The sequence below is a fragment of the Arachis stenosperma genome, chromosome 5 (genome assembly GCF_014773155.1).
Source record: "Arachis stenosperma cultivar V10309 chromosome 5, arast.V10309.gnm1.PFL2, whole genome shotgun sequence".
Classification (NCBI taxonomy): Eukaryota; Viridiplantae; Streptophyta; class Magnoliopsida; order Fabales; family Fabaceae; genus Arachis; species Arachis stenosperma.
Window position 1 is genome coordinate 9,430,525 of NC_080381.1, and position 72,089 is coordinate 9,502,613.

The 72,089-nt window shown below is 31.6% G+C and overlaps 4 protein-coding genes across 5 annotated transcripts; 3 read left to right on the forward strand and 1 right to left on the reverse strand.

Annotated features, from left to right (window-relative positions):
- The first annotated feature begins 3,624 nt into the window (after positions 1–3,624).
- On the forward strand, positions 3,625–7,012 carry LOC130982034 (methionine aminopeptidase 1D, chloroplastic/mitochondrial). Its single transcript, XM_057905862.1, has 10 exons — positions 3,625–3,800; positions 3,875–3,944; positions 4,199–4,424; positions 4,662–4,823; positions 4,920–4,961; positions 5,305–5,376; positions 5,665–5,744; positions 6,125–6,222; positions 6,331–6,378; positions 6,544–7,012. The coding sequence occupies exons 1-10, from the start codon at positions 3,689–3,691 to the stop codon at positions 6,687–6,689; spliced, it is 1,056 nt and encodes a 351-aa protein (XP_057761845.1). The 5' UTR covers positions 3,625–3,688; the 3' UTR covers positions 6,690–7,012.
- A 143-nt stretch (positions 7,013–7,155) lies between these two features.
- On the reverse strand, positions 7,156–10,355 carry LOC130982033 (patatin-like protein 1). 2 transcript variants are annotated; one of them, XM_057905861.1, is made up of 8 exons: positions 10,285–10,355; positions 9,685–9,833; positions 9,203–9,390; positions 8,918–9,107; positions 8,323–8,487; positions 7,943–8,242; positions 7,476–7,648; positions 7,156–7,366 (listed from the first exon to the last, which is right to left on the reverse strand). In XM_057905861.1, the coding sequence occupies exons 2-8, from the start codon at positions 9,829–9,831 to the stop codon at positions 7,300–7,302; spliced, it is 1,230 nt and encodes a 409-aa protein (XP_057761844.1). In that variant the 5' UTR covers positions 9,832–9,833; positions 10,285–10,355; the 3' UTR covers positions 7,156–7,299. The 2 variants fall into 2 exon arrangements, with proteins under 2 accessions (XP_057761844.1, XP_057761843.1); XM_057905860.1 differs by lacking the exon at positions 10,285–10,355 and having other exon boundaries at positions 9,685–9,946.
- Positions 10,356–28,743: 18,388 nt separating this feature from the next.
- Positions 28,744–31,896, forward strand: LOC130979833 (uncharacterized). Its single transcript, XM_057903379.1, has 6 exons — positions 28,744–29,219; positions 29,689–29,921; positions 30,006–30,264; positions 30,727–30,906; positions 30,979–31,134; positions 31,401–31,896. The coding sequence occupies exons 1-6, from the start codon at positions 29,190–29,192 to the stop codon at positions 31,566–31,568; spliced, it is 1,026 nt and encodes a 341-aa protein (XP_057759362.1). The 5' UTR covers positions 28,744–29,189; the 3' UTR covers positions 31,569–31,896.
- A 33,563-nt stretch (positions 31,897–65,459) lies between these two features.
- On the forward strand, positions 65,460–66,198 carry LOC130980377 (uncharacterized). The gene is made up of 2 exons (XM_057904066.1): positions 65,460–65,737; positions 65,865–66,198. The coding sequence occupies exons 1-2, from the start codon at positions 65,460–65,462 to the stop codon at positions 66,196–66,198; spliced, it is 612 nt and encodes a 203-aa protein (XP_057760049.1).
- Positions 66,199–72,089: the final 5,891 nt, after the last annotated feature.

Genomic DNA, 72,089 nt, shown 5'->3' on the forward strand with positions numbered 1-72,089 from the left:
ATTATAATTGAAAAAAATATATTCTTTTAGCACATTCAGAAATGTTAATTAAGTAATTTGGATTAAATAATGTTTAAATTATTGTGGTAAAATAGATTATGTTAAACTAGACTTGGTTCTTTATATATCAGGTGACTAACACTTATTATGAGAGATTGTCTTGGGCAGCACCTACGTTAGTGGAGAAGATTTCATAGGTTATGTTCGAACTAGGACTGGAGGTGAGTCAAGTCAGCTCATGAGTTAGCTCGAGTTCGATTCGTTAATAGTTCGATAAACTAAGCTCGTGAGCTAGTGAGCCAAACTTGTGCTTGGATAAACTCAACTCATCATTAACTCGTGAGCTGACTCTATATATATATATATATAGCACACACACGTATCGTATATGCATTTAATCTATACTTTTAATATTATATATATACATATGAAATAGTACTATATAATTATATATATTAATAATCTTAATTATTTAAAATTTTATATTTATTTTTTATATATAATTTTGATGTAGGACATAAATAAAAAATTTATAATTTATTGATAGATAACAATATATAAAATTGATCTTTTTAAATATTTTTTAAAATATATAAGTTATAATTTATGAATATAGAATCATAGATTATGTATTTATGTTTCTATTATTTGAGCCAACTCGTGAGTTCGAGTCAGTTCGTAAGCTTTCTGTGAGTCGAGTTTGAGTTTAAAAAATAAACTCGATTATTAATGAATCGAGCCATGAGCCAAGCTCAATTTTTGTGAATCGAGCTTAAACTCGGTCTAACTCGATTCAACTCGACTCACTTCTAGTCCTAGCTCCAACTATATAAAAGTCTTTAGACAGAAAATTTTCTTTCAAGGAAAGCCCACACACAACCTTCACAAAAAAAAACCCAATTCTTTTAAAAATTGAAAAATAATTAATCACCCAATTTGCTCAATTAATCACTCACATAATTACCTAATGTGTCTCTAATAAATTTCTGTTAACTGCTGCTTCCACTGAATTCATCTCATATCCTATCATATTTACGCTAACACACATCATTTGTAACATATATCTACATTATTTCAGCATGTGCTAAATAATTTTCATTTCAGCACCATAGTATTAGCCTTAAAAAAATACTTAATATCCACCATTTGTACGTCATAATATACCTACTAGAGTTATGTAACAGTATAATAAAATTTTATCGACCAATTTTGATGTTTTAAGCTCTGATCATTTTTATTCATTAATTTCGTTCGTTTATGATAAATTTAGCAACATTTTAAATATTTATAATGAATAATGAATGAGGTACGATGCGTGGACTTTTGTGCATTCATCAGCTGCAGAGGTGCATGGTAATGTTAATTGTTAAGTCCAAAATTCCAAATTAGGTTCGAACGCAAACTTGAAAGCCGAAACCAACGCACCTTTCCCTTCTCCCATCATGCTCTTGCCTCCTCTAATCTGGTCCCCGGTCCCCCCGCTCTCCTTTCATCTTCGTTTCTATAAGTTGCTCCAATCACAATGTCTGAAAATTAGTCATTACGCAGTTATTTATGCCTTTATATAAAGCTAATAATTTAATTAGATATATTAAATTATCTAATAATTCTAGATTATTATTATTATTATCCTTATCTAAAAGACACGCTTATGCGAATAATGGCCATTATTGTAAATTTATGCAGATATTGTGAAGCATCGTGATTTCAAGTTCCAACACGTGGTATGGACCTCTTCCGTATTCCCGCACGAAATTGAAAGTCTCATTTACCTAGCGAATGGGTTCTAAGGGCTTAGCCCAAAACCGGTTTGTACATGTGGGCCCAATAGATGGGCCCAACAAGAAAGAGTTAACTGGCATTGGATTCCAAAATTTGTCGCGGATGGATTGAGGAGAAAACGACATGTCGTCTTGGCATGGCCGTGGCCGCATTTTGGGCGGGGGACCTTAATCAATTATTACAAGTAAAAAATCTCACTCTCTCTAAACGCAGCAAGTACTCACAAACCCCTTTTGCCTTGGATTATAGTACTACTATAGTAGTCTTGTCGTTTAGCGTTGCCACATTGCCCTATTTGCCATGCAATAATGCTTATATTTGATTTGACGCATTGTTTGAAGCGTTGTGTTTTAGTTTATATATACCTCTCTTTCCCTCTCGTTTTCTCTTTCAATTTGTCTTCATCTCCTAACAAAAGCCTCTGCTCTGCTTCTTTTTATGTCTTCACAAACTTCTACAAACCCTCCGTTAATTCTCATATTCAATCCGTTTTATCTTCTCCTTCATGATGTGATGTATATGTACCTTTTTTATGCTTCAATTAATTTTCTTTGTTTTTATTGTAATAAGTTTTAAGTATATTAAAAATATATATAATTTTATGAATCGATTTTAATCATTTCTTGGGTGGATTCTCATTCTTTTATTTTTCTCAAAAATCACATAATCTGCACTCATCGTACTATAGCTATATTTAACTATTAATTTTTAAGGTAATAATATCTTGCAGCAGACTATTTATTCAATACAAAATAGTAGTAATAGTAGCGGGACTATATATAGTGGCAGGCATGCAACAAGTAAACAACAGTTTATTCGGACAAAAAGCAACTAAACGACGGTACTGCTACAATTTGATTACCTATTTTTTATTTATTTTTTATTTATACGAAATCAGCTAATACAAGTACTTTAATGACATTTATTAAAGATATTGAATAGAGTAATCTTTAGTTTTTTTAATTTTTTTCAGTATATTTAATATTTTAAAATAATTTAATTTTTATACACTACAAATATAAATAATAAAACTAGACACTCAACTATTTTTTAAACCAGTCTTCAATTAAGTTTTTCTCTATTTCTCCTTCTTGGTTATCTTATTCTACACATTTCTTTCTTTAACATCATGGTAGCAACTACCATAGTCTCCTTTTTCTTCTTCTATTATTTAATGTTTCCTTTTTTTTTAATCCTCTTTTATTATTATGTCATTATCGTTATTGCTTTCTTCTTATATATGTTTAAAAAATTAGAGTACATAATTTTGATGTAGAGCATTAAAAATTTGGTGTACAACACAAAATATTTAGTATTCAATAAAAATTTTTAAAAAATTATATGTCTAAAATATTGATACTCAACCAATAAAATATATTTAATATATAAATTTTAGTGTATAATACAAAAATATTGATACATAGACAAAAATTTTGGTGGGCATCAAATGCAATTAAAGTAAAAGATGTAATCAAATAGTATAATTGTGTAAAAATATATTATCAACAAAAAATTAAACGAATATATTTCATACTATTTAATATTTAGTCCTAAATCCAGATCGACTCATGGCCGCTATTGTGCCCAATAGGTGAAAAATATATAAAAAAAATAGATGACATTGCAAAGAAAAAAAAATATTCATAAAATAGTTTTTAAAAAATTGAACACTAACACAACTTATAAACAATAATAAAAAAAGGCTACCGCTGGTATTAATTAATCGATACATTTTTTTAAATGCATATTTGGGCCAGCCCAGGGCCTTAGATGGAAAAAGATCCACTACGTGGCCCACATTTTGTTGAAGTCCATTTCAAAATCGCATGCTCGCAGTGGCACCTTAGCAAAGATGAAGGGATAAGGAAGTTAGGAAGGAAGAGGAGGAGAAGCCATAAAGAAAAAGATGGCGGGCGGCGTGTCAGTGCATCCGAGGTTGATGTATTCTTTCGTCGGAACTCGTCTCCGACGTTGCTCCTTGCAACAACCCCTTCCTCAACTATTTCGTTACAACCCAGGCACCTTCTTTTTCACTTCCCTCTTTTCCCTCCAAATTTATTATCAGCTTCTGTTTTAATTTATTTTCGGACAGGAAGCAAGCATGTTTCCATGCGGTTATCTCGAACATTTTCTGGCATCACCAGTCTCTTATTCAATAGAAGGTACACTACTCAATGTTCCCTTTTTACACCAAATTATTGTTTCCAATTTTTGTCAATGTTCTTTTGTTGCTACTACCATGACCGTGTAGTATTAAGTCATCTAGCTATACTTTAGGAACAAAGGTTTATGGAACTGTGGTTTATGTCCTGCATCTGTAGCACTAAAATTTGTTATAGTCCTTAGACAATAGCATTTGGGAATCAGTGGTAATCTGTTGACAATTTGGTTAAGCTCATGGATGATGGCTTCGCAGAAATGTAGATGAATTGCCAGGCAAGCGCAAACGTCTGAGGCCGGGAAATGTTTCTCCTCGTCGAGAAGTTCCGAAGGATATTCCTAGGCCTCCATATGTAAAGTCTAAAACTCCAGCAGGACTTGTGACTGGCCCTGAAGTTCATGATGAGAAGGGGATAGAATGCATGAGAGCTTCTGGAAGGCTTGCTGCACAGGTTCTTCAATATGCTGGCACCTTAGTCAGGGTGAGTTGCTTATGCTTTTTTCGCCGATCAATCACTCGTAGTATGTCCCCTAGATATAATCTTGACTGCTCATTATGAAATTAAATAGCCAATTTATTATTACTCTCGTGATATTGGTGAACGGTGCAATTCCTGATCCCTGTATGTCCCTTTTGCTTATATAAATACACCGGTTGATATGTTTTATTTAGAGGGAAAAAAAATCGATTTTATGTTAGTTTTAACTTCTGTTGACAGCCAGGCATAACAACTGATGACATTGACCAAGCTGTTCACCAAATGATAGTTGATAATGGTGCATACCCATCTCCTCTTGGCTATGGTGGTTTTCCAAAGAGTGTCTGCACGTCCGTGAATGAATGCATTTGCCATGGAATACCGGATTCCCGTGTGCTTGAGGTCCGTCTGCAAGACCATTCTTTTCCTTTTAAATGAGATCATGCATCCTATGTGAAGAATATTTTGATACATTTATTTGTTTATTTATGTTTGCAGGATGGTGATATAATCAACATTGATGTTACCGTTTATTTAAATGTAAGTAATGTTTGCTGGGGTACTTTTAGTGGGATAGCCATCGAATTTCATTTTCTATGTAATTTGCTTGGTTATTTCTTCTTTGCTGGGCTTCTACCAGCCTATTTTATATAATCGGTGTTCAATTTTTTTTCATGAAGTGGTTGTCCGCTACTGGGTATTTGCTGAACATAGATTATTCTGATTCAAAAACTTTTTCCTTGAGTTTTCTAATTCATCTAGTATCTTGTTACTGTTGCATGTTGCATTGATATCATAAAAGTTTCGTATTCTCGTGTTTTTGCAATTCCTATCAGAAAAAGTTGCATCTAATTTGTTAAGTGTATATATCGATGAGTTGCAGGGCCATCATGGTGACACATCTGCAACTTTCTTTTGTGGAGATGTTGATGATGAGGCAAGAAAACTAGTTCAGGTACCAATTTTGAACATTAGTATCCGTAGATAAATATTTGCTCCTAGCTGTCTACTCTGGAAGTTTTTGTCCAGGTCTTATTTGTACTTTGGGCCTGTTCTGATAACACTAATCATATTTTGCTCAGCTATAGTTACTTTTATTTTTTGTTTTGCTTCTATTAATTTCAGAAGGCTTCAAGATGATACTGTTCTAGAATTCTCTGTTGTGGCTTCGACTTTGTGGAGTGGTGGTTTGTCTTCTCTCCATTTGTTTCATGCTTATGCGGGTTGTTTGATATTGATACAGGTAACTAAAGAATGCTTAGATAAAGCAATATCAATATGCGGTCCGGGTGTGGAATACAAAAAGATAGGCAAAATAATTCAGTAAGAAACTTCTCTTATTTACTCTGTCATGTGTTGTACATATTTTTCTTGTTCCGGTCTCTCCTTATACGTTGAATTTTTCCTCACCTCCGTTTGAGGAGGATTGAACAATTTTTCTAGCTTGTTGAGGAATAAAACCAAAATGAAGGCAATTTATCTTGATTATATTTTAAGGCTTCTATTTGAAGAGTCTTGTTGAGCAATTATACAATTCTCATAGCAGTTGTTCTTGGTCTAAGAAATTGTATAATTCAACTCCATTCATTTTCTCTTCCCTACCCTCGCATCTTCTTACTTCGAAGCAGTTATCTGCTTCTGTTAATATGCTTTGACGGCTCTTGATTGTCCAGTGTTTAATGTTGATATCTATTCTATTTTAGTGATCATGCAGACAAATTCGGTTATGGGGTCGTGAGACAGTTTGTTGGTCATGGAGTTGGAAAAGTTTTTCATGCTGATCCAGTTATTCTTCACTATAGTAATTAACTTATAACATTCTACTTCTTCAGTCTTCTATTTGATTTCTTATCTGTCAAAGTTCAATCACTGTTGTGTTTGTAATTTGTAACATGTGTATTATCTTCAGGAAACAATGAACGTGGACGGATGATGCTAAATCAAACCTTTACAATCGGTAAGAAATTTGTTGCTATGACTATAATATAGATTGTTATGAACTCTTATGCTTGTGATTGGTAATTAGTGGAACTGGAAACTTCACATGCTTTTCCTTTTTTCCCATGATCTAAGTTGCAATGATATTTCACTTTAACATTTTTGTACATGACAAATTTTACAGAACCAATGCTAACTATAGGCAGCATCAAACCTGTTTTGTGGGATGATAACTGGACAGTGGTGACGGAAGATGGAAGTCTTTCGGCGCAGTTTGAACACACCATTCTTGTAACCTCGGATGGAGTCGAGATTATGACTCGATGCTGACGGACACAACAGTTAATATTTGCGGATAGCCAATTGGAGAACCACTATTATTGAAAACTTAAATTGATTTAATCACTTCCAGACTAAAAGGGAGTAGATTCTGAAAGATTAAAAGAACTAAAATTTTTGTTGATAGTCTCCCCTGCTTCTTGTATTCTTTCTGCAGGTTAGTTCATCATGGTTTTCCAATTATAGTTGACACATTCTTTCACAGTTTTTCTCAAAATTTGGGGAGAAAAATATGGGTTCAGGTTTTGAGACTGTATACTTAGTAACCTTATATGCAAGTAAGAAGGAACCATGTGCTGTATTATCTTTTTCAAGTGTATTGTCATTCTCATATTGGTTGAATTTATTTTATTTAATTTTTATTCTTTTTATATGTATCTACTTATTAAAATTCTTGTGAAAGATATTAATCAGATTAAGAAACCAAAAGAAAAAAAAAAGCAGAAGCCAAAAGAAATGAAAGATACCCTTATGTTTGCTTTTCAAGCTAAGAGTTATAGAGAGGGGTTTTTTGTTAATTTAATCCCAAGAGGGATTATATGAGTTATTAGGCAAACGAATTTGTTGAACAATGGATTCACTTGCAATCTGGTGATCTTTCTCAGTTCCCTATTTTCATGCGCATGGAGTTCCTTAATTTTCTTTCGTCCGAGAGTAATTTTGCAAACCTGCAATTATTAATATATATTTAGTAATATGGTATGTGAAGTTTTTGTTGAACCTCATGGTTGCAATAACTAAATTAATATATTAATAAAAATAAATAAAGGAACTCACCTTTTGAGCTCTTGCTGATTACTGCCTTTATTTGGAACAGGTTGGTATCGACCAGTATCTAGATTGACACGTGTAACAGGGTTTGTGAGCAACTCCTCACCCTTTTTGACGAGATTATCTAAATTCTCTTTTGTTGCTTTATCTGCGGAAGCTAATTCCCCATCCAATGTTCCCTGTTACAAAAAAATTACAATGAAAAAATTATTTAATTAGGTTAAAAAATGTTTGTAAAAGAGATAAACTCACAAGAATTTTTTGGTAATAAAAGTTAAAAGAAAAATGAGAAATAACAACTACACATTTCTAATAAATATTATTTTTTCAATAAAATCAATCGCTATATATTTGTATATTTTTAATGTATATTCTGTACTGGTAGCTGATTTTAATAAACATCTAGTATGGTTGATTACAATTAAATGAACTTTAATTTGACCAAAATAAAAACAATAATTGTGATTAGTTACTTGGATTCGGAGGTAATTGTCTTCAGAATGAAGAGCAGTAAAGATGACACAGTTGTGATAATCAACCATGTCACTGCTTGCTTCACTATAACAATCTATTATGGGAGTTGATCCTGAGTCCAATAACCAATTCAAAATACCCCATTTGGCCACCTTCTTAGCCTCGTATTTGTGCTCATTCCTGTTTGTTCCTGTCCCCAGCGATAGCACTAGAAACCGATCAAAATCCAATGGATTAATCTTTCCTTCACCTGGCTTCCTTAGCAGCTTCTTGCTCACTTCTCTCACTCCAACCAAAGTCTGATCAAATATGATCACCAATATTAACAATTTACCAGCAAATATAATTAAGTCTATTATGATCATCAGTTAATTACTACCGGATTGTTAGCCGCGACCCCACCATCGATGAGGTTGAATTCTTTGATGATGTTTCCATTTTCATCTTTTTTTGTAAAATAATAAGCTGGCAAAAGAGTTGGAGCAGCCGTAGTGGCTATGCAAATGTCTGAAATTGGAACATCCAACTCTGGCTCTGTTTCCAGCTGCAAAACACATATATATTATAGAAAGAATTTCAACTATTTTTAGAAGAGTGAATATCTCATCCGGCCCTTGATAATTATCTCGAAAGGATAACGAGACCTAAAAAAAAAACATCTAACCCGCCTCTGATATTTTTTTTAGAACTGATTAACCCCTGTGTCAAAAAAAACAACATTGACTTTTTTTGGCACAGAAACTAATTCATCCCATAAAAGTAAAATTCAGGGGTTGGGTTTATATTTTTTCTGTCAAGGACTTCGTTGTCTTTTGAGATAATTGTCAGCGTTGTTTTGGGTTTTTCTCTTTTTAGAATATATATTAAATTTAACCGTTAAAATTATTGGAATACTGATGTTCCATAAACACTTGAATATTATAGGTCTAAACAAATACAACAATGTATAAGCTCTGAATAATTAATGAATAAACCTGATAAGAGGAGAAGATGGTAGGTTGAAGTTTTTTGATATCAAAAGTTGTAATTGCAATGTTTGTGACTGTTTGGCTTAACGTTATTGTGTCCCCTACCGTCTCCTTAACTAGTTTGTGAAGGTACTTTCCATCATACTTGGATCCTAACAAAACCTTAATTGTGTTTATCAGCCATGCAAATATTCCACTGCATGCCAAATATAGTATATCATCATAATCTTTACATATATATATTTTTGGTTAGTAATAAATAATAATGCATAATTTTTGTGAACTAATTACCTAGTTTGTGGGAAAATCTTTGGAGAATGCTCAAGGTAAAATGGTACTATATCTTTAGCAGCAAATAAAGGGCGATTTGTGGCCTTTGGATTTGGAGCTGCTAACATGGAAGCAACAAGACCACCTGTACTTGTTCCTGCTATTATATCAAAGTAATCTGCAATTCTTGCACCTTCACCATCTAGCTCCTATATATATCAATATTCATTTTCATGAAAAACAAAATACACTTTAATTAGGCATATAATATTGTACCTAGTTATATCCTAAGTTAGTTCTATTAGACATATATATTTATGTCTCTTTAAATTTTGAAAAAAAAATTATGATATAGTATCAAAATTTTTATCATGAAAAATTTATAATTTAATCCTTGTTAATTCTAAACAAAAATTTTAACATTAGATAAATGAAAAGAGAAAAAAATTTATACAAATTATAAACCTAAATTAAAAAGTGGTTTTGTAATAATTATTACGCACTTGGAGTTGGGACTCAAGGAAATCAAGAATAACACCGGGAATGATTCCTCTGATGCCTCCACCGTCAATGCTAAGAACTGTTATAAGATTTCCATATTTTGGTGGAAGGTTTTCCGGTGAAGATAATAATGTTGGGTGGTTTTCCATTGCTATAAGCAAACCGAATTCAGATGGATAAGCAAAAAAAACTTAACGTTGAGTATGGAGTATAGAATTAATCTCATCTAGCCATCTACCAAGACTAATATATATACATATAATTATAATTCCATTTTTAATGCAATGCTGGTATAACAGTGATAAGAAAAAAAAATTTATTGTACATGCAACTTTTTTTATATTATCATGCAATTTATTATAAAGTATTTGACTAGCTACTCTATATTATAGCAATGTGAAAAGTAAAATATAATATCATATATGTATTTTATACTTGATGAACAACTTATTTTATTGTACTTAATTTGTGTAGAAAATGAATTAGAATGAATATATTAATTTTCTATATTGTGTATAGACACACACTTGATCTGTAATACATAGTTTATTTTTATTCAAAGTAATCAAGCAATAACAAAGAATAAGGAACTATGTATGTACCGAGTCTGCAGTTAGACTTCGTCTTTCGCTAAACACACGCTACATCCAACATATTATTATTGGGATTCTTGTTGCTTTCAAACTTTAAAGTGCAAACAAAAATATTTAATTAACTCTAATTAAATGATTATAATTATTTTTTAAATTATATATTTTTTTCTTTTTTCTTTGTTTCTTTTTCCTTTTTTTTTTCTTACCAAAATTTTAGTTGTTATTTTTTTTTGTCATTATTATCGTTACCTTCTCCTTCTTTTTTTTTTTAATTTGATTTCTTCTTTTTATTCGTTTTCTTCCTCCTCTTTTTCCATCGTCATTATTATCATTATCATTATATCGTTATTATCATCATTCTTGTCGTCATCATCATTCTTTTTATCATTATTGTCGTTATTATTATTATCGTTGTCGTTGAAATTTTATCATATTAATAACGTTATCTGATCCAAAATTAATTTGAATGTATTTTTGTTCATGATTCAATTTGTTTTGTATAATTATTTTCAAACTGAGTTTGCGTTCGCAATTATTAAATATTTTCGGTGTAAAAACTAAGAAATTTATGTGTATTTATTAAGAAATTTCGCTATATTTTTATTCTGATAAGTTATACATAATAATAGTGTATTTATGTGTATTTTATTCTTCATCATCTTAATTTTTTTTATTCATCTTTTCTTTCTTGTTTTACGTTTTTTCTTATTTTGCTCTCTTAACAAGAATAAAAAAAAAGAAGAAACACATAATACTGTAAAATTATTAGGAAGAAGATAAACCTACATTTATTCAACTAAAAGAAAGAAATAAATAAAAAAATATAGCACTAAAAAAGACATTTTTGTATCTTTGTAGCAAAATTTCGATGTAAAAACTATGAAATTTATGTGTATTTGTTAATAAATGTTAGTGTATTTTTATTTTGATAAGTTTTACATATTTTAAAACTCTTTCTCTTCCTCCTCCTCGATCATCTTTTGTTGCTTCTTCTTCTTTTTTATCATCATCTTTTTTTTTATTTATTTACTTTCTCAAGTTTCTTCTTGTTTTACTCCATTCCTTAACAAGAATAAAAAAAATCAAATAAAAAAAAATACATAATGCTATAAAATTACTAGGAAGATGATGATCCAACATTCATTCAACTAAAAGAAAGAAAGAAATAAAAAAATGCAATATTAAAAAAATATATTTTTGTGCTTTTGTAGCAAAATTTTGGTATAAAAATTAAGAAATTTATGTGTATTTATTAAAACATTTTGGTGTATTTTTATTCTAATAAATTTTGAATAATTAAAAAATTTTCTTCTTCTTCTTCGTATTCTATTGCTTCTTCTTCATCTTTTTCTTCTTCTTATTTTATTTTTTTATAATTCTTCTTGTTTTATTCTTTTAAGAAGAATAAAAAAATTAATGATATAAAATTACTAAAAAAAGAAAAAAAATCCAACAACAGTAATAATAAAATAATGACGGTTGAAAAAAAATACGCAAAAAAAATAAAAAAAAAACACCAAAACAAAAAAGATATATTTACATTAATAAAATATGTATGTATATACACTATGTGTAATGAAATAATTTTTAGACTAATTTAATTAAATTTAATTGTCAAACAAATTTAAATGTATATCAGGGCTGCTTAATAATTAGTCGTAGATGGTGGATCATATTTTTTTATCATTGATCTTATTTTGTATATATCTGCAGTATGTTCCCTTAGTTTATAATATCTTTATCTTCTATAAACTTGCACGTACGTCTAACTATGTTACTGAGATTGCGTACTTGAACTTAATATATAAAAATTAATAGCAGCCAGCTCGGGGTTTAATTTCTATCCTTTGCCTCTTTTTTGTTTATCTTGAAACGTTTCTAGCTATGTTGACTGGAAACTTATCGTCAGTTTTTATTATTATATTCTTTATATATTTCGACATACATGATTATCAAGATAACATAAACGTGTTTTCTATTGTGTCTAAATTTTATACATAAAATTTAAAAATAAAAGGATAAATTCTAACAGTTTTTATCTTTATTTTTAGATAATTTAAATAAAAAATTCACAAACACCAGAAAATGTTATGAACATAAAAGTGGTACAAGTTGTTGTAACTAAAGTGTAAAATCATGTCTGATTTCATAGTTTCATTATATTTCACTATATATGTACTTATGTAGTATATGTAGGGCTTATGTTTTCTAAATATAGCAATGGTGACCCTGCAGTTAAAAAATGATAAGCGACAAACTGGATTTCGAATGAATGAGTTTTAATTACAGGTTTTGGTATCTAAAGTATAGGTCGAAAAAATTTTTTTAATACAACATCGTTCTTAAGATTTAAAATTAAAAATTAAAATTTTCGTTTTTACTTAAATCTTAAAATTTTAGACCAAATTATCCATATGCTTTAAAATTATGTTAAAAATACTGTAAAAAAATATTATCATACTTTTAAAATATAATTTTAAAGAACAAGACAATTAAATCTATGTGTTATTATAATTTTCGCATCTTTCTTAAAATATGACCTCTAAGTAGTTTATATTTATATATGTAAAACAAAAAATTACATCCTTCATTCATTAAGTTTACTTTTAAGGTTGAGTTAGATATATTTAATCTTAAATTTTTTATTCTACTATAAACATATCCTCATTGTCAAGAGTCAAGACACTAATAAAAAAAATATAAATACATTTGTCATTAAAAATCAATTTTTACCCTATTGTGGTCGGTTATGAAAGTGATGAGGGAGAAAGTGAAATTTTTAAAATTTTAAATAAAAATATATGTTTCGTGTTTAAGTTTTGCGCCCCAACTTTCTGATAAAACTCTAATACATGTATTTTATGAATTATCGTGTGTTAATAGTATTTTTCTAAAATTTGTGTTGTTATTAAATAAACAGCGAAGATATTCACCAAGCCTATGTCTCTGTCTCTGGAAATGAATAGCAACTAAAGACAGCCATAGTTATTACATGTCATTAATTGTTAAAATTTAATGTTAAACCCTGTATGGCTGTATTCACTCTTAATTAAACCCTCAATGGTGTCTTATCCTGGTGAGATCTTCCTTAAACCAAGGTAATCTATAAAACGGGATTATGGAAATAGCGCTGACGTGGCGATGCCCTCTCGAATAATATTATTAATAATAAACGATATTTTATTACAACAATAAACAATAATAAAAATCAAATGAGTTCAAAGTAAAAACTTCTTAGCTTTTTTCATAGCCCACAAGCTTGTGTGGGTACTTAATAGTCCACAAAAAATTGGGCTCCAAAAGCCCAATAAGAATTAGGCTTGGCCTTTCTTTTGGGTCAGGGCTTCACTTTCAAGATTTTAGTGAGATTGATCCAAGTTTTTAGTTTTGGATCTACTGCCTATAGCTCACCTCGCTAGCATACCTTGGTCACTGTTTTATATATATATATATATATCTTGACCAAAAAAAAATATATATATATATATAAAGTATGCAAAAAAAAATACATAAAAAAAATGAAACTTAACTAATTAACATTAGAAAAAAGAAATTTAAATTAGCAGCAGGCTCAGGTAGTTGAGGAATAGATCAGACAGAAGGAGAAAACACCATCAGCACAGAGTTGTCCTAGCCATGCAAATTTGCAGCGATCCCATCTGATTCCATTTTTGTCAGAGCATAGTCGCCATCGGAGCTGTAACAGGCTAACAGCACAAGTCACTTTATAAAGGCATACCTTCCATTAGCGTCGAAACAATAGTGCAATCTCCGTCTTCTATCATCGCCGCAATGTAGACGCAAGCTTGGTCACCGCCAATAACCAAGTTGCAACAGCGACAACCTCTTCCAGCTTTCAAGATGTTAGTTTTGAGGGAATTAGCTTCTTTTGGTTCAGTGTGTTAGGTGAGAGATGAATATTGAGAGTGAGAGGTAGTTTGAATTTAGGATAGTTTAGTCGGGCGGGTCTAGAATTCTGGACTAGTCAGTGAGCTGGGTGTCCCACTTTTACACGCGAGTCTCAATTTAGTTTCAATTGTTTTTATTTAGTCTTTAAATTTTATAAATGTGCTTCACATTAGTTTTTGAAACGATTTTTAGTACAAAAACATTAATGGAATGTTAATATAGACAATCTGTTACATTGAAACTTGTAAAATGATGCAATTTTAATTTTGATATTCAAATAGTTCAAAAACGATGTTGTATCACTTATTTTGTTAGGTAAAGTTTCAATAAATATCACTTACGATATTATTTTTAGGTTATTTGAGTGACAAAATCAAAACGATATCATTTTACAGAATTCAGCGAGACTTCCAGTTGTCTATAACAACATTTTATTAACGTTTATATGTTAAAAATTGTTTTAAAACTAATATAAATTATATTCACAAAACGTAAGAATTAAATAAAAACAAAAAAAATTTTAAAAGCAATTCAGATATTAAATTGAATACTATATCCCCTTTAAAAATAGCAACCAATTTGTGCAAACTATTACTATTAGTCTTTTAACGCGATCATCGTTATAACAAATTTAACTAAACCTTCTCTAAATCTATTTAATGAATACTAGTTTCCTGTGGCATTTACAACGTTGACACGATCTCTTGTAAGTTCTAAATGTATTGTCAACGATCCTCTTATTGAATTCGCGTATGACCACGTATCATGTCCTTGTCTAGCATGCATATATATATATATATATATATATATATATATATATATATATATATATAATGTGGCTTATGCTTTGAATGTTCAGCCACATTTTATTTTCTAAAAGTGTAGACTAATTATCTTTGAATGTGACATTCTGCAATATCTACCTATATGCTTGTTGGAGGAAATTTTCTCCAAAGTCCTAACCCAATTTCATTTCATTATGTATATTCATAAAAATGTCTGGAAAACAAGAATTTTCAGCTCAAAACTGCCAAATATTTTTTATTTTAGTTTTATTTATATCAATATAATAGATTCACTATGATACACGTCACGCGCATACATGTATAATTGACATTAATTGCATTAATAACATATATCATATAATAGCCATCAATATTATTCGTTTATTCTATTCTATTTTTAAAGTGATTATAGTATTATACGTTTATTTCTCTCATGATGTATTCATGTATAATATTTAATTTGTATTAATAGTATCAAAAACATATATTTTATATTTTTTAATTATTTACATATATGCTTATTTAGAAAATGGGTTATACAGTGTTCTCAACCTTAAAATTCTAAAATAACGCAACACACTTTTTTTTTTTAAGAAAAACTTTCACATTCAACTATATTGTGTATGTACTTAATTACTTATTCTTTTTTCGTGTTATGATTTTATTAATTTATTAGTTTATATTCTTAATTTTTATACTTTGTACTCTAACTCTTAATTCCGCCTATGTTACACTTGTGGTACATAGTCGATTCTAAACTCGGATAAAGAATGAGGGTTGTGTTAGGTCTTCGACAACCAACATAAAAACATAGTCGAATCCTCATGACATGAATCAAAGACGTTATTGTGCTAAAGTTAGGTCGTTGTCCGGAAGCAACGTGCTGTATGACTCGAGTACGGTGTCAAATGAGTAAGGGCTGCTACATTGGTACTCAAATATAGTGTTAAATGAGCAAGAGTTCTCATATTTTCGTAAACGGACGAGGGTAAATAAGCTAGTTCACAAAGTAAAAGGTAAAAGTCGGAGTGACAGAAGGTTGAGATTTGGGACATGGAACATAGGCACTATAATAGGAAAATCCATGGAGGTGGTGAATACCATGACAAGGAGGAAGATAACATTATGTGCCTACAAGAAACAAAATGGGTTGGTGCGAAGACTAAGGAGTTGGATACTTCCAAATTCAAATGTTGGTATACAGAAAAGGTGAAGAATAGGAATCGAGTTGGTATTATTGTGGATAACCAGTGGAAGAAGGACATAGTGGATGTCAAGAGAGTGGGAGATCGGATCATCTCTATCAAACTTGTGGTCAGTGACAAATTCAAAAATCTTATAAAGAGGGGGTTGGAAACAAAAAATTGAAAGTGCCATATTAAAACTAAAAATTTTAATAAAAAAAATTGTATATTTTAATATTATTTTAAATTAAAATTAATTAAAAAAATTATTTATATTAAAGTTTTTTATAAAATTCTAATTTTTATCTTTATTATAAAAGATATAACATAAATAATATAAATTTGTTTCTCTAATACTTTTAGTATATATATTTAAAATAAATTAATGAATATAATATATTTATATTAATAAATAATTCACTTAATATATTTTGATAAAAACTAAAATTTAATCTAATTTATTTTTATGTATATATTTTTTTATTACATTCAATTAGGAATTATTATAAAAACTAAAGTATTTTTATATAATAATAGATAGAAGAATTACAAAAAAGAAAACAAAATTTGAAAGAACAAAAAAAAATAAATTTAAAATATATGAAATGGGATTTGAACTCATGGTTTGGAGTATAAATGTCTCCTTTTAACCATTAAATTAGAAGGTATATTATTAAAAATTTTAGACACTGTATTATATATTTTAAGTTTTGAAAATTTAGGGGCTATGGTCCATGCTGGTCCTCTCTAACTCCGCCTCTGCTTGTGGTGTAGGGAGGTGATTTTCATATGATTAGTGCCTACGCACTATAAGTGGGTTCGGACGAACAATACAAGATAATATTTTGGAAGGATCTAGAGAGTTTGGTCTAAGACATACCTTCAGGAGATAAGATTTTCTTAGGAGGAGATTTAAATGGCCATGTTGGAAGAGAAGTGACTGGGTATGGAAGTATTCACAGAAGCCATAGTTTTGGGGTGATCAATGCCGAGGGTAAAACTATTTTGGACTTTTCCTCAACCTTTAACCTTCTCATCGCAAATACATGTTTTAAAAAGAGAGACGAACATCTTATAACCTATAAGAGTGGCATGACAAACTCTCAAATCGACTTCTTCTTGTTGAGGAGGATCGACTGAAAATTTTGCATTAATTGTAAAATTATTCCAGTGATAAACCCCATTTGTAGGGTTTATCTTGTGCTTGATTTAGGGGATTTTATCACCTTTTACCCACATTTATCCATTGAAATAGCATGGTTTCATAACTTCTCCTTTAATTGTGCTTAAGAGTGAAAACATGCTTTTTAGGTCTTAAAATAGCTAAATCTAATTCTCCTTGATTCCATTAGATGCCTTGATATTTTTGTTAAGTGATTTAAGGTTTAGGAGGCAAAGATTGGATCAAGGGAATGAAGAAAGAAGCATGAAAAGTTGGAGAACTCATGAAGAAATGAAAGAACCGGAAAGCTGTCAAGCCGACCTCTTCGCACTCAAACGACTATAACTTGAGCTACAGAAGTCCAAATGATGCGGTTTCAGTTGGGTTAGAAAGCTAACATCCGGGGCTTCAAAACGATATAAGATTTGCCATAGTTGCTACACGTATGGTGGCGCGCACGTGCATAGTACGTGCACGCGCCGTTGCTGCCACCTGGTTCACTTAAAGCAAAACGTGGCCAGCGAATTCTAAAGCCTTGTGGGCTCAATCCAACTCATTTCTGATGCTATTTAACCCAAGGAGTGAAGAGGGAAACATATGTTAGTTACCATTAGTCATAGTTTAGTTTTAGAAGTAGTTTCTAGAGAGAGAAGCTCTCACTTCTCTCTAGGATTAGGATTAGGTTTAGTTCTTAGATCTAGGTTTTAATCTTTGCTTTCTTCTACTTCTACCTCTCAATTCTTTGTTGTTACATTCACCATTCTTCCATTCTTTTGTTGCAATTTCCTTTATGTTGTTCTTATGCTTTGTTGTAGATCTACTATTGTTCCTTCCGTTTTCCTTCAATTAAATAAGAGGTAATTCATAATAATTGTTCTTCTTTGCTTTTCTATTGTTGATCTCTTGCCTTTGTAGTTAGATCTCTCTTCAATTCTTGCAATTTATGTTGTTTACTTTTATTGCCTTTTATGTGTTTGTTGAAATGCCTCTTCTAGACATAGTATAGATTTTGTTCCTCTTGGCCTAGGTAGAGTAATTAGTGACACTTGAGTTATCTAATTCCTTTGTTGATTGGTAATTGGAGAGATTGCTAATTGGTTTGGAGTACACTAAAGCTAGTCTTTCCTTGGGAGTTGGCTAGGACTTGTGGCTCAAGTCAATTCATCCACTTGACTTTCCTTTATTTAGTAAGGGTTAACTAAGTGGTAGCAATGAACAATTCTCATCACAATTGAGAAGGATAACTAGGATAGGACTTCTAATTTTCATACCTTGACAAGAGCCTTTTATAGTTGTTAGTTTATTTTCATTGCCATTTACTTTCATGCCTCTTATCAAAACCCCAAAACAACTCAAACCAATAACAAGACACTTTATTGTAATTCCTAGGGAGAACGACCTGAGGTTTAAATACTTCGGTTATTAATTTTAGGGGTTTGTACTAGTGACAAACAATCTTTTGTATGAAAGGATTTTTGATTGGTTTGGAAACTATACTTGCAACGAGAATTCATTTATGAAATTCTATACCGTCAAAAATCCAATCATCAAAATGGCGCCATTGCCGGGGAATTGCAATGGTGTTATGTTATTGGTTATTGTATATATGTGAATATTGTGAATAGCTTGTTTTTTGGATTGCTTGTTTGTTTTTGCTAGTCTTAGTATTTTGTTTCATTATTTCTTATTGGTTTTTGTTTCTTATTTTCTCTTGCTACCATGAATTCTCATTTTGGCTATGAGTGTGATTATAACTATGTTGTAGGTGATGAGAACTATAATGAGAATGTGTATCAAGGATGGGACAACCAAAGGTGGGAGGAGCCATATGCATATGATCAATCTTCATGGCAACAACCTCCACCAATGCACTATGAAGAAGAGCCATTTTTTGGTGCATATCAATCCAATGGCTATGGTGAATCTCCTTGTGACTTTCAAGAGCCACCACCATATGCTTATGAACCCCCTCCTCAACATGGCCCCCAACCACATTCACAAGCCTCTTTTCAACAACCACCTTCATATGATCCATATCCACCATTCCAACAACCATATGAGCCATATGAACCACACATAGAGCTACCATCACCCCAACATCAACATTTTCAAGAGCCACCCCCTCCATATTATTACCAAGATGAACCACCTCTAATATACGAAAATTTTCAACTACAAGATGAATACTACTTTCCACCACAACCTCCCATGGAAGAATACTCATATCCATTGATCCAAGAGCCACATGATCCTAATCATATTATCCAAGAGGAACAAGAGTCAAGGGATCATCTCAAGGAAGCATTGGATCAATTTCAAGCAACCATGGAGTGTGTTGTGCAACAAGTAGAAATAATGGAAAACATTGAACCACCACAACTCTACCAAGAAGAACCACCTTCCTACTATGAACCCTTCCCCCAAAATGATGAACCCTTCCACCCACCCCAATCTCTAATGGATGAAATCCTTGGTGTTCTTGTTCAAGGGCAAGAAGAGATGAAAAGGGATGTGCAAAATTTTATGGCCGCCTTGGATGCGGTAACAAATCAATTAGCCTCCCAATGCTTGAACACTCAAGGAACTCCCATGGCTACATGTGGAGAATCAAATGAAGAACATAGCATGAAGGAGAGATTAGAAACTCCGGTGGAAAATGAGGGAAGTTGCTTTGTATTGGAACAATTGGAGGAAGCTTTAATTGTTGAAGACAAGGAAGAAGTGGTAGAAGACTTAGGAGATGCGGAGCCTCCATGGGAACATAGAGTTGAAGAAAATCCCTCCAAGATGATTGAAATTGATGCTAGGGAGGAAAGTGCACACCTTCCAAGGCATATTCCATATGAAGACTTAGATGGGATAGAGAAAGAATTGAGCTCCCTTGGTGATGAAGATCAAGCATCAAGTCTTAGTGGTAAAGAATCCTTTGAACATGAAGAACCTTCTCCGGTTGGATTTGAAAGCGTTGAGGAGGTAAAATTTTTTCACCCTCCCTATTATGATTTGAGTAACGAAAAAGGTTTTGATAAAATTGTTGAACAAAGGATTGAGATTAAGAGATCTTGTGAAGAGGTGGAAGTCCCTAGAAATAGAAGAACGAGGGTTGGTTATGCTTTGTCAAGATCTTTGGAAGCATCTTTGCCTAGGTTGCCATCTACACCTTCATTTGAGTGGGTGAAATTCATTTCTATTAGTTTTATTATCCCACTTGAATATGGTTTGCTTGAAACGGATGGCCAACTTAGGGAAGTTTGTGGGATGAAGCGTAAGCGGAAAAGGTTTTGTGGTGGGCGTTGCAAATCAAGGCTCATTATGGTTGATGCATCAAACATGAGATATAAAGGTTGGAGTAGTGCTCAAATAGATGGGTCTAAGAGGATTGTTGGACACTTCATAGAGAATTCATCTTGCTTACCACCCGGATGGACTAATAATGATGATCAACCTCAAGACGGGTGTGAAAACAAAGTGTGGGATCCTGGATTACAAAAAGAGGACCAACTTGTGAAGAACTCCATCAACACTTGACTCAACCCATAGGAAATCTTGGGGCACAATGGAGAACCAAGCATTGGTGGGAGTTCCAAGATGAATACAAGCACAAGCCACCTTGATGAGGAGCTCCCCATAAGTCCAACTTAAGGACAATAAACAAAAGTGCTAGGTGGGAGACACCCCACCATGGTAAAATCCTTTCATTTTCTCTTTTGTACATATTGGTAGAACTAGTTTAATTTCATGTTTAGATTAGTTGGTTGAGTTTAATTAGTATTTTAACATGTTAAATAAGGTTTTAGGGTGTTTTGGTAGTAGCTTGGAGGTTTGGAATGCTTGGATTGGTGCAAAAACATAGCAAAAATTTTTGAAAAACAGAACACCATCCACGCGTTCGCGCACATGACGCGTACGCGCACCTGAGCATTTTTCGACCACCCACGCGGACGCGCACTGTACGCGTACGCGTGGATGCAAAAATTCTACCCCAGCCAAAAACCCGAGAGTTAGGCCTGCGCTGTGCGAACATTGGGCCTAAGGCACAAGTCTATGCACGCGTGCGCGCACCTGGCGCGTACGCGCACATGATCTTAAATTCGCAATGCACGTGCACGCACACTTTGCGCGCGCGTGTCGATTGCACGATCCACACTCCTGGTACTTTTACCAGAGAGTTGTGCCACTTTTGGGCCAACACTAAGCCTCTCGCCTAACTCGACGCACGCGTGCGCGCACTTGGCGCGTACGCGTCCTTCGACCAATATACCCATCGACGCATAAACGTGCATGACGCACACACGTCGGTAAAAAAGAAAGAGTTTTTTTTTCTTATCTTCCATTTTCTTTTGTTCACTGCATTCGCATACTTCTACTCTTTCCATTTTCATTTTGTTTCTATAGCTTGTTTTCAGTTTTTTTTTCTAGGTGTCATTTCAATAATGGTGTTGGATTCTTACACTCAATTGTTGAGAAATTCTTGCATTATTTTGGTGCTTCTTGACTTGTTTGATATTGTTGGGTGATGAAACTTTTAAATCAATGCTTCATCTTGTATGACTCTTGTGTCTTTGTGCATTGATATGACCTCATATTGTCTTTCATGACCCACTTATTCTCATTTGAACTTGATGCTCAATACACTCTTCATGCTTTAACTTTACTCTTGCATCGAGCTTAATGATATGCCTTAGCTTACATTCTTTTCTCACTCACATGCTTAGCTAACATGTAGTAGGGAATCATACTCTTATTTGGCATTAGCCCCCGCCTATGTTCTAATTGCCTTGATATCTTTGTTATAGGCTTAATTTTCTTTCTTTCTTTCCTTTTGGGTTGGCCACCAGTACGGAAGAAAAGGAAAGTTTCTAAATGGGGCAACAAACAAGTCATCCGCACAACCTTTTGAAGGAGCTCATCAATTGTAGCAACCCGTCCACCTTGCTCTCCTTTGCGTGCACCGAGGACGGTGCAATCTTCAAGTGTGGGGAGGTCGTTCGACCGATCTCCATGGGTAACAATTTTCTTTTTCAACACCAATGTTAGTTAGTTATTGCATTTGCATGATAGGTTGCATGTTAGATAGAATTTGTACATATTTTACTACCTTCTTCTTATTAGGAATACTTGGTTAGGGTGATGATTTCTTTCCCAAGAAACCGTTTTAGGGCACCCTACCAATTTGAAAATTTTTTGTTGAACTTGCTTGAAAGAATGTATTTTGGAACATGGTTTTTGAGCTAAGAACACAAGCTTGTGAGATTCGAGCCTAATTGTGTGGTTACATCTTATAACCACTTATTTTCCTTCTTGTGTGCATTATTCTCTTCCTATGATTGTAATCTTTGATTTGTTTGATTCTTTATGTCCAGTATTTTGTGTATTCATGCATTTATATGATTGAGGCCATCATTTCATTAGCTCACTTACCCAAATGGCCTTACCTTTTATCTTCCTTTGTTAGCCAAATTTGAGCCTACGATTAACCCACTTATTCCTAATTTTAGCACATTACAAGCCTAAAGCGAAAAACAATAAAAGTCCTTATTTGGATCTTTGATTAGCTTAGGCAAGTGTGTGTGAGTATCATTCAAGTGTGGGAATCTTGGGACATTGAGAGAATAAAAGGGTAGTTTTGTATTGTTATTGAAAATATTGGGAATTGTGTACATACTCATGTATTGATCAAATGTAAAACCTTATGCATTGAGGTCCTTGTATATAGAAAGAAAAAAAAATGAGAAAAACAAAAGAAAAAAAGAAAGAAAAAGAAAAAAAACAATATGGAAAAAAAATATAGAAAAAGAAAGAAAAAAAGAAGAAAAAGAAAAGTAATAAAAAGGGGACAAAATGCCCCAAGTAAAGCAAAGTCCAATAAAGATCAATGCATAAGTGTTGTGAAATGAAAAGGGATACATGAGTATGTGGAAAAGTGAAGAATGGGTAGTTAGGTTAGAACTTAATTGTATAGGATGTCATAGGTTAGGTGGGAAGTCTAAGCCTATCAAAGATTCAAACTTCAAGCTCACTTGACCAAATATGACCCTACCTTAACCCTAACCCCATTACAACCTAAAGAAAAGACATCATGATAATTGTATGCATGCATTGAATAATTGTTGATTGTTAGATGAAAAAAACAAATATTGGAAAGCATGATTAGGGGAGAATTGAGTGAATCAACCCCAAACACCGAGCGACTAGAGTGCAAACACTTCCGGTGAGGGTTCGATGCTCAATTCCTTGATTCCCGGCTTTCACGAGCGTTCTTCTTACAAATCTATGTGAACTTCATGTTTATACTTCAATTGGTAGGACTCATGAATCGTTATATGATCTTAAGCCCTACTTGTGCATGTATGTCTTGGAGATTGATTTATTTTAACCAAGTAGGTAGAATCATTTTGCATTTAGTTGCATTCATGTAGATAGATGCATATAGATAGGTTACATTGAATAAATGTTGATATCCTTTGTTTCTCTCTTGGCTTAAGCATGAGGACATGCTTGGTTTAAGTGTGGGGAGGTTGATAAACCCCATTTGTAGGGTTTATCTTGTGTTTGATTTAGGGGATTTTATCACCTTTTACCCACATTTATCCATTGAAATAGCATAGTTTCATAACTTCTCCTTTAATTGTGCTTAAGAGTGAAAACATGCTTTTTAGGTCTTAAAATAGCTAAATCTAATTCTCCTTGATTTCATTAGATGCCTTGATATGTTTGTTAAGTGATTTAAGGTTTAGGAGGCAAAGATTGGATCAAGGAAATGAAGAAAGAAGCATGAAAAGTTGGAGAACTCATGAAGAAATGAAAGAACCGGAAAGCTGTCAAGCCGACCTCTTCGTACTTAGACGACCATAACTTGAGCTACAGAGGTCTAAATGAAGCGGTTTTAGTTGGGTTAGAAAGCTAACATCCGGGGCTTCGAAACGATATAAGATTTGCCATAGTTGCTACACGTATGGTGGCGCGCATGTGCATAGTACGTGCACGCGCCGTTGCTGTCACCTGGTTCACTTAAAGCAAAACGTGGCCAGCGAATTCTAAAGCCTTGTGGGCTCAATCTAACTCATTTCTGATGCTATTTAACCCAAGGAGTGAAGAGGGAAACATATGTTAGTTACCATTAGTCATAGTTTAGTTTTAGAAGTAGTTTCTAGAGAGAGAAGCTCTCACTTCTCTCTAGGATTAGGATTAGGTTTAGTTCTTAGATCTAGGTTTTAATCATTGCTTTCTTCTACTTCTACCTCTCAATTCTTTGTTGTTACATTCACCATTCTTCCATTCTTTTGTTGCAATTTCCTTTATGTTGTTCTTATGCTTTGTTGTAGATCTACTATTGTTCCTTCCGTTTTCCTTCAATTAAATAAGAGGTAATTCATAATAATTGTTCTTCTTTGCTTTTCTATTGTTGATTTTTTGCCTTTGTAGTTAGATCTCTCTTTAATTCTTGCAATTTATGTTGTTTACTTTTATTGCCTTTTATGTGTTTGTTGAAATGCCTCTTCTAGACATAGTATAGATTTTGTTCCTCTTGGCCTAGGTAGAGTAATTAGTGACACTTGAGTTATCTAATTCCTTTGTTGATTGGTAATTGGAGAGATTGCTAATTGGTTTGGAGTGCACTAAAGCTAGTCTTTCCTTGGGAGTTGGCTAGGACTTGTGGCTCAAGTCAATTCATCCACTTGACTTTCCTTTATTTAGTAAGGGTTAACTAAGTGGTAGCAATGAACAATTCTCATCACAATTGAGAAGGATAACTAGGATATGACTTCTAATTTTCATACCTTGCCAAGAGCCTTTTATAGTTGTTAGTTTATTTTCATTGCCATTTACTTTCATGCCTCTTATCAAAACCCCAAAACAACTCAAACCCATAACAAGACACTTTATTGTAATTCCTAGGGAGAACGACCCGAGGTTTAAATACTTCGGTTATTAATTTTAGGGGTTTGTACTAGTGACAAACAATCTTTTGTATGAAAGGATTTTTGATTGGTTTGGAAACTATACTTGCAACGAGAATTCATTTATGAAATTCTATACCGTCAAAAATCCAATCATCACCCAGCAGAGAACTTAACAATACAACATAGGATGCTCGTCATGGATTTTCGCGTTGAGTAAAAGTTGAGAAAAAGACTTCATACAAAGAACCCAAGGACGAGGAGGTGGCAAATAAAAGGTGAGGAACAAAGAAGCTTCCTAAGACGGGTAGGAGAAGAGGCAAAGTGGGATGGGAATGGAAGCGCGGAAGAGATGTGGAGAGAGATGGCAGAAATTATTAAAAGAACAGCAAAAGAAAGTTTTGGTGAATCTAAAGGAATAGGACCAAGAGACAAGGAGTCATGGGTGGTGGAATGCGAGTGTACAAGAAAAGATAAAGATAAAAAGGGAGTGCTTTAAATAGTTGTCTTTATGCCGCAATGTAAATAATTGGGAAAAATATAAGGTAGCTGAGAAAGAGACAAAAATGGCTGTAAGTGAAGCAAGAACAAGAGCATATGAGGGTCTCACTAGTCTTTGGGCACGAAAGAAGGAGAAAAAGATATATAGAATCGCAAAGAGCCGTGAAAGAAGAACGAGAGATTTGGATCAGGTTAAGTGCATAAAAGATAAGGATAGAGAGGTGCTGGCTCAAGAGGAGAAGATTAATGAAAGGTGAAAGAGCTACTTCTACGAGTTATTTAATAAAAGACATAAGACTCTTCCGAGCCTTGGTCGGTTACGCACATGGGAAGAAGATCAAAACTTTGACTATTATCGAAGGATTCGAGACTTCAAGGTAAAAGAGGCTCTAAAGCAGATGAAAGATGGCAGGACAGTAGGACTTGATAATATCCCAATTGAGGTTTGGAAGGGCCTTGGAGAAAAAAAGCATCAACTGATTAACCAAGCTTTTTAATGAGATTTTAAGGTCAATAAAGATGCCTGATGAGTGGAGAAAGAGCACATTGATACCTATCTACAAGAATAAGGGAGGTATACAAAGTTGCAGAAACTATAGAGGGATCAAGCTCATGAGCCATACCATGAAGTTTTGAGAAAGGGTGATAGAACGGAGGTTGAGAAAAGAGACACAAGTAATAGAGAACCGATTTGGATTTATGCCAGGCAGATCCACCACCAAAGCGATATACCTGTTAAAAAGGATCATGGAGAGGAATCGTAGTAATAAAAGGAATCTACATATGGTGTTTATTGATTTGGAAAAAGTGTATGATAGGGTGCCAAAAGAGGTCTTATGGAAGGTTTTAGAAAAGAGGAGAGTACGAATCGTATATATTCGTGCAATTAAAGACATGTATGATGAGGGCAAAACTAGTGTGAAGACTCAAGGTGGTGTGACAGAAGAATTTTCTATTGGTATATGATTACATCAGGGATCATCCTTAAGTCTATACCTTTTTATATTAGTCTTGGAAGTACAAATAGATAACATCCAAGAGCCTGTGCCATGGTGCATGCTTTTTGCCGATGATATCGTCCTTATGGGAGAGTCAAGGGAAGACCTAAATAAGAAGTTGGATTTATGGAGAGAAGATCTAGAAGTGTATGGTTTGCACATAAGCCGTTGCAAGACGAAATATATAGAATGTAATTTCGGTTTGAGAAGGAAAAACCCTAATATAGAGGTGAAGATTGGAGAAAACATCCTACAAAAAAGTTAAAAGTTTTAAGTATTTTGGGTGCATCATACAGGATAATGGAGAGATTAAACATGATGTAAATCATAGGATCCAAGCAGGTTGGTCAAAATGGCAGAGTGCATCTGGTTTTATATGTGACAAAAAAGTGCCTTTAAAACTTAAAGGTAAATTTTATCGCACTACTATAAGACCGGCTATACTTTATGGTACGGAGTGCTGGGCAGCCAAAGGGGAGCACGAACATAAGTTAAGTGTGGCAGAGATGAAGATGTTGAGATGGATGAGTAGTCATACACGATTAGATAAAATAAGGAACGAAGATATAAGTGAGAGAGTTGGAGTAGCACCCATTGTGGAAAAGATGGTAGAATCGCGTCTCAGGTGGTTTGGATATATGACAAGAAGACTGACAGAATAACCAGCCATTTAGGAGGGTGGATGAGATGGAAGATGGATAAGGGGTGAAAGGCAGAGGAAGACCTAAGAGAACCATCCATGAGGTGGTCAAACGAGATCTACATATAAATAGTCTCTCTGTAGATCTGATACATGACAGAGCTCAATAACATTGTTTGTAGCCGACCCCATCTAATGGAACAAAATTTTGTTGTTGTTGTTGTATTCCAACTCTTGTCAAGTATCAACCAGTTTAGCATTTTTTTTGTATTATTTAAAATTTCATTTCATAATTTTTTATATTTTTTGTTTTATAACAATTAATATGTAAAAATATAAGTTGTATAATAAAATTTATTAAAATATCATTAATTTAATGTCTATAATTTTACGCACATAACATTTATAATTTCACATAAATAATGTCTATAATTTTATATACATAATGTCTATAATTAATAAATTTTTACGATTAATATTATTCATTCTCAAATTATATATTTTTTAAATTATCTTACATGCAATGTATACTAATGAATCATGATTTTAAATTATTTTAATATTTTTTAGTTGATATCCATATATATGATTATTTATTAATTTTAATTTGTTTAGTTAATAATTATATTTAAATTTTTATTTCATAATTTTTTCTATATTTTATTTTTATTTTTTAATTTATAATATATAATCTATATGTAAAAATATAATTATATAATAAAAATTGTTAAAATATTTCTATTTCAACGTTTATAGTTTGATATGAATAACATCCATAATTAACGAATTATAATTTTTTTATTTATTATTTAATTTTTTATTTTGTAGGTCATAAATCAATAATTTTTTATATTTCTAATTTTTAATAAATTAAGACTAATTGAATTTGAGATTTTGAATTTTTTTATATAAAATATGCTATGATGATTTGAAATTTTTTTTAGGGTTAATGATATAAGGATTAAAGACTTTCATTTGAAACAAAGATTATTTAACTGTGTATGTAATAAACTAATAATGAAAGAGAAACTTTTAAATTTTGATTTACATAAATTTGAATTGATTTGTGATGTAATTAAATAAAAAAATATAATTACAGAAAAAAAGTAATTGTGTTAATTAATTAAAAAGAATAATTTATATTCTCTTATAAATAAAAATATTATTATTTAGTATTTGTAATTTTTTAGTTGCGTACCATTATTGGGATACTAATCGCTTATTTCTTGTTTGACTCGTTAATTCTTAGTCATTTCTGATTTTTCCTTCTTCTTTTTTTACCGTTTCTTTTATTGGTAGTTAATTCAAATTGAACTTAGTTTAATGAATAATATACTTAGAACAACAACATGATGGTTATTGATGATGAAACCAAAGTGAAGAAAGAAACGAATTCCAAAGTTAGCTCCTTTTTTTCCTCTCTCTCTCTCTCTCTCTCCGGTCTTTTTAGCTTGGTGGGTCTCCCCGCTCACTTTCTCTCTCCATTTAATTGCATTACGCCACCGCCGTTACACGCGGCAATTTTGTTTCCATTTTTAAAACTTAAAACAACACTAACAATAATAACACTCGTATCATCATTTTGCTTGGTAATAATAATCTGAGAGAGAGAGAGAGAGAGAACCCAGCATAGGGAAAAGGGTACCTTGGTGGTTGTTGTTGTTGGTGTTGGCTTCTAGCTGTGTTGGTACTTGGCGGTGAGGATTGGATTAAGATTGGGATTGGATTGGGGTTTGGCTTGAGGGCCTTGAATGCCATCTGGGTTTTACCTCTCTCTGGCAAACAAGTCCCAAAGCTGAACCCTTTCACTCTTCTCTCTTCTTCACCTACAGAAATGGTAGAAGACGTGTGTTTCTTCCACAAGGTACCATCTTCACTAATTCCACCTTCTATTTTTACTCTCACTAACAATGTGCTGCTCTTTTTCTTTCCTATTTAACTTCGATTCTTTATGCTTAAATTTGGGTGCTTTTTCGACTCCATGAACTTGGGGAAGAGATGGTGAAAGCGGGTTCCTTTTTCAGTTCGGGGAAGAATTAAGTCATACTTTTATTGGATTAAAGTTGAATCCTTTGCGTGTTTTTATCTGAATATTGTGGGCTTCCTAATTCTTCATTATGTATGTTTATATAGGAAGTTTGTATATATTCTGCTGAGGCTTTTGAAATCTGGATATTTAGTACTAGATTCAGTTCCGATTTGATAATCTCCAATGTTTATATTTTTTCTTATTCTGGGATTTGGAGAGTGGGGTTTGGGGATTGGAAAAGGGAAGGTTCCACCGTTTACCTATTTGATGCCCTTACTAGGAATGGAACTTGTCCCCATTGCAGGACATTCTTGTTATAAAGCCTCCAATGAAATCACCAACGCTATTAAGGATGGCAGTCTTGGTGTTTTCCGTGGTTTGTGGCATTTTTATCTTCTCGGTATGTCTAAAGCAGATAAGCACCCAAGCAAGGACCAACTTTGTGGAGTTCAATGTAGTTGAGAAGCCTTATCAGAGCAGAATGAGGCTAATCAACATTTCGTACTTACATTATCCCAAACCTGTATCATTTAACAGGTAATAGGAACTTTCTGTTAAACTGTTAAATCGTTATCAGTTGATTTTCGAGTTTGGTTTATTAATCACCTAGTTCGTTTCCAGGAATGAGTGTTCTCATAATCCTGTACTATTCTTTGCCATATTGTCGAATCAGAGATCAGGCAGCGGGTGGTTTGAGACCCTTTTGAATAGTCACATTAATGTAAGCTCAAATGGGGAAGTCTTTTCTGCTAAAGAGAGAAGGCAAAATGCTTCTTCTATTATACAGACGTTGGATAGAGTTTACAATTTAGACTGGTTCAATAGTGCTTCCAAGAATGAATGTTCTGCTGCAACCGGCTTAAAGTGGATGCTTAATCAGGTACATGTTTGTTCCCAAAATAGTCACACATTGATTGTTGTTAATGTTGGTCAATGGCTTATGGAATTTCTGGCTTGTTTGCTGAACGAACTGTTATAAGACTTTGCTTCAATTTTGTGCTGTTGTGTAAACTGTGAGGTTCTTAGATATATTGGCCTGGAAGATTCTGTATACTTCTCACGAAACATTTCAATGGCCACTCATTACTGCCGCCTGGATTCGGTTCTGACATGACATATTGATCATTAAATATATTCTGCATCATTGACTAATTGGCTGCAAACTAAATTACAAGCAAGAATTGCGTTCTTATTAACAAGAAGAAAAAATTACACCTTACTGTAGTTCTGCAATGGGCTTAGGCTGCACTGTAATTTTTCACCCTTTCTTTTATTTTGGAATTTGGATGAGGAGGATTCGAGTTAAACCATTGACGGCATGACACGTTCTGGTTCTGTGCAGGGAGTAATGGAGCACCATAAGGAAGTAGTGGAATACTTCAATAGAAGAAGTGTTTCGGTCATATTTCTTTTCCGGAGAAACTTACTACGAAGGATGGTATCGATGCATGCCAATTCATATGACCGTTATGCTAAGCTTTTGAATGGAACTCATAAATCTCATGTACACTCTCCAGAAGAGGTATCTCCTTCTTCCTTCCCCATGATTTCTGTTACATAAATGAAATGACACTCATATCCGCATTTATTTTAGGCTGATATTCTTTCAAGGTACAAGCCTACCATAAACTCTACATCATTGCTGGATGACTTAAAGGACATGGAGAAGAGAGCCACAAACGCTTTAGAATACTTCAACAGCACTCGGCATATGATATTGTACTATGAGGATCTCATGAGAAATCGCACTGTAAGGATCTCACCACAAACTCCTAATACTTTTGCTTATCAAAACCGTAAATTAATTTATGGCTGTTACTAGAATTGAGTTTAGCTGCAAGTGTATCAAATATAAATATGAAGAATATGAACTTTTTGTACCACATTGTTTTACCAAGTTCTCAGAGTCTTCCTGGTCTCTATGTTAAGGGTAAAGTTAAGAGTAACTGTCTTATTCCTTCTTCAACCTTACTTTACAATGCCTTACATAGGATTTACTGGTTCTGTTTCTAGCAGAAGCTAAAAGATGTGCAAGAGTTTCTAGGATTGCCTCCGATGGAGTTATCGAGCCGTCAGGTTAAGATACACAAGGGGCCATTATCAGACCACATTCAAAACTGGGATGAGGTTAACAAGACACTGCGAGGAACCGCATACAAGAGTTTCCTCGAAGCTGACTACTAGTGGTAATCTCCTCTAACTGCTCCAAAGGTGTAAATACCAACTTCACTGATCTTTTTGGCCCCAGGAAAAATCCTGTTCTAGAGTTTTGATTTTGGCTTGGAACACTCCAAACTGTGTTCTGTTGCCTTCTGTGTCACACTACCTCCTGATCAAGTCAACACTGTTGATTGTTCATAACCCCCTTGCTGAGTGAAACATGTATATGCCATTACCACTTAATTATTTTAACTAAACAAGAGCATTTGCTTTTACTCAATATCAGCTTTTATGAGCTTTGCTTTCTCACTTTTGGGCTAATAGTGAAAATAATCTTTAAAGGTTCATTTGTGCATCAATTTATCATTGAATCCTATGCTTCAAATTAATCCTGATACAACCATGAATCAAATTGATTTTTTCTCAGTTAGATGATGATACATGGCTTAATTATTTTGTGACACATTATTTAACATACGGAAAGATCAAGTTGACGCGCATAATTTTTATGAGATTACTTTGATTATTAATCCAATATTAATTGCTATAATAGAACTTAGCACACGATCAAACATGAGTAAGAGATTATAATATATAAAGATAGCTATCAAAATTGATTGACAATTGATTCGATAAGGGTAAAAAATTATAATAAACAGCATAGTCCATTAAGCCAAACTAATCTGTTTGACTGCCGTAGAAACTATGCATATGATATCAACATGGAACTTGGAAGTGAGTTTAGAAGCACTTCAATTCATTAAACTCGGTGCATATAAACAGAAAATGGTGCCTAATACAATACAATTCCACCAAATAGAGTAAGAGTTTACAGTTAAATTTAAATTTTAAAATTTTGTATACAATTAAACAAATTTTCTTTTAAAAAATTATTTAATACTCTCAATTTTCTAAATTACAACACCTTTTTTTTTTTAAAATTATTTCAAGTATTAATTTATTGAGTTTTTAAAGTTTTTCGAAAGTAACTAACAAAAATCTCAATGTTTTTGGACCATTTTGTTGTAAAATAAATAAAGAAGATATAATAAATATCAAATAAATAAGTATAAATAGAAAACTATAATATTGATATTCGCCAATATAATTATCTCATTATAATAGAAGTAATTTATATATATACTAGTATATTGCCACTTAAAAACCCACGGAGAGAAATAGAAAAGGGAGAGAGTTTTATATCGTAGAGAAAGAGAGGAGAATATTTGTTATTGTTATTGTTGTATATTGCTCGATGATTTATCCTCTATTTATACATGCAAAAATTTATTGTTTTCAACTTTCATTAAATTTATTCTCTCCTGAGAATGGACATCCACGTTGATCCTTATCACAACACTCCCCTTGGATGTCGATTTAAGATTATATCTCATTAAAACCTTACTAAAGAAAAATCCAATGGGAAAAAACTTTAGTGAAGGAAAAAAAATACAAAATCCTTTGTGATGGAGACTGCTTCATTAAAAACCTTGTCAAGAAAAATTCAATGGAAAAAAAAACCTGACCAAGGGAAAAAGAGTACAGTCTCTCCCTCTTGTCGACATCATTTAATATCTTAAAATCGGTGCATCCCAATCTGATGTACTAATCTTTCAAAAGAGGATTTTGGGAGAGGCTTTGTAAATAAATCTGTCAGATTATCACTTGAGCGAATTTGTTGGACATCAATTGTCCCTTGATTTTGAAGATCATGAGTGAAGAAGAATTTGGGTGAAATATGCTTTGTTCTATCACCTTTGATGTATCCACCTTTAAGTTGAGCAATGCATGTTGTATTATCTTCAAACAGAACAATTGGAGCTATCTTCTGATCAATCAGTCCACATGATGACAGAATATACTGGATCAAACTCCTGAGCCAAAAACACTCGCGACTTGCTTCATGAATCAATAGTATTTCGCCATGATTAGAGGATGTTGCCGCTATTGTCTGTTTTGTGGACCTCCATGATATAGCTGTACCACCATATGTGAATAGGTATCCTGTTTGAGATCTATCTTTATGTGGATTAGACAAGTATCAAGCATCTGCATAGCCAACTAATTGTGACTTGGATTCATATGGATAAACAAACCCATATCAACTATACCTTGCTAGTAAATTTATAGCAAATGATATATCGGGTCATGTATTATTAACAAGATACATTAGCGCTCCAATGGCACCCAGATATGGTACTTCAAGACCAATGATATCTTCATTTTCTTCTTTAGAACAGAATTGATCCTTTTCCACATCCAAAGATCTTACGATCATTGGGGTACTTAATGGATACGACTTATCCATATAAAATCTCTTCAAGATCTTTTCTGTGTATGTTGTTTGATGAATAAAGATCCTATTTTTTGTATGCTCGATCTGCAGGTCGAGACAAAATTTTGTCTTTCCAAGATCTTTCATCTCAAATTCTTCTTTTAGAGCTTTTATAATTGTTGGTTCTAGAATTCCAATGATATTTTAATCATCAACGTACACAATAATTATATTGAATCCAGATGCAGATTTCTTTATGAAAACACATTAATAGATATCATCATTCTTGATTTCGTTTTTGGCCAGATACTCAGTAAGATGATTGTACGACATTCATCCAGATTGCTTTAGACCACATAAAGATCTTTGCAATTTAACTGAGTATAACCCCTGCGAATATTCATTGGATGATTTAGATATTTTTAGTCCTTTAGGGACTTTCATATAGATATCTCGATCTAATGATTCGTATAAATAAGCTGTTACCACATCCATTAAATGCATATGTAGTTTATGTTAATGCACAAGTCGAGCTTTGTAGCGTATAACTTCATTTTTCTCATTTTGTTTTCTCACAAATACCCATCTGTATCCAACAGGTTTTACATCTTCTGGTGTACGGACGACAGGTCTAAAGACTTCACGTTTTGCAAGTGAGTCTAACTCAACCTTCATGACTTCTTTCCATTTTGGCCAATCATTTCTTTGTCGACATTCTTTGACTATTCTTGGCTCAAGATCATTACTTCCATGTATGATATTTAATGCCACATTATATGTAAATATTCCATTGATAATTATCTTATTTCGGTCCCATTTTCTCTTGTAAAGACATAATTTATCAAGATCTCGTCAATTTCACAATTTTCAGGTACCTGAATGTCTTCTGGCGTCAAAACTATATTAGAATTTTGGACAACTGTAGGAGTATTTATTATATCTTTTTCAATAGAAATAATATTTATCTCTTTTCTTTTTCGAGGATTTTTTTCTTTAGAACCAACTGGTCTACCACGCTTCTGGCGCGAATTTGTTTCAGTGGCCACTTGTCCTACTGGGACATCAATCTGAATTGGGGCATTTTTCGCTGGTATATAAGATTTTGTTATCCTCTTTGTATCAGAAAATGAATCAGGTAATTCATTTGTTATTCTTTGCAAATGTATAATCTTTTGAACTTCTAGTTCACATTGTCCTGATCGAGGATTTAAATGCATAAAGGATGATGGATTCCAATTAAGTTCATTTTCAGGAAGCTTATTCTCTCCCCCTAATATTGAAAATTTTGATTCATCAAAATGACAATCTGCAAATCGAGCTCTAAATACATCTCTATTTTGTATCTCAAGATACCTCACTATAGAGGGAGAATCATATCCAACATATATCCATAATTTTCTTTGGGGTCCTATTTTGGTGCGAGAAGGTGGTGCAATGGGAACATATATCGCACACCCGAATATTCTTAAATGGGAAACATTTGGCTGCTGGCCAAAAGCTTATTGCATATGAGAGAACTGATGATAACTTGTTGGCCTCAAATGAATAAGTGCTGCAGCATGTAAATATAGCATGCCCCCAAGCCGAGGTTTGGATATTTGTTCTCATAAGTAAGGGTCTATCAATTAATCGGAGGCGTTTAATAAGTGATTTTGCTAACCCATTTTGTGTGTGAACATGAGCTACTGGATGTTCAACAATTATTCCATTAGCCATACAATAAGAATCAAAGACCTTGAAAGTAAATTCATGAGCATTATCAAGAGAAATTTCTTTGATTGAATTTTCTAAAAATTGTGCTTTTAAACGAATAATTTGAGTAAGTAATATCGCAAACGCTAGATTATGAGAAGACAATAAGCACATGTGACTATCTTGAAGATGCGTCTATTATGACCATAAAATATCTAAAAGATCCACATGGTGGATGAATAGGTCCACATATATCGCCTTGAATCCTTTCTATGAATTCAGGGGACTCAAATCCAATCTTTACTGGAGATGACTTTAAAATTAACTTTATCTGAGAACATGCAGCACAAAAAAATTCACTAGATTTAAGAATCTTTTGGTTCTTTAGTGAATGTCCATGGGAGTTTGCAATAATTCTCCGCATCATGGTTGTTCCCAGATGACCCAATCGATCATGCCAAGTTATGAATTCATTTGAGCTAGTAAACTTCTGGTTTACAGTGGCATGTGATTCAATTATACTAATTTTAGTATAATATAACCCTGATGAAGTGAGGATAACTTTTCTAATATAACCTTTTTATTTAAATCATGAGTTGTGATACATAAGTACTCATGATTTTTCTCATTCATTGTTTCAATATGATATCCATTTCGCCGAATATCTTTGAAACTCAATAAGTTCCTTAGAGACTTAGTAGACAATAGTGCATTATTTATTATTAATTTTGTTCCTCCACGAAATAAAATTATAGCTCTTTTAGAGCCTTCTATCACATTGCCTGAGCCAATAATAGTATTAACATATTCTTCTTTTGGCACAAGATGAGTAAAATATATATTACTTTTGAGAATAGTATGCGAACTTGCACTATCCGCAAGGCAAACATCTTCACTATATGTCCTTGCCATTTTCTTCAAAGATAAATAATAAAATGAGTAGAAGTATATGCACATAAAATTATTTTCTTGATTATTTTTTTTAAAATATTGTACATAGTATCATATACTAAAAATTTTATTATTATTTTAGAACTTGGCACATTTTTTAATTTTGAAATTCATAAACAAGTATTTTATCAAACATTATTCATATACATCACACTTGAAGTTTAAATGTATACAACTTAATAAGAAGTTTCTTACATTATTTATTTACATGAATACTTAACAATTCCACATATTAAATTATTTTATCATTGATCAACTGACCAATATTTTCTTCAGGATCCTCAAAGCAATTAGATACATCATAATGAGTGGTGTAATTTTCAGCATCATTTGAAACAAAATTCGTTTCCTTTCCTTTGTTGTCCTTTTTCAAAGATGCTTGATAAAGATTGACTAGGTGCCTTGGGGTACGACAGGTATGCGACTAATGGCCTTTTCCACCACAATGGAAACACTTATCCTCTGTTGATTTATTTTGCTCATTATTTCTTTTTTTATCCCACTTCTGGTGAGATCTTTTCTTGTGAACATAATTCTTCTTTCTTCCATAATTTTTCTTGTTACTAAAACCTTGCCATTTACCTCTTCTGGGGTAGTGATTTCCTGCATTTGCTTCAGAAAATGGGGCGACGCCAGTTAGACGCTCTTTATGATTTTTCAAAAGCAACTCATTGTTGCGTTCAACAACAAGAATATAAGAAATTAACTCAGAATATTTTTTAAATCATTTTCTTGATACTGCTGTTGCAGGAGCACATTCGAGGCATGGAAGATCAAAAAAGTTTTCTCTAACATGTTATTATCAGTTATCTTTTCCCCACATAATTTCATTCGTGAGATGATTCGAAATATTGCTGAATTATATTCATTTACGGATTTAAAATCCTATAGACACAAGTGCGTCCATTCATATTGGGCTTGAGAAACTATCATCGTCTTTTGATGATTATACCTTTCCTCAAGGTCTTTCCACATATCTGCAGGATCTTTTAATGTGAGATATCATGGCTTTGATTTTATCCTTCTGGGATGCATTATTTTCAGCCTTAATGGTATCTCCAAGATTTATTGAATCAAGATGTATTTCAGCATCTAGTATCTATGATAAATAGTTGTTTCCAGATATATCAAGAGCATTAAATTCAAGATGAGAGAGTTTCGACATAATGAAAATTTATAGTAAATACCCAATCCAGTTCTTGTCCATTTTCACGAAGGATAAAGCGATCCCTGTAAAAAAAAGGGACACTTCGACCATCAACCTTTTTATTTTGGGACAATATGATCCCTCTGTTAAAAAATCTGTTAAATAATAATAAAAATTAGTTTTGTGAGGGTTTTATTTGTATTTTGTGGAGATTTTAAACCTCCACAAACTATTAGTAAGGGGTAAACGTGTAATAGCCCAGGCCACCTGCTAGCACGATATTGTCCGCTTTGGCACACAATGCCTCACGGTTTTGCCTTTGACGATAGGGATGATAGCCGAAACCCCCCACACTCACTCGTCAAAACACGTCATGCTAGGGAGAGGTATCCACACCCTTATAAGGCATGCTTCGTTTCCCTCCCCAACCGATGTGGGACCTTAAAGGAGCCTAGCGCCCTCGCTGGCACATTGATCCGGGCTCCGGCTCTGATACCATCTGTAACAGCCTAGACCACTCGCTAGCATGATATTGTCCGCTTTGGCACACAAGGCTTCACGGTTTTGTCTTTGACGATAGGGATGCTAGCCGAAGCCCCCACACTCACTCGTCAAAACGTGTCATGTTAGGGAGAGGTATCCACTATCCACACCCTTATAAGGCATGCTTCGTTTTCCGATCTCCAATCGATGTGGGACCTTACCATTTGTAACAGTCCATACCACCCGCTAGCACGATATTGTCCGCTTTGGCACACAAGGCCTCACGGTTTTACCTTTAACGATAGGGATGATAGCCGAAGCCCCCCATACTCACTCGTCAAAACGCGTCATGCTTGGGAGATGTATCCATACCCTTATTAGGCATGCTTTGTTCCTCTCCCCAACCGATGTGGGACCTTACAATCAACCCCCCTAAGGGAGCCCATCACCCATCTGTAACAACCCAGACCACCCACTAGCACGATGTTGTCCGCTTTGGCACACAAGGCCTCACGATTTTACCTTTGACGATAGGGATGATAGTCGAAACCCCCACACTCACTCGTCAAAATACGTTATGTTAGGGAGAGGTATCCACACCATTATAAGGCATGCTTCATTCCCCTCTCCAACTAATGTGGGACCTTACAATCCATCCCCTTAAAGGAGCCCAGCGCCCTCGCTGGCACATCGATCTAGGCTCCGGCTCTGATACCATCAGTAACAACTCAGACCACCTGCTAGCACGATATTGTTCGCTTTGGCACACAAGGCTTTACGGTTTTGCCTTTGACGATAGGAATGATAGCCGAAACCCCCACACTCACTCGACAAGATGCGTTATGCTCTTTTTTATGAATTTATGCAAACATACAATGCAAATTATATATAAAATTACATTATCAAAAATAGAAATAGTAGTATTATTTATTCTTTAAAATTATACATAATAGTTTAATTTAACATTGTTACATATTATACATAACTTTTTGAATGGGTTGAAATGAAAATCTTTACTTAAATATCAATTATAACTTTAAATAATGTCACTTTAATTCATATTTATGTTAGCATCAATCTTTTTAAGTCTTAACAACTTAATAAAAAAAGAACAACACATTATATGTGTTATATATATTTTTTCTTATATTACAGAAGTTATAATTTATGTAATTGACACGATTAAAAAGATTGAATTTATAAATTTTAATATTATCTAGGTATATCATGAATTATTAAATCAAATATTCTTTTTATAAATTGATCAATTTTATTTCAACATTATTCTTTGACATTGCTTATATGATGCTTATTGCGTTTAGGTTTCATTCCATTGTGTATAATGTGTTATTTGCAGAGTTTCATGCTATATGTGTGGATTTTTGGCTTACCACATGAAAAATATTTTTTCTTATATTACATATGTATCATCCTCTGCCTTGTCTTCTACCAGATCATTGTTACCCTAATCTCCAGCTATTCAAATTGCTTGTTCACCACATGCCTCATCTGTTTTTCGTAACCACTCTTTAGCTATTCTTATATGTTTGGTTTGGGTTATCTGTGGGGTTTATTTTCATCTGAGATTTGATCTAGGACAGAGACATAAGTTTGGTGACAGTACATTTCATGCAAATGGCTGAAATTGACCTCTTATGAATTATTTTACTGATATTATCTTAAGTTGTAACCAGTTTACCACTATATACACTAAGTTTTATTTGAATAATATGAATTCTCATTTCTATTTTAATTCATTTTTTTCGTTAATTATGCTTTTATATTTTTATGTTCACACGATGTAATTGTTGTGTATATAAACTAATTAAATATATTATGAAGAGAAAAAAAATGTGAAAAAACTACTTTCATTCATTGTCATTGTACAATACAAAATACAATTCAAGGAAGGATAAAACTAGTTAGATATGAAACTACATAACTATATATAACAATGCCAAAGAAAATTCAAATAACTTAAACACATCTTTCTGCAACCGTACTAAATGAATAATCACAAAAACCTACTGTTGTCATAGAAATTACAGCCAAATACAAACTATCAAACCAAATTATATCCTAAAAAAGATGGGCCATAATTGTTTTGATGCCAATGACTAAGAGGACAATAACAAGGGTTTACCAAAGTTTAATCTTATGGACTATCTTATGCTCAATTATGCACCCATTTGGTATGTTTTCTGCATATTTTGTAATGATGCATGTTTTTAACTTTTCAAAAAAGTATTTTATGAAGCTTTGAAAAATATTAGAAGCAAAATGGAAACAAAAAGATAAAAAAACTAGTGCCTATTTTATTCCATAAATAACGAGGAATAATATATTCAGATCCTACTGTACTCAATGTAACTGATATAAAATAAGGAGCATCTACAATTTTTTTTAGAATTAACCTTAAACTTCTCATTCATATAAACCATAATTTCAATAAAAAAATAAAGTAAAAGACACACTAAAACTAACACAGAGAATATAGTGATAGCATGTCCCTAAAATTAAATAAAAAAATAAATAATTACTATTATATACACCATCTTTTATTTGAACAATATGAATTCTCATTTCTATTTTAATTTATTTTTCCGTTAATTATGTTTTTATATTTTTATATTCACACGATATAATTGTTGTGTATGTAAACTAATTAAATATATTATGAGCAAAAAAGAAAAAAATGTGAAATAAAAACTACTTTTATTCATTGTCATTGTACAATACAAAATATAATTTAAAAAAAGATAAAACTAATTAGATATGAAATAACGTAACTATATATAACAACCCCAAATAATGTCCAACTTGCTTAAACACATCTTCATGCAACCATACTAAATGAATAATCACCAAAATCTACTGTTGTCATAGAAATTACAGCCAAATAAAAATTATCGAACCAAGTTATATTCTCTAAAAGATGGGTTATAATTGTTCCCATGTCAATGACTAAGAGGACAATAACATTAGCTGACCAAACTTTTATCTTCTGGGCTATCTTTTGCTCAACAATCCACTCATTTGGTATGTTATCTGCAAATTTTGTAATGATACATGTTTTTAACTTTTTAAAAAAGCATTTTGTGAAGCTTTAAAAAATATTAGAAGCAAAAGAGCAACAAAGAGATAAAAAAATCATTTCTATTTTATTCCATGAATAACGAGAGATAACATCTCCATATCTTACTGTACTTAATATAACTGATATAAAATAAAGTGGTAGCATGTTCCTGAAAATAAATAAAAAAATTAATAATTACTACTATATACACCAAGTTTTATTTGAACAATATGAATTTTTATTTCTATTTTAATTCATTTTTTCCGTTAATTATGTTTTTATATTTTTATGTTCATACGATGTAATTGTTGTGTATGTAAACTAATTAAATATATTATGAGAAGAAAAGAAAAAAATGTGAAAAAAAATTACTTTCATTCATTGTCATTGTACAATACAAAATACAATTTAAGGAAGGATAAAACTAGTTAGACAAGAAACTACATAGCTATACATAACAACGGCAACAAAAATACAAATAGCTTAAACACATCTTCCTACAACTGTACTCAAAGAATAATCACCAAAATCTACCGTTGTCATTGAAATTACAGTCAAATAAAGACTATAATCGTTCGGATGCTAATGACTAAGAGGATTACAAGGGTTTACCAAAGTTTTATCTTATGCACTATCTTATGCTCAACTATCTACCCATTTGGTATGTTTTCTGAAAATTTTGTAATGATATATATTTCTAACTTTTCAAAAAAGTATTTTATGAAGTTTTGAAAAATATTAGAAGCAAAAGGGCAACAAAGAGATAAAAAAAAATAGTTTCTATCTTATTCCATGAATAACGAGGGATAACATCTTCATATCTTACTGTAGTTAATATAACTCATAAAATAAAGAGTAATTACAAATTCTTTTGTAGAATTAACCTTAAACTTCTCATTCATATAAACCATAATCCCAACAAAAAAATAAAGTAAAAGACACACTAAAGCGAACACAAAGAATAAAGTGGTAGCATGTCTCTGAAATTAAATAAAAAATAAATATAATTACTACTCTATACACCAAGTTTTATTTAAACAATATAAATTCTCATTTCTATTTTAATTTATTTTCTCGTTAATAATGTTTTTATATTTTTATGTTCACACAATGTAATTGTTGTGTATGTAAACTAAATAAATATATTATGAGGAGAAAAGAAAAAATGTGAAAAAAACTACTTCCATTCATTGTCATTATACAATACAAAATATAATTCAAGGAAGGATAAAACTAGTTAGAAATAAAACTATATAACTATATATAACAACGCCAAATAAAGTCCATCATTCTTAAACATATCTTCTTGCAACCGTATTAAATGAATAATCACAAAAACCTACCGTTGTCATAGAAATTAAAGCCAAATAAAAATGATCAAACCAAATTATATCCTTTAAAGATGGGCTATAATTGTTTCGATGCCAATGACTAAAAAGTAAATAACAAGGGCTAACCAAACTTTTATCTTATGGACTATCTTATGCTCAACTATCAACCTATTTGGTATGTTTTCTGCAAATTTTGTAATGATGCATGTTTCTAACTTTTCACTAAAGCATTTTATGAAACTTTAAAAAATATTAGAAGTAAAAGAGCAATAAAGAGATAAAAAAAATAATTTCTATTTTATTCCATGAACAACGAGGGATAATATATCCATATCCTACTTTACTTAACGTAATTGATATAAAATAAAGAGTATTTACAAATTTCTTTGTAGAATTAACCATAAACTTCTCATTCATATAAACTATAATCCAACCAAAAAATAAAGTAAAAGACACACTAAAGTTAACACATAGAATAAAGTGGTAGCATATTCCTGAAATTAAATAAAAAATAAATAATTACTACTATATGCACCAAGTTTTATTTTAACAATATGAATTCTCATTTTTATTTTAATTCATTTTTTTCGTTAATTATGTTTTTATATTTTTATGTTTACACGCTGTAATTGTTGTGTATGTAAACTAATTAAATATATTATAAGAAGAAAAGAAAAAATGAGAGAAAAAACTACTTTCATTCATTGTCATTGTACAATACAAAATATAATTCAAGGAATGATAAAACTAGTTAGATATGAAATTACATAATTATATATAACAACGTCAAATAAAATTCAACTAGGTTAAACACATGTTCCTGCAATCGTACTAAATAAATAATCACCAAAACCTACCGTTGTCATGGAAATTACAACCAAATAAAAACTATCGAACCAAATTATATCCTCTAAAAGATGGGTTATAATTGTTCCGATACTAATGACTAAGAGAACAATAACAAGGGCTGACCAAACTTTTATCTTATAGGCTATCTTATGCTTAATTATCCACCCATTTGATATATTTTCTGCAAATTTTGTAATGACGTATATTTCTAATTTTTCAAGAAATCATTTTATGAAGCTTTGAAAAATATTAGAAGCAAAAGAGTAATAAAGAGATAAAAAATAGTTCTTACTTTATTCCATGAATAACAAGGGATAACATCTTCATATCTTACTGTACTTAATGTAACTGATATAAAATAAAGAGCATCTACAAATTTCTTTGTAAAATTAACCTTAAACTTCTCATTTATATAAACTATAATCCCAATAAAAAAATAAAGTAAAAAACACCCTATAACAAACACAAAGAATAGAGTGGTAGCATTTTCCTGAAATTAAATAAAATAAATAAATAATTACTACTATATACACCAAGTTTTATTTGAACAATATGAATTCTCATTTCAATTTTAATTCATTTTTTCGTTAATTATGTTTTTATATTTTTTGTTCACACGATGTAATTATTGTGTATGTAAACTAATTAAATATATTATGAGGAGAAAAATAAAGAAATGTGGAAAAAATTTACTTTCATTATTATACAATATAAAATATAATTCAAGGAAGGATAAACTAGTTAAATATAAAACTACATAATTATATATAACAACGTCAAATAAAGTTCAACTAGCTTAAAGACGCCTTCCCTGCAACCGTACTAAATGAATAATCACCAAAACTTAACATTGTCATAGAAATTAGAGTCAAATAAAAACTATCAAGTTAAATTGTATCCTCTAATAGATGGGCTATAATTGTTCCGATACCAGTGACTATGAGGACAATAACAAAGGTTAACCAAACTTTTATCTTATGCACTATCTTATGTTCAACTATTCACGCATTTGGTATGTTTTTTTGCAAATTTTGTAACGATGCATATTTCTAACTTAAAAACAAAGCATTTTATGAAGCTTTACAAAATATTAAAAGTAAAAGGGCAACAAAGAGATAAAAAATAATTCTTATTTTATTCCATGAATAACGAGCCACCATTGTTATTTGTTACTATCACCCTCCGGGTAACCATGGTCACCCCTATTGATGATTAATTAGTATTTACCAAATAATAATCCAAGTTAAACGTAGCTACATATCCCTTAATTACTAAATAAGTTTGTTGCACTATATGGTTATTGGTATTGCAGTTTTTTATGGTTATTTTTGTTTTGCAACTATATGGTTGTGTATGTTTAATTTGTCAAACGTTTTTTACCCTCTGTTCTATGATCTATATATGTGGGTATACTTTTTCATTTAAGGAAAAGTATAAGGAACTAACATTAATCAGCCAATTTTTTAAACAACTCTATTTAATAATTAATTGTAATTTTTTTAAATTCAAAATTTGAATAATTAAAAATTAATTAAATAAATTCTAATTAAAAATGCTAAAAATTATTCCCTTTCTCTCACATTCCCATAGCTGCACAGAAACTTTCCCCCACTCTCCCTTTCCCCTCCCAGAGTAGCGCCGTCCACACTCATCTCCATTGTCATCATCACTGAACCACCCAACGCGAAGCCATCTCTATCCTCCTCAGCCACACCAACCCTCTTCTTCTTTCTCCACGAACTAGACCTTTGTACCTTCCCCTGCTTCGTCGCCGCCAGCAACTCCAGGGCCATCGAACCCTAGCTCCGGCCCCTCGCTCTGTGCCCCTCTGTCTCACTCTCCAACACTGAACCAGTAGAACAGTCGAAACTCCCTGATCTCAGCCAAGCTTCGACGCAACAGAAGACAACCCCTGTTCCTCCTCCTTCCAACGAGCTTGGAGACGCACTCTGGCTTTCTCCACCACTGTTGCAACCTTCACGTTTTTCCTAATTTCTTACTCTGTTATTCTGTACATGTTTTGAACAAATTCAATTTTTTAATTCCTTTATTTCAGTTTATTTTGGTTTAGTTTTGATTAGAATTCAGTTTTAATTTTCAATTTATTTCATGATTAGTTCAGCTTAGTTTTTTATTTTCTTTTAGTGGATCTAGGTTGTATGATAGTCGTTTAAGTTGAAGCATTAAAATTGTTGATTTGCTATAATTGCTGCTCGAATTATTTGGAAATGGTTAACTGTATTCATGATTTGCTATTTTGTGTTGAATGAATGGAGAATTGGCTGTTGAGATTGTGTGAAACTTGTTTGATTATTTGGAGATTCACTGTTTTATTGCCCGACTTCGGGAATATGTTGCTGAAACTATTGGGTTAATTGTGTGATTGTGTTGAGAAATTGCTGACGATTTTGTTGAGAAATTGGAAATATTACGATTTTTTTTAAAACACTGCTGAAAATGTTTGGAATTATTCTGAGTTTGTTGATTGAATTGATTGAATATGCTATAAAATTTATTTGAACTGGTTTAATTGACTTTCTATTGAATTAATGGAGGAATTGTTGCTGGCATAGTGTGAATGTTGTTGGGTTGTGTAGAGATTTCTTGTTTTATTGCTATTTTGCTGAATTTGTTGCTAGAGTTGTTAAGATTATTTGATCCTTTATGTTATAGCTGATTTTGTGAAAATGCTTGGATATGTTATTTGATTTTATTTAAGTTGTTATACACCAAGTGTTTGTAATTATGTCTCCTTTTAATACAATTTTGGTTATCGCAGCAACCACCGACGACATAGCAACCCTGCCTAGACGTGTACGTATACAAGATTGGAAAGATGTTGCAGTAAAGATTTTGAAAAAGGAACAATGTACAAAAAAAAAATTTTAAATGATTATCAAGTTAGTGAAGAGTCAGATAGATCCATCAGCATAAAAAATGTTTAGTGCATCAGAGAGTGTAAAAAATAAAAATCTTGCTAGAGAGACTATCAATGAGCATTAAAATTTTTAACTAAATAATGGCCTTGATCCCATTAAATTTGTCATAGCCTAAATGCCAATTCTATTAACAATTTCATTATGTTTGTTATATTATATTTGGAAGTTGGTATCTCAATTTTCAGAAGCAAATTGAATGACGTTTGTATCATTGTATGGAATTAATCCTTTCATTATGTTGTTGTAAAAGTAGTTTAAAGATTTTTTCTTAAACTAACATGGCATGTTGCTTGGGAAGGTAGTGAAGGAATTTAGAAGCATCCATAACTGCTACACAAGAAAATTCGTAAAATATATAAAGTAACATCCATTTAGTATGAAAAAAGAACATCCTAATGCTTGTCAGAAATAACATCTACTTATATTTTTGCGAAAACAATCAGGTACCTACACAAAAAAATATGCCGAGTAGGATTTAATAAAAAGATCATGCAATTCTTAAAGAAATATAGTCTTTCACAATTACAACACACTCGAAAAATGGTTAAAGTAACATCCATTTAGTATGAAAAAGGAACATCCTGATGTTTAGTATGAAAAAGAAACATCCTGATGTTTAACAGAAGTAACATCCACTTATATCTATGCAAAAACAGCTAAATACCTACACTGAAAAACATGTCGAGTAAGATTTTAAAAAAAGCCATAAAATTCTTATCTAAATACAGACATCCACAACTGCAACACAAGAAAACTCGAAACATGTATAAAGTAACTTCTATTTAGTATGCAGAAAGAACATCTTGATGCTTAACAGAAGTAACATCCACTTAGATCTCTCCAAAAACAATGAGGTATCTACACAGAGAAACATGCTGAATGGCATTTAAAAAATAAAAAGAAAAATATATCAAAAGTGTCTCAAATGGTGACGACATCCCATGTATACATTATCATGAGTTTTCTAAGTATCCTTTTTCATCTGTGGTATGACCTTAAAATTCCATGTCTTCTTCAATGGATGGTGAAGAAGGAAAAAAGAAAGAGAAGGATAAGTTCCATAGCCGAATCCACATGTGTGAGTGTCTTGATGGTGGTGCGCGATGGTCGGCAGCGAGGCTTTTCAACAACATAAATAAAGTGATTTTATAATCTGCAAAGATCTTTGTGTAAGACTTCACACAAGCAGAACTTTCAATATGATTTCATGAAAATGTATATAATAACCATACATTGTCAACATAAAAAATTTACTGGAATCCACCAATTCAGATAAGGAACAATAAGAAAAAATCTCAATTACTTCTTCCCTCCAATATAGGGTTTGAAAAAAGAAATAGATACATATTTATTCAAAACTAATCTCAGCAACATCCAATCTCTAATTACAGCAACTCAACAACATCCAACAATTTAGCAAAAGTAAATCACATCGACTACAACCACAGTTCATGAACCTTAGCATAGTTTAGCAAACAAAATTATATCAAATTCTAATATAATTTTTCCCTAACTCCCAAACCACATAAGAAAACTAACGTAGCATGTGCAAATAGAATTCAGCAAATCAAACGAAAGACCAATGATGTAAACTTTTTGAATGGGAGAGACAGTTCGCATAACAAAAAAGACCATCCATTTTAAAATACAAAAAAGCATCCAAAATATAATAAAAGAACCATACAGTTGTCCAACTAGATAATCATCTCATAGCTAACAATAAATCGAGTTAGAAGTCCAATAAATCTGTCCAAAAGATCACTTTTTGGACCGGCAATTTTAATTACTCACATTCAAACCCAAGTTCAATTTGAAGAAAAAAAACTTCCTTATAACTAAGCTTTTTGGATCCAAAACTACCAATCCACACAAAAGAACATCAGCTAGCGTATACAAGAGAAATCTAGCAAAGCTCACAGAACTAGAAACATGAAAAATACAATTGAAATCATGCGCTCAAACATCTAAAATTACTTAACAAAAAGTCCAGTCAGTCAGCAAAATCTCATATTAATACCAATACTAGTATCTGAACTCTAAATCAGAACAGAAACATCTATTCTCCAAAAAAATATAAGGGAGCACAAAACCCCCTACACACGACATAGACACCACACAACCTCCACTGCTCGTAGAGAGAAAAGTAATCTATCCAGTCTTAACCTAATCACCGGGTGAATCAGATATCACAATAAACAAAGAGTGACAGGAAATCCTCCAGAACCAATTTACTCAAGATTCTTGTTTTCCAAAAGTATCATCAAACTGGTAGCATCTTTTAAGTTACACAAAAGATACAAGAAATAGTATACAACACCAAAATCTTTTTTTCAGAACAGAAACCTGCATATGAAATCAGAAGCAACATCTAACAATTCCTACATTGTACCCAAATCAGAGGCAACATCCAACAAGTATCATCCACGGTACTCAAACCCTAAATCAATCAAAACCAACTATTAAATGATTACCAATTAGTTATGTGAGGGGGTTTCGATGCTGGGGCAGTAGACGTCATTCAGCGTTCGGCGGAGCAGAGCAGGGGGCTCCAATAGCGCTGCAAACACGGACATGCAGCAACAACAGCGTGCCTTTCGTGAGTAGGAGAAACACCTTGTCCCTCGCACCTGGTTGAAACGACGCCGCCGCGGCCGAGATTGGGGAAGCTTTGGTTAACGCGCCAAGAAGCACATGGAGAAGATGGGAGCGTCACGGCGTTCTGGAACGGTCAACGGCGGTCGCCTGTTGCCCTCACGTGGTGGACGGTGGCGTGGCGTCGGATGAAGGCAGAGACGAAGTTGATCCGATGGTACTGGTACTCTGGCGCGTGGTGGATGGTTTTGAATGTCTACTGCGGTAAAAGGGGAAAGGGTCGGCTGCGGTGAAAGGGGAAAAGGAAAGGAGAGGTTTTGGATAGGGTGAATTTTGTTTATCTGAGTGAATTTTTGGATGTTGCTGAAGTGAGGTGGGCTTTAGAGCCCTGGCCCAAGAGCAATTGGCAGGTTCTTGGCTGAATGCTCTCTTGGTTCCCTAGCATTATTGATATAAAATACAATTCAAAGAAGGATAAACTAGTTAGATATGAAACTACATAGCTATATATAACAACGTCAAATAAAATCCAACTAGCTTAAACATATCTTCCTGCAACCGTACTAAATGAATAATCACCAAAACCTACCGTTGTCATAGAAATTACAACCAAATAAAAACTATCAAACCAAATTATATCCTCTAAAAGATGGGGTATAATTGTTCCAATGCCAATGACTAAGAGGACAATAACAATGGCTAACTAAATTTTTATTTTATGGACTATCTTATGCTCAATTATCCACCTATTTGGTATGTTTTTTACAAATTTTGTAATGATGCATATTTCTAACATTTCAAAAAAGCATTTCATGAAACTTTGAAAAATATTAAAAGTAAGAGGACAACAAAGAGATAAAAAAATAGTTCCTATTTTATTCCATGAATAACGAAGGATAACATCTCTATATCATACTGTACTTAATGTAACTGATATAAAATAAAGAGCATCTACAATTTTTTTTATAGAATTAACCTTAAACTTCTCATTCATATAAACTATACTCCCAACCAAAAAATAAAGTAAAAGACACACTAAAGCTAACACAAAGAATAAAGTGGTAGCATGTTTCTGAAATTAAATAAAAAAATAAATAATTACTACTATATACATCAAATTTTATTTGAACAATATGAATTCTCATTTTTATTTTAATTCATTTTTCCGTTAATTATGTTTTTATATTTTTGTGTTCATACGATATAATTATTGTGTAGGTAAACTAATTAAATATATTATGATGAGAAAAAAATGTGAAAAAAAACTACTTTCATTCATTGTTATTGTACAATACAAAATACAATTTAAGAAAGGATAAAACTAGTTAGATATGAAACTACATAACTATATATAACAACGCCAAATAAAATCCAAATATCTTAAACACATCTTCCTGCAATCGTACTAAACAAATAATCAACAAAACCTACCGTTGTCATAAAAATTACAACCAAATAAAAACTATCAAATCAAATTATATCCTCTAAAGATGAGTTATAATTGTTTCCATGCCAATGACTAAGAGGACAATAACAAGAGCTAACCAAATTTTTATATTATGAATTATCTTATGCTCAACTATCCACCCATTTGGTATATTTTCAGTAAATTGTTTAATGATGCATATTTCTAACTTTTCAAGAAAGTATTTTATAAAGTTTTGAAAAATATTAGAAACAAAAGGATAATAAAGAGATAAAAAAAATAGTTCCTATTTTATTCCATGAATAACGATGGATAACATCTCTATATACTACTGTACTTAATGTAACTGATATAAAATAAAGAGTATCTACAAATTTCTTTGCAGAATTAGCCTTAAACTTCTCATTCATATAGAGTGGTAGTATATCTCTGAGAAAGACAAAGAATAGAGTGGTAATATATCTCTGAAATTAAATAAAAAATAAATAATTAGTATTAAATCATAAAATTTTTATAATAAACAAATTAAAAGTATGTAAACATTAATGTTAAAGAGTTTAGTTATATCTAGAAAAATATTTTAGTTATATATTTATTAATTTTTTTATTTCAAATAATTTTTTTGATAAAATAATTAAAAAATTGGAATTGATTTCTTTAATTATTTCAAATATTTTTTTAATATTCTTTTTTAATTTTAAATAAAGAAATACAATTAAAAACATGTTTTACTTAGTATGGCTCAACTTAATCTACAATACATGGCTTGAGAAAAAAAAACTAAAAATTTTGTATTGAGGGTTGTCCTTTGTACTCCGTAAAATTGTTTTTCAAGACAATTGTCGTACATTTTTTCAGCATTACCACTTCGAAATCACTGCCAACGCATGCACCACTATCCTGAATGTTACTAATCTTGCTAGACAGCAAATCACACTCAGATATTCTTTCTTAATGTTAAATTCTCAAAAATCACCGACATCCTAGCATAAATGCTACAAACTCTTCTTTCCAACAACTCAAGGTTAGTAAGATACATAGAACTAATTTTAAAAACAGACAAACATGTGCCATTAGCAACATAAATTTGATTTTGGCCTTAATAATATGTGGCTGAAATGAGAAGAGATTAGGAAAATCATCACTAGTTATATGCTAGAATGCACTAGAATCAGCATACTAAGATGTTTTAGACACAATATATGATACAATCAAGTAAGTGATTGATGAGTTATTATTGTTCTTAGATGCAAATGATGATGAATTCTAGATAGAAAATAAATATTAATTTGATTCAGAAATAATAGATTGATAATTTAATTTTTTTAATTTTATAATTATATATTTTTTTGAAAAAGATATAACTTCACTAATTAAGATTATTTAAAATTACACTACTTCATAAAAATATACTTCCCAACTTATTGTTATTTAATATAAGAATAATTTTTATAACAAAATAAAAATTTAAAGAATAACTTAATAATTAAAATTTATTAAAGACTAAAATAAAGAACTTAGTTTAAAGAATAAGTTAGTAATTAAATTAGTTGTTAAACTTTATTTTTTTCAAGGTACTTAAAAACCTATTATTTCAATAGTAATTAATGGTGCTCTATTATTTTAATAACAGATTCACAATTGTTTATTAATTTTGAATTGTTCTTGTTCTTTTTTAAAATAAGATAATATAAATATTTGATTAAACTTTAAAATTAAAGAATGAATATCGTGATTTCTATTTTAATATTGTCACTCTTTTTTATGACTTCATGCAAACATACAATGTTAATTATATATGAGATTATATAATTAAAAATAGAAATAATAGTATTATTTATTCTTTAAAATTATACTTAATGGTTTAATTTAACATTGTTACATATTATGTATAATTTTTTAAATGTGTTAAAAGAAAAATCTTTACTGAAATATTAATTTCAAATTTAAATAATGTCACTTTAATTCATAACTATGTTAAAATCAATATTTTTAAGTCTTAATAACTTAATAAAAAAGAACAACACGTATTATATGTGTTATATATATTTTTTCTTACATTACAAAGTTATAATTCATGTAATTGATACCATTAAAAAAATTAAATTTATAAATTTTAATATTATCTGTGTATAGCATGAATTATTAAACTTATAGATACTTAAAATCTAGCATTATAAACTTGACAGCGTTATATTATCATAATTCACTTACCCAACTCAAATAAAATTATTTAATTTGATTTATTATGTTTTTTTATTTAATTGTCTAAATAACCAAATATTCTTTTCTCAATTTTATAATAGTTGCATATTTATTTTTGTTTAAAAGGGTCATTAAAAAAGGTGACTTCACACTTAGTATGACTCAACTTATTCTATAACATATAGCTTGAGAAAAAAACAGAAAGCTAAAAATTTTGGATTAAAGACTATCTTTTTACCCCACAAAATTGTTTTGCAAAACAATCCCCGTATATTTATCCCGCATTACCACTTCAAAATCACTACCAACGTATGCACCATTATTCCAAGTGTAACTATTCTTTTCAGACACCAAGCCACACTCAGGTATTCTTCTTCAATATCAAATCCCCCAAAATCACCGACATTCTGGCGTAGTGGTACAAACTCTCATTTCCAACAATTCAAAGTTAGTACGATATATAGAACTAATTTTAGAAATAGGTAAACATGTGCCATTAGCAATATAAATTTGATTTCACCGAGAAATAATCAGTTGCTAATTCAATTATTTTATAATTACATACATTTTTAGAAAAAGATATAACTTTACTAATTAAGATTATTTAGAACTATACTACGTCATAAAAATATACTTTACAACTTTTAGTGATTGAATATAAAAATAAATTTTCTAACAGAATAAAATTTAAAGAATAACTTAGTAATTAAAATTTATTAAAAAATAAAATAAAAAACTTAGTTTAAAAAATAAGTGATTGGTGAGTTATTATTGTTCATAGATACAAATGATGATGAATTCTAAATAGAGAATAAATATTGATTTGATTGAGAAATAATGGATTGCTAATTTAATTATTTTAATTTTTAATTATATACATTTTTACAAAAAAATATAACTTCACTAATTAAGATTATTTAGAACTACACTATTTCATAAAAATTTACTTCATAACTTTTAGTTGTTTAATTTAAGAATAATTTTTCTAACAAAATAAAAATTTAAAGAATAACTTAGTAATTAAAATTTATTAAAAATTAAAATGATGAACTTAGTTTAAAGAATAACATTGTGCGTGCGTGCATGCGTGTGTTTGTGTGTGTGTTGTATTGCATATAAAGAAATAAAAGCGTCGTCATGTAGTTAGTATTTACAATGGTTAGCTTACTCATATAATTTGTGTATGTGTGTGTTGAATTGCATATAAAGAAATAAAAGAGTTGTCATATAATTAGTATTTACAATGGTTAACTTACTCATATAAATTTTAGGATTCATTAATTGAGACATAAGATAAATTTTGTTTTTAAGTGAATTTTTTCTCTTAAGCTCCACATGATGTTTATAAATTTTATTATCTTTATCGTAAACTTCTCTTTTAAAGTTATCTTTAAATAATTTAGTATTCAATTATAGGATTTAATATTTTTTATTTTGGATTCAGGCCATAAAATCTTCACATTAGATAATTAGTAAAGAAAAATAGTTTAATCAATTAGAATATATGTAAATTTAATAATTCAAACCATACTAAGCTATTATCATATTTAACATTAACGTTTAAATTAATATTTTTTATATAATTTACCAATATTTATAATATCTATAAAATGTAGTGATCAATTGCATATAAAAAAATAAGAGAGTTGTCATATAGTTAGTGTTTATAATAATTAATTTACTCATAAATTTTAAGATACACCAATTGAAACGTAGGATTTATAATAAACATGAGTATTATATTATCTGATCTCAATGTTTAAATTATTATCTTTTTAGAACGCACTAATATTCATAATATTTATGGAATATAAGTAATGAATTGTATATAAAAAATTAAAAAAGTTGTCATATAATTAGTATTTACAATAGTTAGCTTATTCATCTCAATTTTAGAATTCATCATAATTAATATATAGGGTTTAAAATGAAAATAAGAGTTGAGATAATTAATCTTGAAGCTTAAGTTAGCATTTTTTTAGTAAGCACCAATGTTCATAATATCTATGAAGTTTAGGTGATGAATCACATATAAAAAATATAGAATTGTCATGTGATTAGTGTTTACAGTGGTTAGTTTATTGATATAAACTTTACGATTCATCAATTAAAATGTAGAATTTATAATGAACATAAGTGTTGGGTTAATTGAGCTCAAAGTTTAAATTAATTATGAAACATAGGTGATGAATTGCATAGAATGAAATAAGAGAGTCGCCATGTGGTTAGTGTTTACGATAGTTAACTTACTCATACAAATTTTTTAAGGTTCATCAATTGAGACGTAGGGTTTATAATGAACATAAGTGTTTGATTTAATTGACTTTAATGTTTAAATTAGTATTTTTTTTATAGTTTACCGATATTCATAGTATCTATAGAATATAGTTGATGAATCGCATATAAAGAAATAAGAGAGTTGCCATGTGGTTAATATTTATGGTGGTTAACTTACTCGTATAAATTTTAGGATTCACTAAGTAAGACGTATGGTAGTTTTATTTTCTTAAGCTCAACATGATGTTTATAAGTTTTATTATTTTTATCGTAAACTTATCTTTGGATAATTTAGGGTTTAGGAATCTTGGTTTATGGTTTTATAGTTTTGGATTTTATAGTTTAGTGTTTATGATTTTGGGTTTTACAATGTAGTGTTTTATGGGTTTAGTCAAATAAATGGTTTTTGTTTTAGGATTTAGGATTTTATGATTTAGAATTGTGGTTTCTGAATGTCGATTTTAGAATTTATGATTTATTATTTAAGTTTTAGATTTTATGGGTTAGGATTTAGAATTTATGTTCAGGATAGGGCGTTTAGTATAGGGATGGCAATTTTCCCCGACTGCGCGGGTATCAGCAGGGATTTACCCGTCGGGGGACAGATTTGGGGGACATTTTTTCTGTGGGTGGCGGATACGCGGGGACGGGGGGGAGAGGTATCCTCTCCGTGTGTTACAGTCCAGACCACCCGCTAACACGATATTGTCCACTTTGACACACAAGGCCTCACAGGTTTGCCTTTGACGATAGGGATGATAGCCGAATCCTCTCACACTCATTCGTCAAAACGCGTCATATTAGAGAGAGGTATCCACACCCTTATAAGGCATGCTTCGTTTCCATCCCCAATCAATGTAGGACCTTACAATCCACCCCCCTAAGGGAGCCCAGCGCCCTCGATGGCACATCGATTCGGGCTCCGGCTATCATCCCTATCGTCAAAGGCAAAACTGTGAGGCCGTGTGTGCAAAAGCGGACAATATCGTGCTAGTGGGTGGTCTGGACTGTTACAGATGGTATCCCACACACTAGTACGATATTGTTCACTTTGGCACACAAGGCCTCACGGTTTTGCCTTTGACGATAGGGATGATAACCGAAGCCCCCTACACTCACTCGTCAAAACACGTCATGTTCGGGAGAGGTATCCACACCCTTATAAGGCATGCTTCGTTCCCCTCCCCCAACTGATTTGGGACCTTACAATCCACCCTCCTAAGGGAGCCCAGCACACTCGCTGGCACATCGATCCGGACTCCGACTCTGATACCATCTATGACAGTATAAACCACCTGCTAGCACGATATTGTCCGCTTTGGCACACAATGCCTCACGGTTTTTTCTTTGACGATAAGGATGATAGCCGAAATTCCCCATACTCACTAGTCAAAATGCGTCCTTCTAGGCATAGGTATCCACACCCTTATAAGGCATGCTTCGTTCCCCTCCCCAACCGATGTGGGACCTTACAATCCACCCCTAAAGGGAGCCCAGCGCCCTTGCTGGCACATCAATCCGGGTTCTGGCTATCATCCCTATCGTCAAAGGAAAAACCGTGAGGCCTTGTGTGTCAAAGCGGATAATATCGTGCTAGCGGGTGGTCTGAGCGGTTACACCTATCGTCAAAGGCAAAACCGTGAGGCCTTGTGCGCCAAAATGGACAATATCGTGCTAGCGGGTGGTCTGAGCTATTACAGAACGCGGATCGAATTGGATTAGATATGACTAAAATTTCGATCTGATCTGCACTAAAATCATTGGATTGGATCCAATATCCGCAGTTTTCTGATCCACACATTTGCGGATCGGATATCGGATATATCCGCAAAACTCAAAAATATTTTTAAAAGCTTATTTTTATTAAAAAAATATCAATAAAATTCATCTTTTCTATTTTTTCAATATGTTTACTCTTAAAATAATATTAAACATATTTTTCTTAAACAATAAATTAAAATAATACAACATATATGATAATTATTAGTTGAAATAAAACATAAAAAGAATATTTACTTATTTATTTATTTATTTTTGCGAATATACGGATATGCGGATACCAACACAAAATTCACAATACGGTCCGATTAGTGTGCGGATCTGATCCGATCCGATAGTCTTGCGGATCGGATCCATATCCCCAATTTTCGGATCAGATTCAGATCCGATCCATGAACACCTCTCTATTAGTAAGTTTGTTTTTAAAAAATATCTTCATCAATGGTGGTTAAGTGAAGAAAAATTATTGATAAAAAAAATGACGCTATAAAAAAAAGTAATTGTAGTACAAATATTGTTTAGAGGAAAAAAATAACATCGAATAAGAAATGAAAGAAGAGAACTTTAATGTTGATAATATTGGTATTAGTGATGATGACGGTAGAGGAGATAATGATGATGATAAAACAATAAAAATAATAGAAGTAGGAATGATAATAATGAGAATGAAGAAGGTAGTGGTAGTAATTGGTTAAATTGTTGAAAAAAATTTTGTAAAGGTTTAAAATCTCCCACAAAATACAAATAAAACCCCCACAAAAGTAACTTTTGTTATTATTTAACGGATTTTTAAACAGAAAGATGGTATTGTCCCAAAATAAAAAGGTTGAGGGTCGAATTGTCCCTTTTTTTTGGACAGGGATTGCTTTGTCCTTCGTAAAAATGGACAAGGACCGGGTTGGGTGTTTACTCTGAAAATTTATTACCTGAGTCTTCTTAAATGGTGTTGATAATGTGTTATAAAATAAATAAGGAAGATATAATAAATATCAAATAAATAAGTATAAATAGAAGACTCTAGTATTGATATTCGTCAATATAATTATCTCACTATAATAGAAGTAATTTATATATATACTAGTATATTGCCACTTAGAAATCCACGAAGAGAAATAGAAAAGGGAGAGGATTTTATATTGTAGAGAAAAAGAGGAGAATATTTGTTATTGTTATTGTTGTATATTGTCTCAGAATTTGTCCTGTAACACCCTACCTTTTAGCACGTCATGATCGTACTAAAAGTAAGGAATTACTAACCTATTTTTCTTATTTACTATTTATCTATTTAATATTGAACCTTTAATTCGATATCGCGTCTCAATTTTTAAGAAAATTTCAGAAAATAGATTTTAGTAATTAAAATAACAAAAGATCTTCAAATAACAATAATCACATAATTATTAATAATAATAGATGCCATACAATTAAATTCAATGTAAAACTTAAATACAATACCTATCCCTCTGGATAAAATAAAAAACCCTGAAGCAACAAGGGCGAGGGAACTCTATAAAAACAACAGGAATCACAAGTAAATCTACTAATCGGCTGCAGCTTCTTACTGAATCTCCGAACCTGAGTCTCTGAAAGGGTGGAAGATTTTGGGGTGAGAACAAACCACTAGTTCTCAGTAGGGAATAGGAATGCCGTAGAAGTGATAGAATAAAATGCAAATAACTAACTTTGTTCACTAAAACTTTTTTGTTAGACCTTTGGAAATACTTTTTATTTTTACTTTATTAACTTATTACCTTCTTTAAACTTCCAAACTTAAACTAATCTCAATCACAACCTCAGTTCCCAATCACAGAGAAGCAATAGCACAAGAAATAGATCATCAAACAAACAAATTACAATAAGACAAACAAGTCAAGCAGCACAATCACATAGAAAATATAACAAGTAAAACAAGACCAAATGCAAATGCGCAATCAATATGATGCATGTCTAACCTAACGCATGCCATGAGCTCATGTGTCGGTTGCCTACCCGCTCCCGACATTACCCGGGCACGAGTCCCAGATATGGTTTTTCAGATGCATCAGTGTGCTTATAAGTCGTACGGCTAGGCCGCATCAGTGTGACTTTAAGTCGTACGGCTAGGCCTTATACAGTGTGACTTTCCAAATCAATAAGTGTACATCTGGAAAACAGTTCTCAGTGTGTGGGCGTGCCCACTTTACATTTGGCACTAAGGCCCAAACAATATCACATCTGCTCTCCTTAAAAGATTGGATTTAAAACATTATATTTTTCTTAATAAATCAAACTTTAAAATAGAATAAATCTTTTCTTAACTAAATATATTTTAAATAGTTTAATTTTCCCAAAACCAAATCTTTTAAAATAGTATTTCAAACAAAACCTCAATTTCATCAAAATTTCGGCAGTATCTCCCCTAAAACTCGAGATATGCCACCCTTTTGGGTTTCCTCTTTCACAACAAATCACGATCTTAACTCAAAAACAATCTTAAAAAACCAAAATCAGCATTGCCAAGCATCTTTAAAACCATCATTCAAACATTCATATATTTGCAATAATTCAGTAAACTTCTTAGGCATTCAAAGTTTAAAATATTTAATTTAATAAAATATCTCCTACCTTCGTATGAAATCAAAATCAACGAAAGTTTTGGAAAAACTTTCTGACCGAGCTGCTGAAGAGGAAAGCGTCAGAAATCATCTGTGCCTCCTAGAATTCCAATTAACCGAACTCGAGGAGAAGAGGAGCTATATCACCGTCAACTTTTACCGGATAAAAGTAACACCAAAATGTAGAAAAAGAAGATACGAACACTTTTACCAAATTAAATTTTTTATTAGAGTTATGAATCACAAGAAATCAAGGCCGGAAGATCAAAGGAGCTTCGGTTCTCTTTCTTTCTCTCTCGGTCAATTTTCTTTCTCTTATTCCCTCATATTAATTCGGTGATACAAAGAAGCAAATGAAGTAAAGATGATTAATGAATACAATGATATGGATATGTGTCATAATTATATATATATAAGTTTACATGCAAGCCACGTTTGCTTTCTTTATCTTTACTTTTTTAATCCTCAACTCCCTTAAGGCTTCGGCCAAGGGATAATAATAATAATAATAATAATAATATAATAATAATAATAATAATAATAATAATATAATAATAATATAATAATAATAATAATAATAATAATAATAATAATAATAATAATAATAATAATAATAATAATAATATAATAATAATAATAATAATATAATAATAATAATAATAATAATAATAATAATAATATAATAATAATAATAATAATAATAATAATAATAATAATAATATAATATAATAATAATAATAATAATATAATATAATAATAATAATAATAATAATAATAATAATAATAATAATAATAATAATAATAATAATAATAATAATAATAATAATAATAATAATAATAATAATAATAATAATAATAATAATAATAATAATAATAATAATAATAATAATAATAATAATAATAATAATAATAATAATAAATAATAATAATAATAATAATAATAATAATAATAATAATAATAATAATAATAATAATAATAATAATAATAATAATAATAATAATAATAATAATAATAATAATAATAATAATAATAATATAATAATAATAATATAATAATAATAATAATAATAATAATAATATAATAATAATAATAATAATATAATAATAATAATAATAATAATAATAATAAATAATAATAATAATAATATAATAATAATAATAATAATAATAATAATAATAATAATAATAATAATAATAATAATAATAATAATAATAATAATAATAATAATAATAATAATAATAATAAATATAATAATAATAATAATAATAATAATAATAAATAATAATAATAATAATAATAATAATAATAATAATAATAATAATAATAATAATAATAATAAAATTTTATTTAATTATTTTTGTTAAAAGAATAATTTTCTTAAAAATTACATTTTAATATAATATATTAGTTTATAAATAGTTAATTATTTAATTTTAAATACGGGATCTTACATTCTACTCCACTTATAAAAATTTTCGTCCTCGAAAATTGATATAAATTGAAAAAGATTCATACTAACTTCCCTTTTAAACATGTCAAAGAAAAACAGAAAGATTTAACATGTTCAATTTTTCAAACGTGAGAGAAATCATATCTTATGAATGACAAGATATGGTCGGGAGTTATTCAAAACACATCTCAAGAAAGAAGTTCGAAACAAAGAATTTCACTACAAGTAGTCAAGGAAGAGATGACTTCAAGCTACATTAGCACAAGTAAGGATTATACGTTGAAACGAAGCTTACCCCTAAAACTTAACCTCTAACGTTCCCAAAATCCACGATTCACGTTACCTATTACTTCTATTTTGCCTATGATAACCCGTTAACTTTTTCGTATACATAAACCATCAACATTAAGTTGGCCAAACTTAGTATTAACAGATATGCAACGATAAACTAACGGCATTAATCAATAGACAGTCATGCATCTGAAACTCAAACTCTTGCCATTAAGACAAGTCCTATTGCATGACAGACACTCAGAGTATGTAGTAAAGCATAGTCAGTCCATTCCCAAGGCTCTAACGGGAACGAACTGCTCTGATACCATAATGTAACACCCTACCTTTTAGCACGTCATGATCGTACTAAAAGTAAGGAATTACTAACCTATTTTTCTTATTTACTATTTATCTATTTAATATTGAGCCTTTAATTCGATATCGCGTCTCAATTTTTAAGAAAATTTCAGAAAATAGATTTTAGTAATTAAAATAACAAAAGGTCTTCGAATAATAATAATCACATAATTATTAATAATAATAGATGCCATACAATTAAATTCAATGTAAAACTTAAATACAATACCTATCCCTCTGGATAAAATAAAAAACCCTGAAGCAACAAGGGCGAGGAAACTCTATAAAAACAACAGGAATCATAAGTAAATCTACTAATCGTCTGCAGCTTCTTACTGAATCTCCGAACCTGAGTCTCTGAAAGGGTGGAAGATTTTGGGGTGAGAACAAACCACTAGTTCTCAGTAGGGAATAGGAATGCCGTAGAAGTGATAGAATAAAATGCAAATAACTAACTTTGTTCACTAAAACTTTTTTGTTAGACCTTTGCAAATACTTTTTATTTTTACTTTATTAACTTATTACCTTATTTAAACTTCCAAACTTAAACTAATCTCAATCACAACCTCAGTTCCCAATCACAAAGAAGCAATAGCACAAGAAATAGATCATCAAACAAACAAATTGCAATAAGACAAACAAGTCAAGCAGCACAATCACATAGAAAATATAACAAGTAAAACAAGACCAAATACAAATGCGCAATCAATATGATGCATGTCTAACCTAACGCAGGCCATGAGCTCATGTGTCGGTTGCCTACCCGCTCCCGACATTACCCGGGCACGAGTCCCAGATATGGTTTTTCAGATGCATCAGTGTGCTTATAAGTCGTACGGCTAGGCCGCATCAGTGTGACTTTAAGTCGTACGGTTAGGCCGTATACAGTGTGACTTTCCAAATCAATAAGCGTACATCTGGAAAACAGTTCTCAGTGTGTGGGCGTCCCCACTTTACATTTGGCACTAAGACCCAAACAATGTCACATCTGCTCTCCTTAAAAGATTGGATTTAAAACATTATATTTTTCTTAATAAATCAAACTTTAAAATAGAATAAATCTTTTCTTAACTAAATATATTTCAAATAGTTTAATTTTCCCAAAACCAAATCTTTTAAAATAGTATTTCAAACAAAACCTCAATTTCATCAAAATTTCGGCAGTATCTCCCCTAAAACTCGAGATATGCCACCCTTTCGGGTTTTCTCTTTCTCAACAAATCACGATCTTAACTCAAAATCAATCTTAAAAAACCAAAATCAGCATTGCCAAGCATCTTTAAAACCATCATTCAAACATTCATATATTTGCAATAATTCAGTAAACTTCTTAGGCATTCAAAGTTTAAAATACTTAATTTAATAAAATATCTCCTACCTTCGTATGAAATCAAAATCAACGAAAGTTCCGGAAAAACTTTCTGACCGAGCTGCTGAAGAGGAATGCGTCAGAAATCATCTGTGCCTCCTAGAACTCCAATTAACCAAACTCGAGGGGAAGATGAGCTACATCACCGTCAACTTCTACCGAATAAAAATAACACCAAAATGTAGAAGAAGAGGATACGAACACTTTTATCGGATTAGATTTTTTTATTAGAGTTACGAATCACAGAAAATCAAGGCCGAAAGATCAAAGGAGCTTCGGTTCTCTTTCTTTCTCTCTCGGTCAATTTTCTTTCTGTTATTCCCTCGTATTAATTCGGTGATACAAAGAAGCAAATGAAGTAAAGATAATAATAATAATAATAATAATAATAATAATAATAATAATAATAATAATAATAATAATATAATAATAATAATAATAATAATAATAATAATAATAATAATAATAATAATAATAATAATAATAATAATAATAATAATAATAATAATAATAATAATAATAATAATAATAATAATAATAATAATAATAATAATAATAATAATAATAATAATAATAATAATAATAAAAATAAAATTTTATTTAATTATTTTTATTAAAAAAATATTTTTCTTAAAAATTACATTTTAATATAATATATTAGTTTATAAATAGTTAATTATTTAATTTTAAAAAAATACGGGGTCTTACATGTCCTCTATTTATACATATAAAAAATTTTATTTTTAACTCTCATTAAATTCATTGTCTCTTGAAAATGGACATTCACGTTGATCCTTATCACAACATATTTAATATTTTAATCCTTACTCGTGTGGTTAATTTGTTTTTTTTTAGAAAATGTGTCACGTACAAATAAATTATGTAAAGCAAATTAAATTAATATAACGTCTAAATCATTTTAGTTACTTCATTCAACATTATTTGAAAAAATCCCTAGTAGAGAAAGAGTACGTACTCACTCAAGGAGAATGAGCGAATGAGAGAGTGGGAGAGAGCGTTTGAGGGTGAAACATGGTGAGAAAGATGGTCATGTCATCATCGAAAGAGATAAGAGGGAGAGCGTGAGAGGGTTTGCATCAGGTGTGAAGGAGGGATCAAGTAAGGGCGACCTTAGTTCTAGGGTGACTTCCAATATTTCTTTCTGTGATAAGGTTATTGGTTCAACGGTAGCCTCAGGGATAAATCGGGCTGAAGCTCTAGATAAGGATTTCATGGCCGTGGTCACCGAAAAACAAGGAGATCATATACCTCCGAGAGTTTGCTTCTCCGAAGAGGCTAGAAACATCCTTTCTGAACTATACAAGGAAGCAATTATGATTAAGGTTCTTGGAAAAAATCTTAGTTACACGGCCATGTTTCACAAACTGAAAGGGGGCATAGAGGATCACCGGTGGATATGAAATCTTGGATGTGGGCTTTGGATACTTCCTCGTTAAATTTGATCGCATGGACGATCGAGAGAAGCTTTTACTAGGGGGCCTTGGATGATCTTCGGTCACTATATTGCGGTCAAGCCATGGATACCGGATTTTAAACCTTGTGAGGACACTTTCAGAGAGACTATGGTTTGGATTCAAATCGCTGGTTTGAGCATATGGTACTATCAGGATAAGGCCATGACAAGAATTACTTCTGCTGTGGGGAGACCAGTCAGGGTGGATCTAGCTACTAAGTCGGCGGAGCGGGAAAAATTTGCTTGGGCTTGTGTACAAATTAATCTTAGTTTGCTGGTGGTCCAGAGTGTGATTATCGATGAGTTTAAATATAAGGTGGAGTATGAATGCTTACACCTTATTTGTGACAAGTGCAATTGTTTCGGGCATCCAGCAATTGACTGCAGAATGACCCTGATAGAATCGGAAAAAGTGGATCGAAAGGAAACATCAGTGATCGAGATGACGAACCGGGTGGTGCAGCCACAAGAAACCTCAAAAGAAAAATTTTTTGAATTTGGATGCAATCCCGAAGATTTAGTGATAGTTGCAGAAATTGGGGAGAAATTGGGTGATACCTTGCATGGGAAGGAAGTGGGGTCCCAGCATTTGGGAAATGAGGCTGGCTGGACCAAAGTCAGCGGTAAAAGGAGAGAAAAATTGAGCCTATCAAACAAGGGACAACAAACCTCTAAAGACAAAGTGTCGGTGCACTCAAATCAAAAATTGGACCAGAACTGTGACTTTGGGCTATGTATGAGAGGAGCCGAATCAGGGGTGAGGACCGGGTCAGTTAGCGGATCTAAAGCATGCATGGCGTCTTCCAAACAGCAAGGGGTGAAGGACAAAGATGTCTCCGTTGCGGTGCCGACTTTCATTGCCATTATAAAAAACGAACACAAGAGGTTACGCCCTTCTTCTTGGTGACAGCTGCAAGCAACAAATCAGCGAATTGGAAGGGTTGTCATTGGAGGGACACAGACAAATCGGGCAACAACTGGATAAGGACAAGCAAGTCTCAGGGTGATATGATAGTGGATCTTCATCATCTCATTAGGGACTTCGGCTGAGGTTGGTCCTTTTTACAGTACAATTGTTTTATGGATTATTTATATTTAAGTTTTCTATTTTGGAATATTAGAGGGGCCTCTAATAAATTAGCCCAGGTTCATAGTAAGGAGTTAGTGAATAAATTTCACCCTACTTTTTTCATTCTGTTTGAAACCCATATTGCTTTCCAGAGGATGAAATATTTTTAGAATAATCTAGGTTACCAGGGTGTTGGTATTGTTAAGGCTAATGGTCATAGTGGGGGTATCTGGGTTCTATGTTCTAATTCAAATATTTCTGTGAGTATTGGATGTAGTTGATCAATGTATCAGTTTTGAAATCACTATGGGCAATACTTCTAGTTACTACAGTGCGGTGTATGCTAATCCGCATATACATCGGCGTAAAGAACTGTGGGGTGACTTGACAAGGATTGCTAAAATGATCCACGGACCTTGGATTGTGTTAGGGGACTTTAATGATGTTCTGTTGCAGAGTGAAGTTAAAGGGGGGCAGTTTAGACTTGCCAGAGCAGAACAATTTGCGAAAATATTGGAGGATTGTAGGCTGTTTGATATGGGGGACTATTGGGAGAAGATTCACTTGGTACAGGAAGGTGAAAGGTAGGATGCAGGTGGCTAAGAAGCTTGATAGAGCAGTCATCAACCACGACTGGTGACTAATATTTCCGGAGGCTTATACTGAGGTGCTCGCGTGCCTTCACTCTGATCATTGCCCGTTGTTCACTAGGTGCAAGATGGTAGAGAGGGCTACCAAAGGCCATCGTCCGTTCAGATTCCAGACTGCATGGATGACTCATCCTCTTTTTAAGAATGTTGTTCATATAGCTTGGAATAAAGGAGCTCCGGATGTGGTCAAATGTTTGTTGAAGGTTCAAAAAGAAGCAACTAGCTTCAATAAAAAGGTTTTTGGCAATAATTTTGTAAAGAAAAGGGAGCTGGAGAGGCTTTTGAATGACGTTCAGATTACTCTGGAGAATTGGGAGGATCAACAACTTAGGATCAAAGAGCAAGTTTTGCATCAGGAACTGAATGATGTCCTTCTTCAAGAAGAGCTGTTGTAGTATCAAAAATCTAGAGAACAATGGGTGAGATGTGGAGACAGTTATCAGGCAAAAGAGGAACAAAATTCATGGATTATTTTTGGAAGATGGGTCTTGGGCCATGGAGACTTCGACTCTAGAAATGGCGGCAAATTCTTTCTTTCAAAAACTCTTTTCTACAAAGGAAGATATTGACCTGGATGCCATGGGGCCTTTTCCTTGCCCGTCTCTTAGTATTGAGGCTTGTCAAAAGCTAGTGGAACCAGTGACGTCTGAAGAGGTTAAAAAAGCTGTGATGACCATGAGTTCGTTTAAAGCCCCAGGGCAAGATGGATTTCAAGCAATTTTCTACAAAGAGTTTTGGGACTCTCTTAGCAATGATGTGTGTGGACTGGTCAAGCGAGCCTTTGAGGATGAGCCAATGAATGCGGCTATTTTCGATACTCTCGTTGTTCTAATTCCTAAAGTGGAAGTTCCCTCTTCCTTACGGGAGTTTCGGCCTATTAGCTTATGTAATGTAATTTATAAAATTGTCACAAAGGTTCTAGTTAACAGGTTCAGACCTTTTCTGTTGGAGATAATTGGTCCTTTGCAAGGAGGGTTCATTCCAGGAAGAGGAATCACAGAGAATATTATCATTGCTCAGGAGATTAGGCACTTCATGAGGAACACCAAGTCTCGAAAAGGGACCATGTCATTCAAGATTGATTTGGAAAAAGCTTATGACAGGGTAAACTGGCATTTCTTGGAAGCTACTTTGGTCCAGTTTGGGTTTCCAAAGGCTACCATTAATCTTATATTGAATTGTGTGACTTCCTCTTCGTTGGTAGTTTTGTGGAATGGGAATAGGCTCCAAAATTTCAATCCAAAGAGAGGGTTGAGGCAAGGAGATCCTATGTCTCCTTATCTATTTGTACTCTGTATGAAAATGCTTGTCTGCTTTATCTCTCATAGAGTTTTCCAAGGCCCGTGGAACCCAGTAGCGGTTTCTAGAAACGGACCACGACTCTCTCATTTGATGTTTGTAGATGATCTTTTGCTTTTCTGTAAGGCATCGAAAGCTCAAGTAATAGAGGTTATGCATCGCCTGGACTTGTTTTATAGAACGTCAGGTTTGAAGGTAAATCTTCATAAGTAAAAGGCCCAATGTTCCAAGAAGGTGTCGGAGAGGAGAAAAGAGGTTCTTTCAGGGGTCTCTAACATCCGGTTCTGCAATGACTTGGGTAAATACCTGGGAATTAACATCGTTCATGCCAGAGCTTCAGGAAGACGGCTCAGGAGGTTATTAAAAAAATTTTGAGAAAGCTCTCCAGATGGAAAGGATGCCTACTGAATAAGGCAGGGAGGCTTTCTCTGGTTAAATCGGTTATGGCCTCTATCCCGATTTATAAAATGCAAATTTTTCTTCTCCCAAAGTATGCATGTAATAAAATTGATTCCTTGATAAGACAATTCTTGTGGAAAAGCCAAGCAACCGGCAAAGGGCTGCCTCTGGTCGGGTGGGAGGTCGCCATAACTCCTAAAAGGGCAGGAGGATTGGGTATTAGGGATACTTCCTGTGCTAACATGGCGCTTTTCGGAAAGTTGGTATGGGATTGTCTAAATAATAGTGAGAAGTTGTGGGTGCAAGTTTTGAAGCATAAATATCTCAGGAATCAATCTGCTATGAACGAAAACAGTAGAAATTATTTATTGGCTACCTGAAAGATTGTTAGTGCCTATGAGCATCTCAAGGAAGGGCTTCATTGGAATATTAGGGATGTCCACAAATCAGTTTGTATGATGAGTGGACTCCTTTTGGTAAGCTTTGTAACCTTGTTCCTTATGTACATATTTCTGAATCAGATTTCATAGTGGTTGACTTGTGGAAAGGGGTGTCTTGGGAGGTTGATAGTCTAACCACGCCTATTCCGCATGAGATTAAGCAATTTATTTAAGGTCTGAGATATCCTAGTTCGACTGAGTTGGAGCCACAGTGGGAGTGGTGGCCTGCAGCAACAAAAAAGTATAGTGCAAGGGAGGGTTATAGATGGTTATTAGAGAAAACATTAAATTGGAATGCCAATAGTAATTGAAACTGGTTGTGGAATACAAACATTCCGGAGAAGTTCAAATTTACTATGTGGCTTGGCTTGCATGATGCTCTACCAACTGAGACATTTCGATTCAAGCGGCATTTAGCTTCTTCAGATATGTGTAAGAGATGTAATAAGGCACAGGAGACTATGGAGCATTGCCTTAAAGACTGTGAACAATCAAAGACAATTTGGCATATGTTGGATCCTAGTATCCTGGACTCGATGGCTTGTACTACTCTTGAAAAGTGGTTTCGGAAAGCCTTAGCTAACAATGAGGCGTCTTTTGGTGCAGGACTTTGGTGGGTATGGAGTCATAGGTGCAATGACATATTCAATACTGACAACCCTTGGACAGACCACAAGGTTGTTGCCTTGGCTAGAATTACCACCAAGGACTTACAGGTTTACAGGAATTGAAACAATGCCTTTAGGTCTCTCCAAAATTGCCTGTGTTGGGAACCACCGGTAGACAACAGTTTTAAAGTTAATTGTGATGTAAGTTTGTATATAGATTCAAATTCAGCGGAATTTGAGTGTATTATTAGCGATTATAAGGGAGATTGGATCTCAGACTGCTCTGAAAGCATTCTTCCCTGGTCTATCATCAGATGTGAATTATTTGCTGCTTGGAGGGGGCTGGTTTTAGCTTGAGATTGCGGTTTGAGGGATATTATATGTGAAACGGATTGCCTTGACATTCTGCTCGTCATCCATGAGCTAACAAGTAGGTATTCATCTGAAGTAACAGATTTAGTTCACAAGATTCATGAACTTTTATCTCGTCCTTAGCTTGTTCACGTTGAGTGGGTGTCCCGAGAAGCAAATAGAGTTGCGGATTGGATGATTAGATATGGTGCCAAGAATAACTCTAATAATGTTATTTGGTATGAGTCTTATGTTGATCTCCAACAAATCATCCGCTTGGATATAGGATAATGTTTGCTTTGTTTCTTTTCATATTTAGACACCAAAAAGAATTAATATAACGTCTTTTTAGCCTCGCAATTAATGTAAGTTTATGAAAAAAAAACTATGAACATTAAGGAAAAAACCGGTGTATGTAAAAAAAAGAAAGAAAACAAGAAAGCCATTATGTGCTCTCATATGCTAAACACCGGCCCAATTCATAAAAAAAATTATTACTTAACAATCTCCATCATCTGATTTTATTTTATGGGCCAAGGAAACGAAAATCATGTCAATAATATTTTAACTTTAGTTAAGTTGGATTGATCTAAGTGTGTTTGGCAAATGCGTTATAAGAGAAGAAGCACGTTTAATCATTTTGAAAGCTTCAATTTTTAGTTTGATAAATTTTTTATTCATGAACGCAAAAGTGATTTTACTTTTAAAACCGTTTACAAGAAGCTACAATTTTAAGCTTTTGCGTTTTACCAAGAGACTTTTAACTATCAATACTCTATCTTTATTTACCTTTTACCAATTTTATCCTTTATGCATGTTATTATATTATTTATGAAATTCTTATTATTTTTATTTACATGAAGTCTTTTTTTATTATTTATTATTTTTATTTTTTATTAATTATTTATTTAATATTATACACTTTTATAATTATAATTTTTTGTATTATTTTTATTATCTTTTTATAATATGATTTATTAATTCTATTAGATAAAGTAAATTAAACAAAAAATTAATTGTAAATAATAATAATAAATTATAGCATACTAAAAAAGAATACTAAGAGTACTAAAAATATACTATATAAAACATATTATAAAAATTTTTTTGATTTATTTCAATTACTACCAAGATAAATATTTATTTTTTTAATTATTCTTAGTACTCTTTAAAACTTATATTTTGTTAGTTTTAATTAAAAATATATTTTGCCAATTTTTATATATTATTTTTATTTTAGTCTATAAATATTAATTTTATTATATAATTAATTAATAAGATTTATTCAAATATCTAAACTAAAATGATAAGATAAGATACAAAAATTATTTAAGTTGGTATCTATTTTAGTAATTTTTTATCTAAAAGTGATTTTGAATAGTATAATCCAAACAACATTTATTTTACTATAATTTATTTTGATGCAAAGATTGACAAAAATAAATCACTTTAACACAAATTTACTTTTCATCAAAATCAAGTTTACAAAATCAATTTCATTCAAACTTCTGTTTGTAAACTGTAATTCAAACACACACCTAGTAGTTAACTTATTAGTTTACTTAAGTAAGTGTCGGAAGTTTGAATCCCGTCTTATGCATGCAACAACCATTAACCAATTATAAACTTTTAAATAAAATTTAAATCTGTGATAAATTAATCCTTAGTTTACTTATTAGAAGATACCATAGAAAATAAAAAAAATATATATATTTTAACTTTGTAATAATCCCTTTTAAAAGAGAGAGAAAAATAAAACCTACATTTACCTCTCTTCTTAATGTCGACTTGGTTTGTGCACATTCTGAAAAAAAGTTCAAAAGATCCTAATTCCACATGTTAATTTACTATACAAGCCACCTCATATCTATATGTGTGGATATTTTTTGGTATCTATACTTTTCCTTATTATAAAACCATTGACAATTCATTGAGAAATGCTTTTAAAACAAAGAAACCAAAACATTTATGAAACTATTTATATTTATATGACGAGTAAAGTATCAATTTGGTCCTGTCCATTTTTAAGAATGATAACGCGATTCCTCAAAATAAAATCGATCAACTTTGGTTTTTGTCCCCTGATTCTATCACACAACGCGGGTTTCTGTGAGTATTTTTTCGTCAACTCTGAATAAAAAATGCTGACATATCAGGTTCATAAATGGATAGAGATGTAATTATCTCTAAATTTAAACTGGTTAGGAGTTTATTTGTCCTTATAATTTTTTAAGCAATATTTTTTAAAATTATTTTTTTATTTATTATATTAATATTCTTTTTCTAATAAATTATTAAATATATGGTATAATAAGTACAAACTAATTAATAAATTATTCAAATTTAAAAATATCATTTATTATGAAACTAAATAAATCATTCTCAAATATAATTTTTAAATACATAAATAATAAACATTAAAATTCAGTTAATACATTAATAATAATAACCCTATAATATACTATTAGTATTATGATTTAGATAATTTTTCACAATAAAGTGAAAACTAATGAACACATTACTTGATATATAGTAAAATATTTTTGAATAATAACAAATTTAATTTTTTATCTCTTTAAACTAAATTAATAATTTTATTTGATATCTTTGTACTAAAATACACTGAGCAAGCTACTAATACTATATAGAATTATTTCAATTAGTATTTAATTATTTCATTAAAGATCATATATTTTAATTATTTCATTTAGTATTAGTAGTTTACTCATAGTGTATTTTAGTATAAAGATATCAAATAGAATTATTAATTTAGTTTAAAAAGATAAAAAATTAAATTTGTTATTACTCAAAAATATTTTACTATATATCAAGAAATGTGTTCATTAGTTTTTACTTTATTGTAAAAAATTATCTAGATCATAATACTAATAGTATATCATAGGGTTATTATTATTAATGTATTAACTGAATTTTAATGTTTATTATTTATGTATTTAAAAATTATATTTGAGAATGACTTATTTAGTTTCATAATAAATAATATTTTTAAATTTGAATAATTTATTAATTAGTTTGTACTTATTAAACCATATATTTAATAATTCCTGAAAAAAGAATATTAATATAATAAATAAAAAAATAATCTAAAAAAATATTGTTTAAAAACTTATAAGGACAAATAAACCCCTCACCAATTTAAATTTAGAAACAATTAGACCTCTATCCATT

What these genes read in the sequence shown, in the direction of transcription:
- LOC130982034 (XM_057905862.1), top strand. Translation starts at nt 3,689, where the DNA reads ATGGCGGGCGGCGTGTCAGTGCATCCGAGGTTGATGTATTCTTTCGTC. An exon ending in ACTATTTCGTTACAACCCAG is followed by an intron (nt 3,801 to 3,874) that starts GCACCTTCTTTT and finishes ATTTTCGGACAG; the next exon opens with GAAGCAAGCATGTTTCCATG. An exon ending in AAGATAGGCAAAATAATTCA is followed by an intron (nt 5,745 to 6,124) that starts GTAAGAAACTTC and finishes ATTCTATTTTAG; the next exon opens with TGATCATGCAGACAAATTCG.
- LOC130982033 (XM_057905861.1), bottom strand. Translation starts at nt 9,831, where the DNA reads ATGGAAAACCACCCAACATTATTATCTTCACCGGAAAACCTTCCACCA. An exon ending in AAGATTTTCCCACAAACTAG is followed by an intron (nt 9,108 to 9,202) that starts GTAATTAGTTCA and finishes TTTGGCATGCAG; the next exon opens with TGGAATATTTGCATGGCTGA. An exon ending in AATCAGCAAGAGCTCAAAAG is followed by an intron (nt 7,367 to 7,475) that starts GTGAGTTCCTTT and finishes TAATAATTGCAG; the next exon opens with GTTTGCAAAATTACTCTCGG.
- LOC130979833 (XM_057903379.1), top strand. Translation starts at nt 29,190, where the DNA reads ATGGTAGAAGACGTGTGTTTCTTCCACAAG. An exon ending in TAAAGTGGATGCTTAATCAG is followed by an intron (nt 30,265 to 30,726) that starts GTACATGTTTGT and finishes GGTTCTGTGCAG; the next exon opens with GGAGTAATGGAGCACCATAA. An exon ending in ATGTACACTCTCCAGAAGAG is followed by an intron (nt 30,907 to 30,978) that starts GTATCTCCTTCT and finishes CATTTATTTTAG; the next exon opens with GCTGATATTCTTTCAAGGTA.
- LOC130980377 (XM_057904066.1), top strand. Translation starts at nt 65,460, where the DNA reads ATGGGCAATACTTCTAGTTACTACAGTGCGGTGTATGCTAATCCGCAT. An exon ending in TTGGTACAGGAAGGTGAAAG is followed by an intron (nt 65,738 to 65,864) that starts GTAGGATGCAGG and finishes GTTGTTCACTAG; the next exon opens with GTGCAAGATGGTAGAGAGGG.